This window comes from Sceloporus occidentalis, unplaced genomic scaffold (genome assembly GCF_023333645.1).
Source record: "Sceloporus occidentalis isolate IW3139 unplaced genomic scaffold, rSceOcc1.0.p SCAF_30, whole genome shotgun sequence".
Taxonomy (NCBI): domain Eukaryota; kingdom Metazoa; phylum Chordata; class Lepidosauria; order Squamata; family Phrynosomatidae; genus Sceloporus; species Sceloporus occidentalis.
Window position 1 is genome coordinate 4,706,904 of NW_028317010.1, and position 61,452 is coordinate 4,768,355.

A 61,452-nucleotide genomic window follows, 5' to 3' on the forward strand; every position below is an offset into this window, starting at 1 on the left:
CAGACACTACTGGAACTTCAAATGGGATCAGGTTCTATGGTTAAATGAAACCAAAATGTATTCCCCAATCTTATCAGGCATTATAGGAGAAAATCCAGAGCAGCTATCTTGGCAAATGGATGTAGCAAACAGTACTGACTAATATATTTAACAATTTTTGTAGTTTTGTATTTTTTTTGCATAAACCTGTGTTGTGTTTACAATTGTTTGATATTCATGAGGACAGAGTATTTTTTTGAAGAAACGATCAAAGGGTTAAACAATACGCACAAATGTTCACAGTTTTCTGCTCATATTTACCAAGGGTGCCAATATTAGTAGAGGACACTGTATACTAGTTGCCACAATCCCACCAATAGGCTAAACTACATCTGCCATTTACTCTCATTCTGTGTGTCTGGCAAAAGCTAAAGGATAGATTTCTGTTTATGAGAGGTAAATTAATGGTTGAGGTTACTTGGGTTACATTTTAGTGTGCGAATGTAGTCTCAATGTTCATCCAACTTACTTTCTAAGGCAGTGTTACCAACTAGAAACAAGTAACCTACTTACAAGCGCCAACAAATAGAACAATATCCTAATAATGCCCACTCTATAACACTGCTAGTGTGTATGACAGAATGTTCCTTTAAACCCTCAACTAATTATATTTTCTAATATCTTAACTTTTGCCTCTAGGCAGTCACTTAACTGAGATATATATTTACTAAACTGCAAGACAGTTGAAGACCATTGCTAAGCTGAGCAACTGTGTAATGCATAGGTGAGTTTCACCCGAAAACTTTTTCTTTTAAGTTTTTAAACATACTGTGCTGTTTTATTTTTAAACCAGTTCTATTTTTCCATAATATAATGTTTTCAGTTACCTGCATATTAGCCATTTGTCTGTGTTCTAGCTATGTCATATTAGCCCAGTCTACTAGACAAATACCCTGGCACCTTATCATACTTACTGTGATAAACAATAGCATTCTTTAGTCCTAACCACCCAGATGGACTCTCTGACTCTGGTCCTTTTTGCAGGTAAATCTGGGTGGGATGGACATTATTTAATGCATAATGATGCCAAAGAGTTGACATATTTAACTTTCCTGGAAACTTCTGATCTAATCAATAAACCCTAAAATTAATTATCTCTATGTAAGTTTTAGCATTTTGCTGTTCAAACAGCTAGCATTACTATACTACATACAATAAATTGCCCAGTTTCCCTCAGACCTTCAAAATCTGGATTTGGACAGCCTTTTATAGGCATTGTCTATCGTACTGTATACAGATATATGGCAATATCTTCCATGAACCATAGGAAAAGCCATGATGCAGGACACATAGCTCCTGCTATAGCTCCTGTCCTTGTCATCCATTCTGTTCTATAGAACACTACAACATTTCAGAATCCAAAAATAAATAGTATGTTTGCGCTGCAGCCATTTAAACATCAGAAAAACATCCATTTATATTATTGGTAGGATTTTCTGTTGCTAAATGTTGTCCGTTTGATTACTGATCTGTATGTTTTATCTCCTAGAATATTACATTTCAATAGAGACAACATCTGGCAGGCCAGCTGCTGTTGATTCTACATGATCATCCATACACTACATCTTAATAAGGATATACAACATTAGGTAGCAATGTTGCAATTTCCACATCTTAGGACCCAATAATACTTAATATCCCATAGATTTTGATTTTTAATAGGCTTGAACAGATAAACATGGAAAATAGTGACTAGGTCAACCCAAAATACTGTGAACACATGTGTACTCCAAATGGGCTGCCCTGGGTGAGATGCATATATTATACATTATGAATCACCTGAACCAGTAAGTTTCAGCAATACAAGGCTAATTATTGGCCTTGCATAATGCATAGAATAAACATATATGTAATCATGGCCAGAAACATATAGAGCACATTGTAAGTCTGTAGAGAACAGAACACTTAGAACACATTGTAAGTCTGTAAGAGCAGAGCCCTCTTCTCCTTTCTACCAGTATGTCCTAACATGTTTTATTTATATTGTCCACTTTATATATTATTGTAGATTTACCCCCATAGGAATCTGCTAGCACTCTATACATGAAATGTAATGTAAGCTAATGTTATACATTTCTATCAACAAGAAATAAAACTTTTATGGTAGAACATTCATGGCATTAATCATATATAGATGTATATACCCATCTCCTAATACCCCAAAAATATTGTGAAAAAATAAAAATATTTAATGTTGCTTTGTACTTTTTTTTTTTACAAAAAACTATTTACAAACTAAATATTTTCCAAACACCTCTGAGAATCAAAAACAGATTTGCTAACTCATTGAGGAACATTAATTGTATAAGTCACAGACTTATTTATTGTCATTAATTTAAAATTAAAAAAAATGTCCCCAGTTAAGCTACTATCTCCTTAATGTTTATTAGCTGACGCCCATCCTTCTAATTGTAGGTTTTTGGACTCTTCGCCTTCATACATTCTATGGTCAGTGTTTAAGTCTACCTGACCTATTTAACACAATACTTCATAAAGATTCATGCTTTTTAGATGCAAATGTAGCTGGGTGCAAAACTGAAATTTGCTTCCACCTGGAGTATTTGCCAATAAATTGTGACTTTTCTATTTTTAGCTAAACCTTTTATAGATGCTTACAGATGTAGACCAGGAACTTTAAATGTCTGCTTTCTGATGTCACAGTGCATTCAACAACTGATTTTACTTCCATTGTACCACAATGGGAATGTCATGACACTTCTAACAAAACTGGTCTTGAGAACTCGAGGTATTATCAGGTGAAAGTGATCCCTATCATTTTTTTCTGTTGTTAAGAGGTCTGTTTTAAGAAACAGCTTTATGGGGAATAAGCCATCTTTTGCACACTAAAGCTGCAGGTCAATTTATTGCTTCAAGTCAAACGTCCACCTTAAAAGCTGCGAACTTGCACGAGTGAAAACACATTTGGCATCACGTGGCAGCTTTTATGTCGGTTTTACAGCTAAGGATACTTTGGTTAAGAGCCAATCTGAACAAATAAAAAACTGTGAAAAATTTACATATCTCCTTTCAACAATTTACATATTGTAAATGTTACGCAATCAAAATACAGCATATCTGTGTAATAAATTCACCAAGGGAATTACACAATTGAGATAACTATTACATATATGCGTTAGTTTTCACAAGTTGCGAGGTCCTTCCCGTTTGTTAAAACTGTATGATTATCTATAAGTGATCAGCACTGACAGAGCTGAATTTCATGTTTGCTGCTCATCAGCCACATACTGTTGCTTGCTTGCATGTATAGCATGTATGATACATGGAATTATGTGTTACAACTTTTGACATATGAAATTAGCCACAAAAACCGCCCTACTATCCTATGCTTAGCAACCCTTGGCTAAATTGGCACAGGGAAGGGCATAAAAAAAGAATACAAAAATAAAATAATAGTATACAATAAGACTTTGACTTTTAACCATATGCGTTCTTTTCTACCTCTTTACAGGTTAGGGGTCAGTAACTGGCCCTTTGACACCTTTGAGATAATGTCAACATTTCAACTATAGACATATATGTGTGTGCATTTCAGTTATACCTTAAAATACATTCCTGCCCAATACTTACAGTGATGTGAAAATCTAAAAATCCTTGATCAATTTTTACAACTTGTCATAAATATACTAGCTTTACTTGGTATTAGCAAAGCGTGTTAAATCCATTATGAAATAGCTCGGTTGGCACAATAGCCAAATATTGTTACTATGTTACTACAAAATCACAACTAAATTCAAGCTTTATATTAGTCCAAAAATCAGTCATCACAAAAGAATGCTGTATTATTTACATCGTGGTTAACCCACTCACTCTCAGTTTCACTTGCAATGGTTCTCTTTGTAATTGTAATCTGAAAATGCAGGGCAAATTCGTATGCTCCCGCTCTGCCCCTTTAGGCCAGAGGTCCGTAAAGATTTCTACTTGAAGACGTTTACATCAAGTGGTCAAGTAAATAGCACTGCTGTCCTCTTCTGAGTGAATCAAGTAAGCAAGGTCAGTGAAGACAATATGTCTCAAGTTTGTGTCCTCCTGGTTTGGGTTTCTTCTTACTGCAGTCCAAATCCCTCCGCGTTGGAAATAGCTATTGTCAGTTTTTGCTTCAATTCTTTTTTCGTTTTGTAAAGAGGCAGGCAGAGCTGGTTAAAACAGGTGTGTGCTGTTGGCAACCTAGAAAACAAGATAAAACATTCACTCTGTACAGAAAAGCAATGCATTTGGGTATTGCTGGTTTATAGTTACAGTAAAAGTCATCAGGTGCCAAACAGGGTACGGAATTAGGACACCCTTGCTTGCACCATTAGACTCCAATTAACATATGGGCAATGTTGTAATAATTTGTGTGCCCAAGACATGGGCTTCCTACTAGGAGGTGGGCCCCTTGACAGTTTAATGCATGATCTTTCTATGCGTTTCTATGCAGTCATCTGGTGAGAATTCTTCAAAAAGGTTTGGTAGAATCCATCGTTTTCAGCAACAAAATACAGTACTGTAAAAAAAAAAACTTTAATTCCAGAAGTTTTGGGATAAAAAAGTAAATAAAAAAGATTTTAAAAAAAAGCAATACCAGTTAGTGGATGTTTCTGTCTTCGAAATCTTGAAGTTTAAATCGGCCATTCCGCCAACTGGTACCCTGTCACTTCCTGTTGCAAAGTGTAGCAACTTCTTTTGGAGTTCAAGTGGAAATCCTAAAACAACATCCCAAAAGTGTCTGGGAAAAAGAGAAACATGATTTTAATTGTATTATATATATATATATATATATCTATGTCTTTATTTAGTCTATTGTTGATATTATATTGATTTTGTAACCGTTATCCTAGCAACCAAACTATTTGCACTTCCCTTCCCCACTCTCTTCTTTCAACCAAAAAGCAATCTGTTAACTACATCATGGGTTAAAAAGCCAAGACATTAGCAACACAGAAATGGTATCACTGTCAAGGACGGTGGAATCTACTTTTGAGCATATACCAGCTGTCTAGGCAAAGATTTTTGGAACATTGTACATTGTACACATTACAAAACTGACCCAAGAAGAAAAAATATTTCCAATCACTTCTTACACATTTGGTCAGGGTTTATTTAATGCAAACATTAATTCCACTGATCCCAGTATTCCCAAGTTTTTATATATTCCCCAATTTTTTATTTGTATTAATTTAATTGAATTAATTTATAAAGCCACTAGTACGGAACCCTACCAGACAAACAAGTGTGCCCCCTTTAGAAAAGGTGAGACTTAGAATCTTGGCTGAGCACTGCTTAAAGCTAGGCAAGGAATATATGTTATGTCTTCAACACCAAAATACCTGAGCATGACTGTACCTTTAAGGAAATTATGAGTTAAAACTGGAGAACCAACAGATGACTCAGCTTTTCAAAGATTGAATTCTCCTATCTTATTTTGCTTTACAGTAACAATGGGAGCGCCATAGATACATTGGTGACTAAGGTTTCCTTTCACTTCTTGCATTATATTTACAAAACAGGAGTATTCATCTGATGTAAGATACACTATAATATATTCCAAATGCAGGCGTGTATGTTTATAAACATACTGCGTAAAGTGACATGTCATCATGGGTTAGACTATTTTGTTAAACAAGTTTTGTCATATTAGAGCTTTAGAATAGTAGATCCGTGGAAGAGTTGTTGGTAGAGGTACAGTTGAACAATTAAAAAAAATATATTTTGGTTAAGTATAAGGGTATCCTGAATTATAAATAACTAAGAGCTTTTAGTTATATTAAAAAAACAGGCTACACACATTGACCTCTGGAATGAAAGACCCCTAGGGCTGATAGAGCTCTAGGCAAACTATGGCTCTGGTGCCCCCTTCTGCATGCACTTGCTTCCTAATACAGGAGGGAATGTGGCAAAGGAGCTCCCCACACCACCACCTTAACCACCAAGGGTTTCTATATGGTAGGGCCAGCCCTGATGGAATGTACGTCATCTTTTTCTAATTTATAAAACATTTCCCAACCTCCTGTATTTACATCTGTTATTATGGTCTAATGTTCAAATACATGATTAGATTTGCAGTTTCTTAATACACAGCAAACATTTGCAATCAAATGTTGTTAAAATCAATATGCTGCAGACAGTATTTCTGGGTTACTTCAATTGTAGACTTTGTAAAACACCCAACATGAAGCTAATCTACTGTTCCAATATTTGGAATAAGAAAACCACTATCCTGACACAGAGGTCACCTTAAGCTGTACAAAGGGATTGGGAATTGAAAAAAGTTGGAGGATCGGTGCCTTTCCAGTTTTTGCTTGTTCTGTAATGGAATCCAAAGGGAGTAGAACAGCTAATTTTTTACGTCTAAAATATCCTAAGTAAGGGAGGCCTTTCTCTATAAAACCCTAGCTCCTGATTGAGGTGTGCAACAAACCTTGTCTGTTGTGTATAGGCACAAATTTAACAATGTACATCACCAAAGTAGCATGGCATGGCTTTAATATTATTACCAATGTTTAAATGAACTTGTGCATAGTTTGTAGATAAGATACAGTCTGTGATTGGATCCACAACTAAAAATTGATTTGAAAGGCAAGATAATAATCTATATAATACAAATATATTTCTCAATTAAAACTGATATATTTTATTGACACACACAATAACTGAAGCTTTTTAGCTTTCTGGAAGTTTTGCCCCTTCCAGTGTTGCTTTTGTGTACAGAATTGTGATGAAAAGCCTTATAACCAAATATAAAATGTTAGAGCACAGGCTGGTTGCTGTTTACACCACTCTAGCGCTCGGATAGATAAAGCAGATCTAGTGCATCTCACCTAATAGTGAGGTCAGTTTTTAAGTAGCCATCATACTGAGTGTTCTTCTGTAGTGCAAGCATATCGAGCTCAGGGCTTCCGCAAACAAGAATTTCCACTTCTTCAGGCCGAAGTAGCTTAAAAATAATCAGGTTTTACAACAATTTCATTTAAAAAAATGCAAATAAATCAGCATACTTTTTTTGTGGATCAACGTTGCTAAGGTAAGATGCGTGGTTATCCTGGACCTCTAAGTTATTAAACCTATATGTGCATCTCACTCAAAAAGGTTAATCAGTTGTTAGGTATCAAAAACTACTTTGGTAAATCTTTTCAGAGACAGCATGACAAGAAAGTCTGAAAACCTAACAAAATAGCAATTACGCTAACACACACATAAAATGCATACAGTCACTCAGCATAATAACGTGGGGAAGAAAGAGTTAAATAAACATTAGCCAACTATATGAATGCTAGCAACTAATTAGTGAAATTAGCATTTATTCTTTATTTATTAGCCTAGTTTGGTAGTGTTTACAAAAAAACACAGCATCCTTTGTTTGCACTAATTTAATAGAAATGGAATTGAATCCATTGCTAGTGCCATCTTTGCCAGTGACAGTTTCTTACCTTCCCTGATGTCTGGGGATGAAAAGAAGACTACTGTGAAGTTTGGAGTTTGGCAACTTATAGCATATTGGGGTAGTTAAATACCATACTATAACACTCTAGGTGTAGGGCGACATTACATTTACTGATGCAAGCTTTTAGGGAATGTTAGTTCAATCTTCCAACCCCTACTATATCCCATCATTTCTACCAGTACCATGAAAACGGATCTGCAAAGGCATTAGCCTTTACTAGTAAAATAAATTACATTCCTTGCCACATTAAAAGATAAAAAAAATATTAATGGTGATAAATCCAGTCTTACCATTAAAGCATTTGAAGAGCACACGCTGTGAAATCCATAGTAAAAAGCCGAGAACTGTTTGTAGATGGACTTATTAAGAAGGAAGTCAACATAAAGTTGGACATATTCTAGAATGCAAAAATGTTGTCATTTTTTAGTACAGTTTTAACAAAATAATAATCCAATTAAAAATGACATTTTTTTATCAGGTTAATTTGTTTTTTTAGTGTAATGATATATCAGTAATTTACCTTTTCTGTTCAGATTGGTAACAGGAATTTTATCACCACTGGGTTTTAAGTTATATGATTTAATGACCCCAAACTCTTCTTGAAAAACCTAGAAATAAAATCAAAATGGGAATGTATAATGAGACTGTAAGAAATACTGCATATATTATAAAAGAAAACACAAATGGCGGCATATATATATATATATATCTCTCTCTCTCTCTCTCTCTCTCTCTATATATATATATATATATATATATATATAATCTATCTCTCTATATACTGTACGTAGAATTGTATGACAATCACTGCACTAGTTGTACAACTCACCTGGAATGTTGAGTAAAAGTCTTCTTCTACATTGCCTTCATATGTTAGAAGCTCATTTAAACCATGTGCAAGTTCCTAAAAATAAAGATTTGCAATAAATAATGTCCTGTTCATTCATCATCACGTTACCTTAATATGCACAAGTAAGACACTAGGGGAGTGTAATATATTGGTTAATTTTATATAATTAATTAAATTATTGAAATCTAAGAGGAGTGGCCTGGCCAAGTACTTTGACCCTTTGTACTTGTTTTTAATTGTTTTTTTCTTTCTTCACATCTTATTAGTTTTTGAATGAGTAGACTGATCAAAACAATCAAGGTTCAAATCTCAATTGGTTTCTTTTAATAAATCAAACCTAGAGTTTACTAACAGCAAGTATCAGTTGCATTGATTTCTTCAAACTTTGTAAAATCGGACCTGGGCTAATTTGAGGTCTGACATTTCTTGAATTTCTCTGTTTAGATTGTATTCAAGCCATTTACATACTGTGCACCAAAATAGTATCATCCTGAAGTCCTGTTTGATTATATCCATCAATGACTGAATGATGACATCTGCTAGCTAAGTCATCCAAAAAAATGACCCAACCAAAAAGTCATATTGTAATAGGCCAAGCGAATTAGCAAATCTTACACTTTTATTATACAGATTATTATAGAATAGATTACAGAATAGTAATCTAACTTGGTCACATTTTTGAACTTTACAAATTGACTTTATTGTCACAAACGAATGGATCAAACAATGCCTTGTGAGCCAGAGTATACTATAAAGCAAGTGTGAATGTGAATGTGAAAATCAATGTAAATACATTTCCAAGGAGCTGTGGGAAGTCTTTATTCAATAAAGTCTGATTAAGGTAATGCTGGACAATTGATTGAATTATAAACATGAATATTATAAATGTGGATGTGACAATCAATGTTAAATGTATTTTTGAAGAGCAGTGAAAAGTCTTTATTCAATAAAGTCTGATTAAGCTTATGCTGAATAATTGATGAAATTATACACATGAATAATATAAATGGTATAATTATCTCTTCTTGGTAGAAATAATACTTACAGGCATAATCTGATAGAGGTCATCTAGAGTGACAGATCCAATGCCTACAGGCACGTTTTGATCACAAGGAACTATGGGTGGACTCAGGAGCTTCTTATAGCAGCAGGGTGGAAAGCGGATATCAAGGGTTATACTGTTATAGACAGCAAGTCCCATCAGCTTGCAATGTTAAGGATAATCAACAATAGTCTGTGCTATACATTCTTATTGCTGAACATGTGAGCTTCCAAGTTACTTGGGCAAAAAACGGTGTGGTTCTTCTTTTCCTTATGTATTCTTGCCAATATGAGCTGCATATTCTTCTAAAATATCAGAGTTATGCATAAAAATTGATGACTTGAAAAGTCATCTTCTTCTCATACAATGGATTATTCCATTAGATGCTAGAGCAGTACTTACATTGAGTTTGATATGGTAAATCCACACAAATTATAGTTTATGTACAACATCAATTTTAATTAATACAATTTTTGAACCAAAAAAAAAAGGATACAGTTCCAACAAGCCGAAATTCAGAATAGTTATCACATTTATAGCTGCTAAACCAGTGGAAGTTAGAATCCTTGTGATAAGTAAACATACCTAGTAAAGAAAATGAAATCACAAGAACAATTACTAAAACCAACTTATATAATGGACTATCACAGTAAGAATTATGTCTAAGTTTTCTTCTTAATTATTTTAATATAATAGATACTAAATGCATTTAAATGAATTGAATTTTCCGCACAGCGTATTCTATGCCTTTCTTTCTGATCAGCAATTTAGTGTATAGTGTAGCTAATGGGAAACCATATATCCATACAATCTCTTACAGACTCACCTACAGTCCTCAACCAGTTATAGATTTTTCCCTTCCTTCCCTTATTGCCCTATCATCTCCTATCTTAACCATTCCAACCTACTAAACACCATTCCACCTGCATGACATTACATTAAGCAAGCGGAACACAAATACCTACGCATGAATGATACAGTGAGTCTGTCATGCATTATGTGGATACAGAAACTTTTCTGCAAAGATGTAACTTTTAAAAACATAGGCTTACCGTAGTCGGGACGAAAAATTTGCCTGATGAGCAGGAGAAACCATTCTTTTGTCAGACCACCCATGTCAAGACCAGCTTCTCCTACAAAGGTAACCTTTAACTTTTTTTTCAAATCTGTTCTTTTTCTTGTAAGCTAAGAAGAAAAAATGGATATCAGTTTATATATAAAGGATTTAAGTGCAGATCTTAAAAGTCCTGCGTTAGAAATTTGTATTCGACACATTACACACACACACACACATATATATATATATATATATATATATATATATATACATACATATACAAACCAAAGGGAACGGCTGCACACTCAAAAATACTATCAGTATACAAAGGCTTTTATTTGCCCGGGTGCTCCAAAAATAGCCAGATATATGAATCCAAAGAAAGATGGGCACTCACGGGTCTTTATAGTAAAGTGTGTTTAACACCAATTTATTTAAATCAGCACAGCCAACGTTTCGGACCACCTCCGGTCCTTTCTGAAGACCGGCGGGTGCCCATCTTTGGTTACATATATATATATATATATATATACAATAAAATGCGTAAGGATGCTACTATTGATAGTTGCAGTCTACAACATTAACAGTACCAGACGCTGCCTGTCCCAAAAACAATGCTTACTGATTCTAAAAAAAATCTAAACCAAGTCATTTGAAAAACCTTTCTAATCTCCCACAGCCGGCAAAAAAACGGCAACATTTTATGCAAAAATAATACTGTAAATTTAAAATAAGACACAAAACAATATACAAATATTATTACCTCGTCAAGCGAGTCACTGACGAGCTGCAGCCTTCGCACTTTGATGTTCAGGAAGAGCATATTCATGTCAGGTTTTTGCCTCCGAGACACTTTGTCGACAAGACTTTGCTACAGGATATATATGTGATAGTGTAAGTACAAAGCCAGATTTAGTAAATAATAATGACATTATACTTTTGTACAATGTACACAATAAAACAGTGTTATGCAAAAAAAACAACCTGATTGTAATACTCAGAGTCCTGATGTTTTATGATGTAATAAGTGCAGATTTGTCGCGTAAATGAGTTAACCCCATGAGGGACATAGAGGTTTGCTACCATTTTGTACTTGAAGGTCACAATGAGATCTGTAATGTGTACATCACAAACATTGTCATTACAAAGTTTCTCTTGCAACAGTTTGATTTGTATTTTTAGAAACATGAAATAAGATAACAAGTTTGATCCAATTGGCCCATGTAGTCTGGTGGTAGTTACGCCACCTACTTTGATAGCTGGCATTGTTTCATGCTACATACAGTATCTCACAAAAGTGAGTACACCCCTCACATTTTTGTAAATATTGTATTATATCTTTTCATGTGACAACACCGAAGAAATGAAACTTGGCTACAATGTAAAGTAGTGTGTGTACAGCCTGTATAACAGTGTAAATTTACTGTTCCCTTAAAAATAACTCAACACACAGCCATTAATGTCTAAACCTTGGCAACAAACGTGAGTACACCCCTAAGTGGAAATGTCCAAATTCGGCCCTAAGTGTCAATATATTATTTTCCAGCACTGCCTTAACCCTTTTGGGGATGGAGTTCACCAGAGCTTCACAGGTTGCCACTGGAGTCCTCTTCCACTCCTCCATGACGACATCACGGAGCTGGTGGATGTTAGAGATCTTGCGCTCCCCCACCATCTGTTTCAGGATGCCCCACAGATGCTCAATACCCTCAGCTTCTTTAGCAAGGCAGTGGTCGTTTTGGAGGTGTGTTTGGGGTCATTATCATGTTGGAATAATTCCCTGCGGCCCAGTCTCTGGAGGGAGGGGTTCATGCTCTGCTTTAGTATGTCACAGTACATGTTGGCATTCATGGTTCCTTCAATGAACTGTAGCTCCCCAGTGCTGGCAGCACTCATGCAGGCCCAGACCATGACACTCCCACCACCATGCTTGACTGTAGACAAGACACACTTGTCTTTGTACTTCTCATCTGGTTGCAGCTACACACGCTTGACACCATCTGAACCAAGTAAGTTTATCTTGGTCTCATCGGACCCCAGAACATGGTTCCAGTAATCCATGCACTTAGTCTGCTTGTCTTCAGCTTTCTTGTGCATCATCTTTAGAAGAGGCTTCCTTCTGGGATGACAGCCAGGCTGACCCCCCACCCCTTCAACCTCTGCAGCAATGCTGGCAGCACTCATACATCTATTTCCAAAAGACAACCTCTGGATATGACGCTGAGCACGTGCACTCAACTTCTTCGGTCGACCATGGCGAGGCCTGTTCTGAGTGGAATCTGTCCTGTGAAATTGCTGTATGGTCTTGCCCACCGTGCTGCAGCTCAGTTTCAGGGTCTTGGCAATCTTCTTATAGCCTATAGATCCTTAGAGAGTTCTTTGCTATGAGGTGCCATGTTGAACTTGACCAGTAGTGACCAGTATGATGAGTGTGAGAGCAATAACACCAAATTTAACACACCTGCTTCCCATTCACACCTGAGACCTTGTAACACGAGTCACATGACACCAGGGAGGGGAAATGGCTAATAGAGCCCAATTTAGACATTTCCACTTAAGGGTGTACTCACTTTTGTTGCCAAGGTTTAGACATAAATGGCTGTGTGTTGAGTTATTTGAGTGTCATTTCAGTGTTGTCACATGAAATAGGTGTACTCACTTTTGTGAGATATTGTATGCTTATACATCTTGTATGAAACATAAATATTTGTATTTATTTATTTTTCTTTCTAAATAAATAGGGGTTTCTAAAGAAAAATGTAATTGCTCAGCGTAGGCTTATGAACCATACATGAATCTTTCAAGAAAGACACCAGTGGCCTTCACCTGTAAACCTTGTGTGTTGTCAACACAGGGGGAAACCCTGTTGAAAACTACCCTGACTATAATAACTATGAATGTCATTTTTGTAATTATTAATGTGTAACATAATCACTGTTTTAATATGAAAAGCAATAACTCAATAAATAGCTTAATAGCATTAAAACTATTTTAGTTTTAGAGCCCTGCATACTCGTGCAATGCTGATCATTTGCTGCTCTGAATCCTTCTGGATGATGACTTTCTTTGCAGCGATAGAAATGATAAATGGAAACTGGCAGAAGGAGAATCTGGAAGAAAAAGAGGAAAATTACCTGTTACAATACCAATAAGAAGTATTAAAGGACAATAAATAAAAAGCCATGCTCCAGTCATACATATATATACGGTATGTTTCTGAGGCTTTGTTCAAACTGCTGATGCCCTCGTGTGGCCAGTGTGAGTATGTAAACAATTCTGCATGGACAGATTGTAATGTTATTTTATATATATATATTTTATATACATAATGTAGAATACTTTAGACAATTGCCACAAAGTAATAGAATTTTAACACCATGATCTTGTTAGTCATCTATTTGTGAAAATGGAGTGGCTGAATCTGGGAACCAGAAACATTCAAATGCAGAGTCCAACTGATGCTTTTTCATTATCCTCGGGGCAAGATTTGCCAATATTGTGCACGTACGTTGATGTCACACACTGTGTTAATTGCCAAACAGCCACTGTGTCGAAATTAGGGTAATTTGGTAACTAATAAAACCGTTTTCACTTCTGACCCTGTATCAGTGTGATGCAGGTTAGGTATAGAGTAATCCTGGTGCAGACTGGCAATCAGGAGCAGGTCCGGCCCGACAACGGAGCCGAGTGGGGAAACCGCTCCAGGCGGCACTTTTGAAGGGGTGGCACTTTGCCGCCCCAAGCCCCCTTTTTTTTTTTTTAAGCGAAAGACAGAGAAAGGGGCGCCGAGCGGTTTTCGCTTACCAAGCTGTCGGTACCCGCTCGGCGCCCCTCTCTCCTCTGCAGCGAGTCTCCCTGTTCGGTTTCGGAGACCGAACAGGGAGATTCGCCGCAGGACTGCTGAAAGGTAAGTACAAGGGGGGGTGGGAGAGGAAAGGTAGATAATGGGGGGCGGCAGGGACGGAGGGAGAGGAAGGGTAGATAAACGGGGGGGGGGGGGCAGCATTATAAAATTCGCCCCAGGCGGCATTTTGCCTTGGGCCGGCCCTGATCAGGAGGAACATCCCATTGTTTGCTACAGTGACTGCTCCTCTATTAATGTTTTGCTTCAAAAATCCCTCTCCAACATAACCCTCAGTGAGTGTTATGCAATTAATGAGAGAGGAGAAACCTACATCTTTACCACTACAGTATGTATAAAAACCCCTTCTACACGACACTGCTGCTGATTCCAGCCATAAAAATAACATTTTCATGACATACAAGTAGTCCTCAAAATAAAAGCAAGAAAAGTCAATCCTTTACCACCTTCCTAAAATATAATAAACTGTAGTTGTTATTGATCCCCATATTAGATGGAGGCTGTTCTAAGGGATGCCTTGAATGGGCAATACATTAATACAAAGCAAAATTGCATCTATAGCAGCGAACATTACAAAGATCCACTACACAGGATGAGAAATTTGAAATGTGTTAAAGTACTTTTCAAATCTGACTTTAAATGGTCTTTGCAGTACAGGACGGATTACGTTTGGGCCTGCCTGTCCTGTACCACGAAGACACCATTAAAAATCAACTTAAAAAAAGGTACTGAGCTACTTCTTTATATGTTGAGGGCCGTTTAAAGTCTTAATCTAACTCTGGCACACATGCACACACACACACATAAACCCAACCTGTGAGAGTTTCCATAAAACTGCCAGGTTTGATATTCTTCCATGAGATCAATATGATCCAAAGTGGAATTATAGAAGTCGGTGTAAGATATTAAAGGTGGATTGCAGAGGGTATTTGCAGCATCTGCAAGAACATACAGTAGTTAAAAATCACAATAAGGCAACATAGTTTTAATACTATAAAATCAGTTACAATACCATAAACATTCTAGAAACTAAATTCAAAGTTCCATGATCAGTGTTTAGATAAAACAAAAATTCTAATGGACGTTTTGATTTTTTTAAATGATTCAGTAATACAGATCTGCTGCATGAGCAGCCATAAGAGTTCATGGGGGGTGCCAGTAGGCATTTGCATGGTTTGCCCAAAGTCCTGTTGTGATCATAAGAAAATATCCCAGCATGCACCTGACCTCCAAATATTGATTTTTTTTGTTTATTTTATATGTTTTTTGTAGGTATGCAACTTAATTTACAAGTGGTACCCAGATCTGGAGATAAGAGAACAGTTAGGAGTGCAGCACACAGACACCTAGAATGATTTCATTAGCAAGGTGATGGAAAATATTAAGAATGCATGAACACTAGTTTGGAAAATAGTTGTGTAACATATGGCCATTTTTATTTGCTTTACTTAAAATGGAACAACTAACAAATCAAGTTTAAACAAAAATATTATAGTGGTCTTGATTTTTTACTATGGACAACTAATCCCTTGCCACTCACTGCGTGCTTGCCTTGGTCATCTATGTGTCGTATAAACATTCAGCTATTTGGTATTTGGTCGTATTTTGTGGCACATGCTCTCTCACAAAAGAGTAAGTGGTAAACCTAATCCCTCGGTCCTACAAATGCCGCAAATCTTTTGGAGTCATCGCTTGGTCATCATTCAGGTTTAGAATTTATGGGGGGAAAATTAGGCTGAGAAGAAGGGATATGATCAACTTTGCAAGCTAATTAACAATGGGGTCAATTATCATTTAGATAAAGGACATTTTTCCCTCTGTAATCGCCCATTCTTGGTTGAGCTAGTCTCATATCTCTTTATACAAATGTTATCTAAAAGACACTCAAAGGGATAATAATCGATCATCTAAACAGGTGAAATTTGGATGGAGTAATCTTTCACGTTACTAGGTTGCACCTAAGATTAGGTTTCCAGAGCTAGCTTCTCATTCAGAAAGAAATTAGGACATTCCATATTTTGTCACTTGAGGTTTATAGTGTTTGAAATGGTAACAGAATTTCCTGTAGTCTTACTTAACAATGCCAGAACTTTGGTTGCTGATGGAATCCACCATGTGCATTTGGCCAAAGGAGGAAACTCTTCTGGTTTTGCAGGAAAGAGCCGTAGGGAGATAAACTGCAGCAATCTGTCAACTAATTGCTTGAACCTTTTCTGGGACATCCTAGTAAAGAGGGAATGTGCTTTAAAATGACAATAATACTAAAATTGTATCAAGCGCTAAAACAAACCACTACTTGTGTTATTATTATTCATATTTAATGTTATGTTTTCAAGTTATTGAAGTGTATGTTTTCCATAAATTGCAGAAGACTTCTGGATTTGTAACAAATATTCTTATATCATATTTCCAAGTGCCAAAGTACAAGAGCAATTCTTACTTTTTAAACCAGTTAATTAGGAAATGGTGGTCCGTATCTGAAAGCGTGGCAATTTGCCTGAGTAAATGTGCGTAGATAACATAAGTACTTGTACTACTAAACTGGGGGTTCTGCAAGAAAAAAAAGATAAACATGTATATTTTATCACAATCCATTACTTGGCAAATTATTGGAAACAAAACCATCTTAACAAATAACACAACAAGTAAGCAAATGCAGGATTTTAATATATCTCTACATTATAAAGCAAAAAATCGGAACATTTTAAGGAAGAACCGGGCAATGATTTTACCTGTGTAAGTATAAAGTACGCTCTAAGATCATCTTTTGTTCTTGGCCTGAAGTTTAAAAAAAATAGATAACACTGTTACACATATTGCACCATACAATTAATGTCTTGGCGTGTTAACATTTTTGATTGTCTCATCTGATCATTTTATAATACAACAGACAACATATTATCAAAATCATCAGTGGACATTTATATACTTAAAAAAAAATACATATTTAATTTATTTTCTTGGCTCTAAAGTTTGAGCAGGGCACTCGTAACATTTTCCTTTCCGTATGTCCAAAGTGTTTCATAGTATTTGCTGTTTGCTCATTGTACAGTTCTACAAAATTTTATGGCACAATATAAATCAATAAATAATAACGTTGATAGTAATATTTACGTAGCTCGCTAAATTGCACATCAAATGTCAGATGTGTGCCAAAGATGTCTCACGAACAGTAAGTTGAATGCTAGGATGTGATATTAAAAATGCACGTGTCTAAGTCATTTAGAAAGTCAGACTGTTTTAAGGTTACAGTACTACTTTAAAGAAAAGTGAGACACGGCAGGAAACCAAAAGGAACTGAAATCTATTTGGGATGTAGTATTTGTTCTTGCATAAGAATTTATTGTAAATGAAACAGTTTCAGTAAAGTTAGCTTACCCCTTCCATTCTCTTAAGAGGCTGTTAATAATACCCTTGAGCACTGCTTTCTGGATATCTTGAGACTGAAATAGTAGAAGGAAAAGTGTAACCAATTTATTTAACACATCTTATTTAACCCTTTGGTCTGGTAGGTTAATACAGGCTAAATGCCCAATGTGCGACATGGATATGTTCTAGACATTGATGATAAATAAAATATTGATGCTATAGTTTTGTTTTTTGAGATACTTACCGTATTTAATAAGGCATCATAGACTGTATTCACAAATTTGGTGTTGATTCTGGAGTCTTCTATGGTGTTTACGGATACATTAACATCTTTCTGTAAAAGTTAATAATTTTGAATTCAATTAGGATACTTAAACAGAAGCACATAAGAAAATGTACCATTTCTCCAGCTCTCCTAAACAATAGAAATAAAAAAAAATTTAAATAAATAATCCAATGCAATATTCTGATTATTTAAAAATGATGCCCAAATTCATGTAATTTAAGCTTTAAGATGAAATAGATTGACCTGTTGATGCAAGATTTGTTCCTCTGCTATCCATGACTACCAAGCAAACGGACCAATTAAGATCATTCACATTATTAAAGATAAACACAGGCCATTTATCGTGTACAGCTCAAAGGGTACTGTTAAAATAAACACATAACAATTCAAACATACAAATTGATTACAAATAACAACCAATGAGCTAATCTCGCACAGAACTACTTTCAATGACATTACTTTCTGCATGTTAAACAATGGGGAATGGTGATCAAGATGGGGGCAGCCTACTATCTCCATGTTAGACTATGGGGATCACGACAGGCAGTCCATCTTAACTGTGAACACTCTTTCCCCGATCTGGCAGACACAATCTTTCCTCTTCCATCACACTCGCTGATAAACATATTCTAAATCATTACCTTAAATGCAGCATTTAGCTCCAAGAATGAATCAAATGTTGTTAAATAAAAGTCATATACAGCTTTCCATTCTCCTGTAGATTTTGCTTTCTCCAAATCGGTCCTGAAAAAAGAAAACAGACATAAAAGTAATGAATAGATATTATGCATTTAACTAGTACCTACAATAACTAGAACAGACCTTCACAACAACACTAGATACTATCAATCCATAATGTTCATGACAAATACTATACAAAGTACATTTACTGCACATCAACATTTCATAAGTTATATTAGAGGAATGGAACTAAAGGGAGTCTGTCCTAAAGTTTGTTTTGATCTGTAGACCTGGTTAGGGAAATGGGTAGCTCATGAAGTATGTTTTTAGTTATAGATACATACCCAATGACACCTCCCTCTATGACTACTCTGGTACTACAGAGGGATCTGAGATGTATTTCTGCCTAGCCTAGCATACACTGCAGGTGCTTCTACAATACCTGATGTATGGCCCACGTGCAGTGCCCACTTTATTAAAAAAAATCAGAAATTTTGAAGGCATATGGTTCTAGTTCTCTCTGTCTTCTTACCATTCACACCTTTTCAGGCTCATCATCATTGCTCCCCGTTCTCAATGCTGTCTTGTAGGCCCTTTCTTAATTATTGTCGATTTCTCTTCTACACCAATACCCCTAAAATGTCATGCAAATTTCTGTCACGCTACCTCACCTACATTTCCTTTCGCAACAAGAGGACTTGTCTTTACCCTTTTGTAAGCAGGTGGGATGCTATTAAAAATTGCCTGGCAATAGGGTTAAGACACGATATAACAATTTTCCCTTTGTCAGGCTGAGACCTTCCCACCTGGCCTTTGAGGACCCTGAGCTAAGAAGACCAGCATGAAAGGCAGGTACAAAACCCCTGGCTTCATTTCATATATTATCAAACACTTTATATATATATATATCATTATTTTATGTTTCTTTAGAATACCATATTCTATACCCCTAACAGGTGTTTTAGATGTCCAATTTGGGGGTGGCTATAGGAAACGAGGGGGTCAGTTGCCCAGTGGGCAACTATCCATTATTAATCTATACAGACCCGATCTGTCGCTCCAGCTGGGGAGAAGATCCCCATTAGTTTACATTAAAGACATCAAATACCATTTTGTGTGGTTAGGTTTTCTTGTCTGCATGATGAAAGGAAAGCTGTGTTTTTCCATAACAAATCCCTTTCAAAATAATTTATTTGCCATGTGTAGCTACTGACCTATTTCATAAACCTGATTCTTTTTATAGCCTACTGTTTGTTGTCCTTTTGATTAAGTAATAAGTCAACTAACAGGAACAAAGGTGAAACATCAATGCTTGACAGTTTTGTTTTACTCTTAAGCGACGTTTAACTTAATTAACACATTCACTTTTTTCAAATTATAGTATGTCTGCTTTTGAGTAGAACTGTAATTTTATTTGTTGTTGTAAATGTGTAATCACATAAAAATAATGCTTTCCACTAGTCACATAGCATTATGGAATGGCTTTATGAGCAAAATTCAAAATTTATATATATATATATATATATTTACATACATACATAAGATACGCATAGAACTATGTATATTTGATACACAAAGCATGCTTGTATAGTTGTGATTTTCTATACAAATGACTCAATTCCTGCATTATGCTGGGTTTACTGATGGCTGAAATTCCAGAAATGCAAAATGTAATAGGTGGTTATGTTAGGAAAGACATGTAACTAAATGTCAGTCCTTTATCTAGTGAGGTCTGTTGACATTTCAGAGATGCGAACCCCAAAGCTTTAAATTATACCATTTACCCTTAGCTGTGGCAAGGAATAATAGTAATTACCAGTCACACGCATTTTAATGATTAACACGGTAGGTAAAGGCCGATTATTAATACAGAAAGTTTCTGGACAACATAAAAGAAATAAAGATAAATGTTTTACTTTAACTTCTTAGTTCAGAAGCCACAAAGATGAATTTTGAACAAAATATGTTGGTGGCAGCCTGAAGAAGGTTTATGATTAGTTGGATATGCTGCCATCGAGAATAAGATAAGGGAGAAAAAGATTCAAATAATGTAATATTAATTGAATAATAAATTAGTGTGTGAATGAGGAGCTTCCTCTTGATGAAAGATTAAAAACAACAATTAAGTAATAATCTTAGAAACACTGCATTGGCAAATTTAATTGCGGGTGAAAAATGGTAAAGTTTTTTAAGAATTCTGATTAAAACTGTATCTCCTTACTAGCATTAATGTGGGAAAAAAATTTAAATCTAAATCTCAAATCAAATTCACAGCAGCCAGTAGAAGCTGCTGCCTGAAATGAATAAGGCTGCATATGATGTGTGATTCCAGCTGTTACTGGTCTGTAGCACCCAGCCACGTGCTTTTCTTGTATTTTAGGGGCGATATAATCCATTAGAATCTGGTGATGACCCCCTCTGGCTCATATCTTGGACATAATCACTATAGCCATTGATCACTATGGGTAATGTTATAATTCCTACAATATACAATATGATCCCCACATGATTTATTATACCATAGCTAAAAGCATTGGTGGGAAACCCAAAGAGCTCACAGGGACTTGTATTGATCAACGAAATCCCAAAACCCAGAGCCTAATTTATTTTGTTTAAGAAAAAACATCACCTGCATCTATATTCCATGCCATTATTGGAATTAATTAAATAACTAAATGATCCTGGCTTATTGGCCACACATTCAGGCCAAGCCAGAATTCCCATAATGCATTGAGTCACTTTTCCTTTTAATATTACTTTTTGGGAGAAGATTGCAGTATAGAATCCAAGCATGTAATTCTATAAATTAATTCAGAGGGAGCACTTTTACAAGTTGCTGCAATGACATAAGGGGAGTATAGATTATTACTCGCAAGATTGATTATTATTTTTATATATATATATATATATATTTACTGCAACTTTTATGAGGGTATTAATGATAACCCACAGGTTGTAAAACTTATTTCCCCATGTACATTTTGGGCACTCATTCAAACTACAAATTAGTTATTATAAGGATATAAACAGACAGGAAATTAACATAAAATAAGGAAAAACAAAGGAAGAATTCAGCGCATACCTAGTGAATACTATTCAAAAATCACTATATGGCCGTATATTGCTTAGCCTGCCACTAACTAATGGAAAATACCTTCTCAACAGAAGAGACAGGAAATGTTAAGTTGTATATAATAATTACACATATGATACATCTGTTAGACAATCTATGTTTTACACAACATATTCAATATTATTCATATTTTTTGATTTCATGTGACAGGCCTTCTTTAAGTTGAATGATTATAATTCAGCCATATAGTGGCAATAAATACATATTACGTGAACCAATTACTGTGAAACCTAAAACCAACTGAAATGTTAATTGCGAACATTACCTAAAAGCTATCAGCTTTGCGTGAATTGGGATAATCCCACCAGCAGGAGAATGTTAAGGGTGAAAGAGCAAGGGTGGAAATGTAGCTTTGATAGTCATGAATCAAGGCCAGGTTATAGAAAAATGTGGTAATGTGCAAAGGGTATTACAAGATTGTGCAACATTCTGTTACTTTGCATCTGCGTTACTGGAGTAATACAGCTACTACTAACCACATCAAATATACTCCACATTCACAGCAAATATATACAGGGATAATTGCCTTTACAGTGCCGAATACTTCCTATCTTAATAATAATTTAGTGTTCAACCAGTTGGGTGTCAATTAAAAGGTTAAAGTTCTATTACTGTAAAATTGCAAAACACCAGTGGATTGCAGTGAGATAAACTGCCCACTGGGTGTCACTGTTGTAGTATTTTATTTTTATCTATTTTTCACACTAAATCAAGTTTTAATAAGCCGTTTAATCTTAATATATAGACATGTCAATACGTTTGAATGTTCACTTCACATGCGAATTCCAGGTTTGGTGCATACACTTTGTGGAGCTGCTGAGGGATGATGTTACTTTCCACATTGGTCATATTTGTCATGGAAATTACTCTTTATGACCCGGTATGTCTCTTAAATAAAGTGCAATTAGCAGACATATTCTGTTGGTTAGTATGGTGATTTCACTACACTTATAACTGCTTCTCATTAGGCTATATATTATTTTTACATAAACATTACCTATAGTTAACTGGTCTAGTATATGATGGCTGTGTAGGCATCTAGTAACGGGGATGAATGTGTTCCATAAGTGGAACAGCCTCCCAACAGGAGCACTAAAGGCTAATGCAGCGAGGGACTTGGAATGCATGGAATAAGCATTTGACTATTTTTATTTGTAACCAATCACCCTAAGAGTTAAGATCAGAGGATTATGGATGCATATACAAAATAGAAACCGGAAACAATTAAGCAAGGGATAAGGCATGTAACAAACAGTGCAGATGGGTGATGACATCACAGGATATTAGGAGAGGATGAAAAGTATTATGATGGAATAGGCTTTACGTACATATACATTAGCTAAGTAAACATGATTAAGAGGTAGGTAGCAATTAATTACTCAGGGTCTAGTGATCGCATAATGATTATAAGAGCTGTTAATGGTTATGAATGATGGGACCACAACTGAAATATCAACATGCCTTTTGCAAGACACATTGTATCACATTTATGTCCCCTAATTTATGACTAAAAGCAATATGCCTTGGTGAAAATATCCATGGCGGGTCTAAGTTCGCTTGCAATCACAACTTATTCCACTTCACTTCATATATACCTTTACTTAAATCATCAAGAGCAAAATGGAAAACTAAAAGAACACATTAAATATTTATTTTAATATTTATTTGAAATAGATTTGGGATCATATTCTAGCCCTGTTTTTCGTAAAAAGGGGAATTTCAAAGTGGAGCTAGGACCTGGCAGGTACTAATAGTTATTCCCTGTCTACACCTTGAAATTGCCAATTGAGATGCTTAATAGTGCGTTAAAGTCCGGCACTGACATTATATGAATTCTCGGTATCCTAGATATAGATAAATATCAGGTTGTATAGATTATCGTATGAATTGTGTTCCTCTAGTGCACTCCTGTGAAAATAGATATATGCAGTTCTGTTACCTGATATTAAAGGATCTCTATTATTATGCATTAAATTCACCAGTTTACCTGATGTTACCCAAGAATGTACTACTAACGTGTGTATGCACACAGGGAAAAGCATACAGTAAATGTCCTTTCACTCTTGAGTCGTGTATGGCTTTTAAACACACCATAATAGTCCGTAATTTGGGGCCCCTAATGGGTGATTTACAGAATTAAATTATAGAGAAACTAATAAAAGAAAATGACCCCTGAGGGTATAATGTTCTTGTCGTGAGGTTCTTTACTTTCTATCTAATAGCCTGATGATACCTATGTAATACAAAAAAAAGAACATGTACAATATAGCAATTAGATGATTATCTCAAATGACAGACACATTTCATTTGTATAACCCTATAAGAATAGCTTGAGTGGTTGAACCCTGATTAGGCGAAAGTTGATTCGTGTTTCAGTTGTTCTACAGTACAATAACCTAACATGGACCTTCACAGGTCAGACCCGAGCATGGGGTATGCACTACGTATCACCAAACCTTTGTAACAGTTCAGCAGCTGTTGGGCAGGCAAAATAACGTATGTTAGGTAATTAAAGCTGTTTATATAGCCTTTGTAGATTTCAGTAAGGCATTTAACACTGTCCCTCCATGAAAACTTATACATTTCAGTCTTTGAGATGGATGTCAAAATAGTTAAATGGATAAGACAATGGTTGAGTGACAGGAGGCAGAAGGTTGTAGTTAAAGCTGTATACTGAAAAGGGCTTGTTACTAGTGGGGTACCTCAGGGATCAACATTGGGACCTGAGTATTAGTGGTTTGCCGGATAACAGTTATCAGGAAAGACTAAGATTCGATATGTATGGGATTACATAAAATACAGGGGACAAGCCTATTTGAAAGAAGAAGCAATCTTACAACAATGGGTCATAGTCTAAAAAGTAGAGGTAATGTAAGGAAGTTCTTACCAAGAGAGTAGTAGATAAATGGAACAGTCTCCTAGTAGAAGTGGTGTAGGCTAATACAGTAAAGTAATTTCAATATCCGTGTGAAAGGGCAGACCAGATCGACCAAATAGTTCTCAGTTGCCATCAAATTCTATGTTTCTATGTTTCATTATATTAGTTCAACAGGGCACTGCTTGCAAGATTACACTGTAGATGATGTGCAATATTAATGAAAACAAAAAATATTTGAAAATGAATCAACTCACTGAAAGTCCCTTAGTGTTCTGCTACGCATTGGGATCGTAGGTTCGGGAAGGATGGGTGCTTTCATCTCAGGAGGCAAAGTATCAATGGAAATGCGCTGTTTTTGTCGGACATCAAGGCAAATTGGTGGAAGGTCTCTTACTTTAAAACAAAAACAAAAAAGAGTGAAGCATTTGATATTTCTTACATAACTATTAAACATTCTGTAGTATATAATTAAATATTGTACAGCATAAATATTGTCTAAACATAAAACATTATACTTTAGCAGTTACAGCACTTTGTGTCATGACAATCTTTATTGCTTTATGAATATCCATCGGGGTGACTTACGTTTTTGTTACATTTAACAGGATTTTTAGAGATAAACATATTTAAGAATTACATTGGTTCCATTGTTTTAGTTGCTAGTTGTGACCTTAGCCCTTCCTGGGAGATTCCCGCCATGATCAGCCCTGTATAATACACAGTTAAGTCATTGGGGTCTAGTTACTAAAGGGAGAATTGGCACGAGAGATGTGGTTTTAACTTCCTGACTACACCAGCGAGCTTCTTCTGGAGGTAGAGCTTGGTTGGCCCTGAGTAATAAATAGTTATATCAATGAGAGTTCTCCAAAGACGCCTCACCCATGGAATTATGCAATATATATAGGGCCAACATTCACATAATGAATAGTGATGTCAGTAAGTTGAAAACGCAACTCTCCTTCCATCCACATTGAGGCAAATGTATTGCTTCACTTCTACTCTTTAGATATTTTTCAATACAGGAATCTTACTGGTTCAGGTGTCAAAACTTAATTACTGGTCTCAGAGGGCAAGTGTTTAAAAGGACATTATATCATGAAAATGACTGCTGCTTACTTATTTTATCTGTGTGTACTGTGGTAATATTCTGACACTTTGTTATTTCCAGCAAACAACACCTAATAAGAAATATAGCCATTTTTATTCAAGCAGGTACTACTCACCTTAACATCACTTGAAAAGTTGCATAAAATTTAGTATGTTATAAGTACTAAACAAACATGAAGCAGAATACATCACACATGGTTTATATACTAGATGGTGGTCAGCTAGCCGCTCACAACCACTTCAGAGGTTCCTTATGATTTTGTGTTGGGTTCAATAATAATCAATAGCTTATTCTACGAAAGGTGGTTGGCAACCAAGCTGTGTGTGCCTATAAGAGTTATTTTCTGTTCTATTATTTCTGTGCAATAATTTTATTTGGACAGATGGCCCACAGTGGCCATAACAATGATGGTTACGCTCCTGGCCAGAGTGGAAGATCATGATGGTGTAGCACCATTTACGTGTTCTGAATTTGTGAATGAGAGAAGCAAGGCAGATGGTACGTCGTCAGCTGCCGAGCATATAACATGACTCACACCTGCCCACACATTACCAGCCATCAGTAGCATTGATTTTAGAGAAAGGTTTCTCATCTGTTTTCACAGCTAGAAAATTGGAAATACATCATAGGGGGTTCGGCTTGAACAAAAACTGAAAAAAGGCACTCTGGAGAAAATACAGTTTTGTTATATTATTTATTTTATTTGGCAAGTAGATGCTGCTAAAATACATACAAAGTTGTTAAATAGATTTAATGCTTTTGGTTAATCTTGGTTATAGTCTCGAGCAGGTAAAACATCTCTTCTCTCTTGAGGGACTTGTTTTCAAATTAGAGCTAGTACTTTGCATCCTAACAATATGGGAGCTATCGCCTGAACATTATTATCAACAGGAGTTTTCAAAGGAACCACTCTGAGTGCAAGGTTTAGCCCAAATCTGTAGGTTTCAGGTGACCTTCATGGGGCCCTGAGGCACCTGGAGTAAAAAACACAACTGGGAACCACACACTAAAATGTAATAAATAGATTTCAAAGATGGTTTTACAAAGAGAAATAGGCATAAAACAGGAGATGCATGGGCAGATTGGAGTAACATACCAGTGCTTCAAAATAGGTAGATAATGATCAAAAGGGACTAGGTGTGATGAGAAATAGTTTCTGCTTTAAAAATACATTAATGTTTGTGAGAGAAGAAAAGTAGCTTGATTCCATAGCGCATACCACTTTATTACTTCTTAATAATGATTGATATGTTATCTAACGACTGTAAAAAATAGAACAGTAATTCATAAGTATGGCATAACACCAGCCTGCTACTGATTAGGGTGTATGGATTTAACAAAAACATAAGCAAAATTGGGTGCATGAGGATGGGCATGCTATAGTATACTGTACATATGGAGCATGGCACAAATGGAACTATATATGGCACTAGGATATATATATATATATATATATATATACATACATACACAGGAAGTTCTAGCCATGTAAAACTACTACACTCTATGACCTAAAGTATATGGATATCTGATCGCCTTGTTGGCCATCCCATTGAAAACCATGGGCACCCTTTGCAGCTACATCAGCCTCCTGACAAGGCTTTCCACAAGATTTTATACACCTGTTAGCAATAGGTGAGACTGAAACATCGGAACTCATAATTAGGAGTGTCAATATACTTTTGGTCATATAATGAACAGTATATTCATTCATTAAGTTATTATGCAAAGACTGCTTTAACATGGTAAAGGAAGTGAAACTGCCACAATGAATGATATTTGATGGTCCCTCTTTTTATGAATATTAAATTAATTTCAATATGTACTAATATTCCATTCCCAATTACATCAAGGGAGAAAGTATCTTTGATATACACAGTAGTCCTCAAGAATAATTTATAATGTCTTACTTGTTTTCATACTTGCTTACCTTTAAACTTAGTTTAAGTTATATAGGTTGAACACCATCATGTTTTTGTAAGTTGCTGTTATGAATTTTTGTTCACTTAATAAACAGTCCACTTGTCTCCATTGTTTGCCTATTACCTTTTTTATTTGCTGGACTATCACTAGACCTTATTAATTTTACGTAGTCCGTTTTTGACCCTTAACCACCATTATTCTGGAACCCCAGGGTCAGATGCCTGGATATGAATGTCAAATGCCAGGAAATGAATAAGGTCAGATAGCTTAACTCGTCCCCTATAAAAGCACACAAAGTCTTCTGTATTTTCTTAGCTTTATTGGAAAAGTCACAGAAATAAAGGCACTTGTTGGTTGTATAGTGTTGGGAAAGTGCTTCTCTAGAAGAAGGTGCTTTGTTATGAGTGGAAGTGCTTCTGCAAGGGGAAGGTAAAAACGGATTGCCTTGCAAGGGAGAAGATAATCAGAACCTGTACTCACAGAGGCTGCTGAGATAGAATGTCCAGGGGAGAGATACAGGGGAACAGGAAAAACACCAAGAACAAACCAACTACAGAAAAGTTGCAGGGGAGGAGGAATAGCCCAATCTCAGCTATGAGAATTGGAAAGTTGCCAGGGCAACCAGCCCCTTAAAGGGAAAAAGGGAAATAACAAAATAAACAAACTTGTTCCATGACACTCCCCGTCTGGTATCTGGAGATACCACTATATATAAACTTATGTGGAACATATGTAAATACACAACAACAATACACAAGTCCACATTCTCACTGTGATGTAATGCCACTGGCTCCAGGGTTCCTTCGGCAAGGGATATCCGGTGGGTGCACAGTTCAGACTACCTGTGCGCTTCGCAATCCGTCGGATAGGTGGTCAGTTTTCCTTTTTTTTTTTTCTTTTCTTACCTGGGCCTGATTGGACACTAGAAGGATAGTCTCTGTAATAGGCCTTATGAAGGTTTTCACAGTCCCTTGTTTGGCAACTCTTACTTCAACCTTGCGGATCCTTCCATCTGTGCTTGGGATGGTTTTAACGATAAGACCCATAGGCCACTCGTTTCGTGCCACCTGTTTGTCTTTTAACAGGACAACGTCTCCTTCTTGGATGTCTTGTTTGATAGCTTGCCATTTGTGGCGTTCTTGAAGCGTCACAAGATACTCACGCCTCCAACGGTCCCAAAATGTGTTAGCGAGGCACTGCACCTGCCTCCACTGACGTTTATACATGTCTTTTGAGTTAAAGTCTCCGACTGGAGTAGGAATGTCTCCTACCTTTTGCGTAAGGAGCATTGCTGGAGTCAGAATGCTTGGTGATTCTGGATCTGTGGAAAGTGGGACTAAAGGCCTTGCATTGACGTCTTCTATTGATAGTGCTTGCTTGTCATCATTCCCTGTCATCTGGAACACTGTACATCCTAGGTCATCAGTGCATTTTTCTGACTGAAGAATGTCTCCTTGTGTTTTGATCGTATACCCTTGTTTATCTTTGTTTCCAAGCTTCTCTTTGACATGGAAGTGATATGGACATGGTTTAAAGAGAGATATACGACCGTTCTCCAGTAGGTTTGTTCGTAGAGCTTTTACATTATCTGGTTTGCGTATCTTGTCAATACACACTTCGCCCACTATCACCCATCCTAGATCGAGCCTTTGTGCGCACGGAGCATTATGCTCCCCATTTCGTTGTTCACGGATTTTATGTGCTCTCATGATGTCTCTGCCAAGTAACAGCAAGATCTGGGCACTTCCATCTAGTGGTGGAATGCGATCAGCTATCGCCTGCAGATGGGGATGGTGGCGTGTCACATCTGGTGTAGGGATTTCGCTTCTATCCTCCGCCATATGATTGCACTCGATGAGTGTGGGGAGAGGCATCCTTACTTTGCCGTCCACTGAACATATGGTGTAGCCATTTACTCTCCTCCCTGTTGTTTCTATCTGCCCTGCGCACGTCCGGAGAGTATAAGGGGAGGTGTTATCTTGTATGTTGAAAAGGTCAAAGAATTCTGACCTGACCAACGATCGATTGCTTTGATCATCGATGATGGCATACATCCTTATGGCTCTTTCAGGTTGTCCGTCTGGGTGCACGGCTACAAGACATATCTTAGAACAAGATCTGCCATCACTGGCTTCCCCACAGACCTCGGTGCATTTAGATGCTACAGATAGGGGGTGTGTGCTTGGATCTTCTTCCTCCCCGCCCTGCTTTGTAACAAGGTTAGGGGCCTTGATTGTTTTAGTCTTAAATGTCTCTGGATGTAAAGCTGCTACGTGTCTGTCACTGCCACACTCTGTGCACTTTATAGCTTCTTTACACTCTTTGAATAGGTGACTTGTAGAAGCACAGCATTTAAAACAAATCCCCAATTCTCGGAGTAGGGCCTTACGCTCCTCTATGGGCTTCATTCTGAACCCAATACACTTGCTAAGCGGATGTGGCTTTCTATGTATGGGGCATTCTTTGTTAGGGTTTTTTGGTTTCTTGTTTCCATCGACCGACTGGTCTAAACTCATTTGAGTCATAGAGGACACGTCCGTTCTGTGGACGGAGATGGGTGTTCTAGTGTTATTGTACCTGGCTGCAGTATGTGTATCTAACATGAAGCTGGGGTCATTTTTTGACCGGGCTGCTTCGCGAATGAAACTCAAGAAGAATGAGAAAGGGGGGTAGGCAACTTGCTTCTCACGCTTATATTTTGAGCCTTGTGAAGTCCATCTCTCTTGGAGGCTGTAGGGTAGCTTTTCCAAGATGGGTTTCACTCCACGAGCAGCATCAAGGACATTGAGCCCTTTCAGGGATTGGTCTGTCCTTGAAGATTCCAGCTCCTGCAGCAAGTCCCCAAGTTCTCGCAACTTTGAGTAGTCTTTGGTTGTAATTCTGGGAAAATTGTCTACTCTCTTGAAGAGTGCGTCTTCGATCGCTTCAGGACTACCATAGCATTCTTCTAGTCTCTCCCATACTAAATCAAGACCCACTTCGGGGTGATTAACATTTGCTGATCTAAGCCTCTTTGCATGTTCTGCAGATTCTTTCCCCAGCCATTTGGTTAGTAGACTAAGTTCTTCTCTTGCCGAGAAGCCCAGACTCTTGATAGCGTCTTTGAATGTGGATTTCCATATCCTGTAATTCTCCGGACGGTCGTCGAAGTTGGTAAGACCTGTCTGCACCATGTCACGCCGGATCATGTACTTGCCCATGTCTGTTAGGCCTGATACATCGATATGTCGGTCTTGTTCTGGTGTGGTTTCACGGAAGGGCCTTGTGTTCTCCCTTTCCTTGGCCTGGATGTTTGATGATCGCTGATCAGTGTGAGGAGCTGTTTCTCTATGCGTGGGCCTACCTGAGCTGTGAGACTGTTGCAGTATATCTATATGCCTACTGGCGTGTGGATCACCGCTGAGAACCTGGCTATCCCGGGTTGTGCGTACCCTTGAAAGAACAGCGTCTATTCTTTGTGGACCTAGAGAGTCTTCAGCGTCTGAGATGTCACTCAGGCAATTCCGAGATGGTGTACTGGTATTGATGCTGAGGAGGCTCCTTACATAGTTTGCGGTGCGTTGATTTATATCTTCTGGAGCTGTCTGGTCATAGGTCTGCTCCCCGCCGTCCTGTAGTGCGGCTGCTTCAAAGACTTCGGCTTGCGCTATGGCGGCGGCCGCATCCTCTTCCTTGCTTAGGGCTTCCAAGTTTGCATCTAACTCTGCCTTCCTACGTGCTATGGCAGCGTTGGTGGCTGCTGCGGCGGCCACTGCTGCCTGCTCCTCCTCTTCTATGCGGGCTCTCTCTGCCCTTATGGCCGCCTCTTTCCGACCATATTCGGCCCTAGCACGCGCGGCCTCTGCGGCGGCTCGTGCCTTGGTGGCATTCGCGCTTGCACTAGACACATTAGATTTCACTGATTTGCTTGACCTGGAAGAATGCCTGGATGTGCTGGAGCGCTGCGATGCAGTTTCCAGGAGGAGCTCCTTTCTTTCACTTTGCGCCTCCATAATGGCGGTCTGCACAATGCCGTCGTGTTCCCTATCGATTGTTTTTTGCAGCTCGCGTTCCCTCAGGCTATTAATTGTGTTGGTTCTTGTCAGATAGGTGAAATATGCTTGTGACAATGCTACATAATGTCTATGACATGACTTGATTTGAGTTATGGCTCGCTTAATGTCCTTTTCTTGTTCGCCAGCATTTGTGGCATCACTCATTTCAATTTCGATTTCTTCCCATGCCTTTTCCAACTTAGCACGGTGCATCTCAATGTCAGCTTCATATTTTTCACAGGCTTTTTGTGTCAGTGTAACTGTTCGCTTAGGCCTTGCGCCTTCCTGCATCTGTTGCAGTTGTGTCGCTGTTTCAGTGTCTGACCTGTCACTCTTATGTGTTGTGTCTGGTGAGGGTCTGAGTTCTTCCATGCTGCAGGTGTGTGTAGGCCTTTAGCCAGTTCGTGTGGCGTGCGGTCTGTAACCTGTGTCAGCGGTTGGAGCCGTTTGGTGTCCTGCAGCAGTCGGCGTAGAGGTAGCTGTACTCACAGGTATCCGTAGCTCTGATCCCTATCTTGGCTGATGTCCAGTGGCGTGGCCCTTGGTAGCCTTAACCGTGGGGACATGCACAGGGGTAAGTATAACTGTTGTTCCTAACTTAGTAGCTGGGCAGAAGGTTAACCCAGGCAAGACACAAGAGTGATAATTCTGTGAGTAATACACTGAGCTGGGTTGCAGCGCTGGTGCCTTTATATTGAAGCTGTGGAAAGCTAGAGCTTTCTGTGCTGCTCCCAAAGCACATGGTATCCGTTTTTACTATTCTGGAACCCCAGGGTCAGATGCCTGGATATGAATGTCAAATGCCAGGAAATGAATAAGGTCAGATAGCTTAACTCGTCCCCTATAAAAGCACACAAAGTCTTCTGTATTTTCTTAGCTTTATTGGAAAAGTCACAGAAATAAAGGCACTTGTTGGTTGTATAGTGTTGGGAAAGTGCTTCTCTAGAAGAAGGTGCTTTGTTATGAGTGGAAGTGCTTCTGCAAGGGGAAGGTAAAAACGGATTGCCTTGCAAGGGAGAAGATAATCAGAACCTGTACTCACAGAGGCTGCTGAGATAGAATGTCCAGGGGAGAGATACAGGGGAACAGGAAAAACACCAAGAACAAACCAACTACAGAAAAGTTGCAGGGGAGGAGGAATAGCCCAATCTCAGCTATGAGAATTGGAAAGTTGCCAGGGCAACCAGCCCCTTAAAGGGAAAAAGGGAAATAACAAAATAAACAAACTTGTTCCATGACAACCATTTTTGCAATAAGTCAATATTTTCATCTCCATGTTTCCCATATAGATTTAATGAGGCCTAGAGTTTTCAAACCTGTGGTAGAATAATTTTAGTATAACTTGTTGGCAGGCATATGTGGGGGACCAAAAATCCCAAATCTATAAAAATATATGAGCTGCTTACCACCCTGTTATGTTTATGTTAGTTGTGTTTCATATTAGAGAAAGTCTGACTAAAGCTGGTATTACCTAGTTATCTTGTTTTTATGTCATATTGCCTTTATACATATGTGCTATTCATATATATTGCTTGAGTAAATTTACTTGGCTGCACTATGCAGTTGTGCATGGAATTAATCAGCAGCAGAGCATCCCTCGTCATCAGGAGAGAACAATGGAATTTGCTTGCTGTCTTAAACAATACATGTTATATACAAACAATAAAAACACGTAATATTCTGGGTTCAGGGATACCATCAATGGTGAAAATATGCATTGATAGTAAGCTATGCCTTGAATGTGTTAAACTGTTAAACTGTTACTTTAAAGCAAAGAATTTCTGTTCCTTTTACATTATCACATTATTAACCATCAGAGAGGTAAAAAAACTGGATTGTATTATCTCTCATAAGCATTTAGTGGCAGGCTGCTCTAAAATTCATAAAACACTCGCATAGGCAGGAACATAGTAGGGTCATGTAACTTGATGTTACGTGACCTTGCAGTAAAATCGTGGCTGCGAGTAGCTAGAAAAATGTCTCCAGGAAGGTAAAGGGTTGAGGGGAGGGAGGCAGTTTGGGTGAGAGTTAGAGATATGATAAGGGAGTTAGAAAAGGAGTGAGTATGTAGGTATGTATGTTAGAGTGAATGTGTATGTGTTAACATAAGTGTAAAACAGAGTGTGTGTTAGCATGAATGCATATGTTTAAGTGTGTGCATGAGCGTGTATGTTTTACAGTTCCACCCTGCTTGCCAGGCTCCTATATATATTATCCCTATTGTGGTGCTGTTTCCACTTGCAGCCTCTAGTGGCCACTCTTCTGGGTTTGGGAACTGTGGCTACTACTAATTTGTGTATACATGTCCTATCCTGCCTGTGCCAGCACCCTGTCCAAGGGCTATCCTGCCTGTGCCCTGTGCGAGGGCTATCCTGCCTGTGTGCAGCTTCCAGTTTCTGTGGACGTTCCAGCTCCAGCCTGGTTTTTGTGCCTCCAGTCTGTTCTACCCGCCGTGCCTGGTTGCAATCCTGCCATGCTTGGTTCTGTCTGTACTAACCAGTCCTGTTGATACTCTCCTATGAAGCTTGTATATCCAGCCCTGTATGTTTCTTCTAGCCTGTCTGTACCTACCAGTTATTTGTCATGCATCGTGGGGTACAGACAGAGTCCATCATATTCCCTGCTAGAATAAAAAAAGCAAACTGGCAGGAATGGATTTCCCTATGCTACATTGGCATTGTTTAGATTTAGATAGAAGAGAAAAGCCTCGTCTAAATGCCCCTTCTGGTCTCATACATGCTTCACCCTGTTTTGTCAATACTTCACTAAAGTCATCCAATATATTTTCACCAAATGATCCATTTGTGTAATGTTGCCTTAAGTCCAGACAATGTTCTTGCTAATCTAGTCTTTAGAAGTGGACCATAATCTTCAAATCAGAGAGACCCTCCTGCCCCCAACCCCTTTACATTAACCATTGAGAGGATTGTGGGGATATCCTTCCATAATAGAATTAATCAAAACTTTCATGCATACAAATTATAGAAGCATGTGGCTTGAAAGGGGTTACATGTATATTCATCGACATTATGAAACAAAATACACTGTAGGAAGGGCTGGCCTAGAACAGCTGTGTATCTAATGATTTTATTTATTTACCATTTTTACTGTTAGGTATAACAAGTTGTGTAGGTGAGTTTCTGTTCCCAGCAGCTTCTTTCTTCTGGTTTATAGTCGAAATGAAACTGCTGAATGTAGAAAACTGTCCCTTGGCTCCTCTCTCCATCCCCTGTAATTAAAGGAAGCAATTACTGCAAATGTTGCTTTACAACCAATTTCCCACCTGCAAATTGTACTATCATAAGAACATATGAGAACACAGAGTTTCAGAACCTTTCTGAAGAGAAGATAATGAGGTCATTTTTATATAAACATGCATATATAGAAAAAAACAAATGGAATAAACTATACATTGTATAGGTATGAATGCATCATTGCCAGAATACCAGTGGGTGCAATGAACCACTAATTTGATCGGTTTCATTCCATAATTAAGGATCTTGAATGTGAGACAACTTAAGTAAACAAGACTGAATCAAGGTACCTTAAGTACAATTTTTAAAAGTTTCACTACATGTAAACCATTTGGTCAGTTGTTGATCTTCAGACCACAATAGAACCAGGTACACGGAATGATGGTCTGAGAAGCTGAGCTTGATGACCCTATAGATGCAGAAGGTTCTCCCATGTACTGGGAACGATAGGTTCTCCTATGTTTGGTTCCATAGCAGAGTTCACATTACTAAACACTCAGCTATGGAAATATGTGAGCTTCTATTGGCCTATTTTTTCAGTTACCTTATTGTGAACTTTTTGTTTTGGCATACTGTGATGCCAACAAATAACTTCTTGTGTAAGTTGCTGTAAGACTGGGTGTAGGAGTGAACTTTTATGTAGTTTTAAGCGATTGTTGCAGGTTCATGGGCCAAATGATTATTTTCTGCCATCAAATTCTATGCTTCTATGTAACACAAGTGCCTCTGCAGTCGATAAATTTACAAATACAAAATTGTTGCACATGTATGCACCAAGTTCATTTGTGTTAATTTTGAAGTATGATGAATTATACAATGAATATTATATGAATTATGTTCCAATTTTAAATATATTGCAATGTATGCTAAAAGCTAACCAAAAAGTCTTGTGATATACCTGATGGATCCACAGTGGACAAAGGGATGGTGCTTAATTTCATTAAAAAATCTGCTCAATTATACCATGGCTGTTCTAAATTAACATGTTCCAAAATGTAGAGTACTAATTAACCTAGAGATTGTTCAGATCTGTTAGGTAATGTGTTAGCAGCTGCACTTTATGCTATGCCCAGTATGCTTGTGATTGTAGTTTTTTTAATCTTGCTTCACTTTTCATTGAATGGTTGATATTGACTTATGTTAAGCAGAAAAAAATACTAATACTTGGTATGTTTTTAAAAAAAAACATTTGTTAAATAACAAACTATGCAAAATCCTACAGGTCTGTCACCAAAGCATTAAGATCACTAGGAATTTGCATGAGGTTACACACTCCACCCAAGCTACTCCAACGCTCTGCAGTTGTTATAGGGTGTAGGCATGTGTTTTGCTACACAAACACAGCCATAAATACATCTGGGAAGGTTGCCTGTCGCTTCCACAATAAGCACTTGCAGGATACATAGACAGTATGTAACACCTCTTCATACTTTGAAAATGTAGCATAAAGGTACAGATTACAATGCAAAACAAGTTACATGTTTATCCATCCACACTGTGTCAATCATTCTAGTCCCTCTGTAACCAATATATAAAATTTGATATATACATGTTTTACCTTTGCCCATGCAGTGAGCCGCTTTTAGGCACTATGGTGCTCTGCATCTTTGGTTTGTTTTTCTGAACCCAGCCTATTGTAACATTTTGACACCAACCCAAATGTTAGTCAAGCTAATTGTTCTTTTAGTCATGATCCTGGCTTCAATCCAAATATATAGGTTAAGAACATGCCCAGGTTCTGACTGAACTTTCCACCTGGTGAATCTTCAGAATGTGGGAGGACAGCTCAAACAAGAGGGCTCAACCTGTGGGGAGGTGGGTGTCTTCCTGCTAAGCTGCATCTGATTCTACTGTAGATATTATAAAGGCACATGCAATTAGGTCCATGAATATTTGGACAGTAAAACAGTTATCATAAATTTGGCTCTGTACGCCACCAAGATGGATTTGGAACTAAGTAACCAAGATGTGATTGAAGTACAGACTTACAGCTTTCACGTGTGTGTATCTACATCCAAGTTGGGTGAATGGTTTAGGAATTACCTCCGTTTTCATACATAGTCCCTCCATTTTGAGGTGTGCAAAAGTAATTGGACCAACTATTATTATTATCATAAACAAAAGTATCATTCTCAATACTGTGTTTAAAATACTTTGCAGTGAATGACTGCCTGAAGTCGGGAATACATGGACATCACAAAATTCTGGGTTTACTCCCTTGTGATGCTTTGCCGGGTCTTTAACGTAGCAGTCTTAAATTACTGGATTTATTGTGCCTTCAGTTTTGTCTTCAGCAAGTGAAATGCATATTCAATTGGGTTGAGGTCAGGTGACTGACATTAATGAATATTTAACTTTTTTACTTGCTTCAGCGGTATGTTTTGGGTCATTGTCCATCTGTACCCTCCTATCTATTTTGCAGCATTTGGCTGTATATGGTCTGATATTATAGTCCTATAGACTTTAGAATTTTTCCTGCTGCTTCTGTCAGCAGTCATACCATAAGAAAACACCAGTGACCCAGTTCCACTGGCAGCCATACATGTCCATGCCATGCCACAGATGATGTGGTAGGCTTCGGATCATGAGACATTTATTTCCTTCTCCATACTCCTACCATCCCTTCATTCTGTTATAGATTGCTCTTAGTTTGATATGTTCAAAGAATATTATTTCAGAACAAGGTAGGCATTTTTATAAGTTTCCTGACATAGTCTAATTTGGTCTACATATTCTTGAGGCTTACCAGTGGTTTGAACTACCCTCAGATGAAAGCTAATCTACTGCATGGTATAACTCTTCCACTTCATTGTGATAGCACAGGAAGAACATGGACTAACTTCAGAAGTAAGCAGTAAAGAGTAAAGCAGCCTTTAGGAAAAGAACAATGGCCTTAAATCATTTTAACAACTTAGCAAATACTGATACACTGATGCTGGTGTATAAGGATTGTTGTATATAAGGATTGTCTGTACAAAAGAGTTTATATAAATCAATGTAAACATCTGTTACTAGGGTAACAATGCTTTAAAGTGGAATTTTTTTGTTGAGTTCTCAAAATGGAGTGCTATTTTAAGTTGTGTGGATCTACTGTTTCTCAAGAATGGTTCATATTTTTGGCCAGTACTTCCTGTTTCTTTCTTGTGGTTGTAGGAAGCCACAACAGATGATGTTGGAGTTCTAAAATGAAAACAGCAAGGAGAAATTATCTGTTGCTTCTCCCTACAGACTAATAGCCTGGAAACAATTTTACTGACACCATCCATTTTTTTTTCATTTGTATCTTCCAACTGAAATCACACCAAATTCCTAATCAAGGCATTTCATCCAAATCTTTTTTCCCCAATAATCCTTTACTGAACACTGCATTGTGATCCATTTGGATCAGCCCAAGTGGAAAGCTGGACTGTGTAAGATGACTGCTAGGACCTCTTGCTGTAGAGATTGTGAATGATTGTGCAGTTCCTCCACATAACTGTTCTTACGAATATCATAGGGTGAGGCAGCAATTTAAAACATGTAATGAATGAAATAATTGCAGCTGAAATCACAGTGATTTCTGTAAAGATTACTGTAAAACCTTGTGTACTATTTGTTCCTATGTAAAATACACAGATGTTATTTTCTCAGAATGTTGTAGGAAGATGTACAATTTAGTATATAAAGCAAATCCATAGCTCAGCTGATCAGCACATCCCATTATGTGACACATCTTTTTATTCCCTGTTTCACTATGTGCTTTTTTTCTGCCCCTCCACTGTGCGCCTTTTGTTTCCCTTAGTTCAGTTTCTGTTTTTTTATTAGTCCCTCGCTTTCCTGATGTTGTTTTTGTCTCCACTTGCCCATTTTTTTTTTCTTTGCCTCCTTTGCGGCTTTGGTTGTTGTCCCTTTCCCCACCCCCTCATTCAGTTTCTTTCCTCAACTCCTTGCCTGCCAATGTCAACAATGAGCATTCGCTCATCAACTAATATTGGCACACATAAAAAGTTGTCATCACATTTCTAAAACCTCATAAATGTATTTCAGAGAATAAGACACCCCTAAGGTGGAAGGATATTATCAAAAATTAATTAATACTAAAAATATAATACATCCAATCGAATGGGATGTCATGGCTGGCTCTACTAGGCTATTCAAAGTTCCCCACGGTTAAAATGTTGTCTGCTTTGTACACAGAAACATATTTGACGTCAGATAAGAACCATTCGGCCCATCTTTCCCAAAACTGTATTAGCCTCTACCACTGCTGCTAGGGCTCATCCACTTACCTACAAGCCTACCAGTTATACCAATGAAAAAACCCTATCAGTGAAAACTTTGTTACATAAGATTTTTTTAGATGACCTCTTGTTCTAACATTTCTCCTCCTCTGAAATAAAACTCCTTTATGCATTTAAATGTTTCTATCATATTCCCTTTGTAGCACATCCCTCTTCTCTGTTCCAAGCTATACATGCTGACATTTTAGTAGCCCTCTTCCAGAATGCTCTCCATAATGTCTATACACTTCTGGAGATGGAGTCTCCAGAACCATACACACTAGTTCAGGTGTGACCTCCAGCCTCCAGCCTTCCCCAATTACAATGGAAACTCATGGAGCCAATCCCATGTACCAGTAACCCTGTAGTAAATACCAGTGCTGAATACTATAAATCTTCAATTTTAGTGCAAAAAATTACAATGTAGCTATAAAGAATTTCATTCTGCTAAAAAGTACAAGGGGAGAGTCTAAAACTAGAGGGTCGGAGCTTTAAATATAATGTAAGGAATTTTTACTTTACAGAGGGTAGTACAATTTTAAACATGCATGGGATAGGCATAATGCTTTCCTGGATCTAAGACAAGATCAAGGCACACTTGATGGGCCCAACTGGTTCTATTCTGCCATCAAATGCTATGTTTCTATGTAAAAAAAACTGTTAGCCATGTACAAATCATGCCAAGGTAAATACTCTATGGTACATTTAACATAATTCGGAGAGGGGAAGACTCTAATGAACATATGGTTATGTCTTCAAACAAAAGTAGAATACATCAAAAAGCTTTTTCATTGAGATCAATGACTTTCAAAACAAAAGTAGGAAAGACCTGATGAATTAACACTGTATAAATAAACTTTCCTCATAGATACTGCGTAGCTTTCAATTTAATCAAGTTATAGTTTCAAGTATATTATATGTGGTATTTCTTTTGTGAATATACCACTGAAAATTGATTTTTTTTCACTTGAGAAAGTTATTTGTTGTTATTTGTAGATATGTTATCAAGAGTAAGTTAGAGGGCAGCTGCAACAACTAGGCCCAGTTCCATATGTTATGTATTAATGCTTGTAACTATTGGTTTGTATGTTTTATTCAGTTGATCTATACCTGCAAAGCTGTGTTTTCATGTGTTGTTTATTTGATCTATACATTAACTACATGAAGGAGGAAAAGAAAGTGGTGGTACAGTGAAGGAGGGGACAAAGGGACTCTGTTCCCTAGAAATGCTGCTCAGCTCTCCTAATATGCCACTCTGCCCCCCAGATATGCTTTATGCCCCCTAGAAATGCCACTCTGCCCCCCTGAAATATCACTCTGCTCCCTAGAAATGTCCCCCCCCAGACTTACCAATGTACCTCCAGACTCCCTGGGGAGAAGCACCTGCATGTCTGTATGTCCCTGGCATTGGGGCGATACGAATTGCGCATCCCTGTGCTAAACCCCGATTATAGGCTGCACCCCCACTTTAAAGACTTAAAGGAAAATACGATACTTTTGTTTTTTGTGGGGGGTTTTGGTGTTTTAGTGGAGGGCGTGATTGTATGCCAGGGAGAGTGAGGCACAAGCAAAGGGTCCATTCAATATTAAAGATAGCCCTGGTTGGGAGGTGGGGAAAGAGACGCCCAAGCATTTGCCAAAGTGATAGCAGGAAAATTAAAATGCACCACATATATTAAAGTGCATATCATGGCAGGCACAAGGCCAGCCTTCCTTCCTAAAGGTAACTGGCCCACCCTTGCTCTTTATATGTTCTGGTCTATAACATGTGAAACATATATTTAGAAAGTAAGTAAGACAGGGGCCGTCTTTCCTAATGTAACCAAGCCCATTGTACCCCAAATTGTTTGTAGGCTACTGTGCTACTATATGACAGCACTTATTGTACCTCCCCTTTTATTATACTGCAAAATGGGAAGAAATTCAGATAACATTTAATAAAACAAATTAACATACATATGTGTCCTGAAAAAAATTGCCAACATGGTCACCCTAGTCACGACAGCTACAGATAGGAAAAGAAAGTCATCAGACTAGAAAAAGTCAGAATGACAGTGTGGAGAATAATCATCAAACTGGATAAAGCAGTTCTATTAAAAGAAATAATACAGTGAAAAAGAGGTTAGAAATGCATTGTTTTTGCAAGGTGTTCTTGTCCCCTTCTAGAAGCACAGAATTTTAAGAATACCAATTTTTTTTTTCATCCTCAAGAAAAGCTCAAAATATATCAAATGCATTAGTTTTATTAAATTCTGATACCCGTTGGGAGAAATCAATCTTTTTTCAAGACTACTGCATTCAGCATGACCTAACGTTAACAATAACTGAGCAAGCCTATTATTTGCCATATTTTTGTAAAATGTAAAATGCATTGAAGGGAAATCTATCCTGTGTAGTACTACCTATGGTGAAGCGTGAAGCACATTAAACACAACACAATAGCATTCTGGTGAGCAGCCTGTAACTTAAAAAAAACCTGAAGCGAATCGTTCAGCAACATTTTATATAATAATATTTATGTTTAAACACAGCCTTGTGTAGTATAACATTCAGTATAGAGGTACCAATTTGCATAAAATACTATGTATTAATGAATAATTCTGTGATAACGGATTAGAACAAATTATGCCCAGTGCCATGTCCGTTCTCTTGCTTTCACGCCTATCTAAAACATCCAGTCAGTTTTAGTACAGCCTTATGCATTTTGCAGGCATCGTAATATCATCTAATGTATTTGCCCATCCTAACTTTGCTGCATGCATCTCATAAAAAAAATCTTAAAGCACAGTTTTGGATGTGACAAACTCTCTTTCCAAGGTCAGATGGAGATCAAGCTCCAGTCCTAAGTCTCTTTAAACCACTCACTGTCCCACCAGCAGCCTCAGAAACTTTTGATATAAATATTAGCAATATTTCATAGTTAAGTGCTGTAAGACCAAGGAGACAGTGATCAGAGGATTGATATTGGACTGGGGTTGTTTGGGTATGATGAAGTCCTATATAGACGAAGAGCATCAGGTATGCGGGTGATCACTTGTTGCTGTTATTGAGACATTTGGTTTACCCATAGAGATGAACTTTTATTTAGAATTGGGTCCAGCCTCGTGAGTGGTTTCAAAGTCTTAAATTTGGATTTGTCCTGAAAACCCAAATGTTCGGTCTTTTTTCATCATGCTTGATTTTTTAGCAGGAGTTGGATACCTGCAGTCTCCAGATTGTTTTAAAGTGAGTGTCTACTTTAACTTGAAATGCTGTGCTGACTGCATGGTTGTCTGCCGTACGTTGTTTTGGTTGGAATGCCCTAGTAAACTATTTAGGTTCACCATGCCAATCTAACTGAATGGTATTGTTGGTGAGAAATGCTTGTGCTCAGTAGTGCTAAGGTATTATATTACCCATTTCTTAATTCTTTGCTTGTTCCTTACCAGGAACACTAATGTATGAACCAGTAAAGTGCATAAGTTCCAGAACCGTAAACAACATAATGCCACAGAAGACAAAATATGTTAAAAAGATTCTCTCAAACACAAGAATCAAAAACTACTCCCAGAGAATATAGTCTTAAGACATTTGTGATATCTTTAAGTGGTTTAATTCCCACAGAGAAATCTGAAGTCACATCAACTTTCAAGGCCACAGATGTGGCGAGGTGGCTTCTGAGAGCTCCAAACGATATCTGAATCTACAAGTTACTCAATGGCCCTTTCAAGGGTATCACAAACTTCTTAAGACTCAAGATTCCCTTGTTATCAAACATAATGCTTCTCTCATGTTGCACTCCTAGCTGCTAAACTCTGCCACTCTCATAAATTCACTACAATTCATAAGCCATAGTGAGGTGTCCTCTAAGTAGCTTTCTAGGCACCTTCAGATTTAATTAGTAAGCAGCCATTGCACTACATTTAGCAATGTATTCTAAGATACAATAAAATAATCATTACCTTATAGCAATGGTCACTTTCTGAGAAACCTAAAGGCACCGTCCACCAGAAATCTCTCCAGCACCTGCATTTTGGAGTTGTGTTCCCTTCTGAGTCTTTGCACACAGGAAATGACAACACTTTTTTGCCAAATGTTTACCCTGTTTCTTTATTTTTAGTCTTTGTGGGGTTCCAGGAGAATGATTCTTTAAGGATGTACTGCACAAACCTTGGTAAACAAGGAAATACATGTACAGCAGATATGAAAGACTGGCTGTGCGCTTGTTCGTGACATGCTGCTAATAAGGTGTATGCATTTCCACATCACACATCGAGATAAAGTATAATCCCTCTGAAATGAACCGACAGCTGATTGCAGAATGCTCAGAGAATAATAAGTGAAACATAATATCCCAGCAGGAAAATACTATCTGCATAAGAGATATTTTGGCATCTCACCGGCTATACATTTCCACCCCAAGGTAATCAAAGATAGATTGTAAGCTCATTTGAGCAGGGGCCAACTCACCTGTTGTTTTTGTATGTCATCTTGTTATGTTATATACTAATTGTTATGTCCTGTCTACCCTTTGTATATCTCTGCAGACTCTGATGGTGCTATATAAAACAATAAATAATAATACTGGCAGGGGAAGTAGAAAAATATCTAGAAATACCCTGAAAATATTTAATACTGATTGATAAATATACATATTTTTTTACTATAAGAATCAATGCTCCATTACTCAATACAGTATAATATATAAGTTTTGCAATTGCCGAAAATATATATGCAAATGCACACAAGGGTGCTATGTATAAAAGTGGTCTTATCACCATAGCAACCAAAGAAGCATTCAAGCTGATTGGACGGTTCCATCGGTAGCTATAGTAGTGAGACCACTTTTTACCCCAAAAAATGGAATAACTTTTCATACAAAACCCCTTAAATGTTTTATTTTGGTAATGTTTATTATTTGTGTTATATAAAAAAAACACAAGTCACCAATTTTCGCTTAAATATAATAATATTTTTCTTTCCATACAAAAATACATACCGTACGTAATGAATATATTAAGTGAGTTAGAATTTACAGATTACTAAATATTATTTATTCTTCATAGTTTGCTGTCTTGGATTGGTTGATATACATTTCTGGGGTAAAGTGCCAAGCTCTCACCATCCATCAATCCTGACTAGCAGAACATTCCATCAGTGCTCTCTATAGCAACACATCAACAATTTCCCTTAAGCAAGAAAAGCAGACACAAATTATCCTCTTTTTTAGTTAATCCATTAACAACATAGATTTTATCTGAGATGGAAAACCAGGTTTCTTAAATCTATTTTTATGTACAAATTTTAATTACATTATTTCCCACAAAAAAAAATGTGTTGACAACAATGCCACTGTCCTAAATGGGAAGACCTCCAATTTGATTCACGAGAGGTTAAAAAGTCACAGTATTGCTAATGGTTTCATGTTTTGCGACTATATTCTGCATAATCAACAAACGCTATAGGAAAGGTCAACATCTTCATCTCATAATACGTGGATAATGTATAAAGGGCAATTCTGGCGCAAAGTTAAAAGGATGCAAACACCATAGTAACCAGCTCCTACGCTTTAACCCCTTCCGCACCAGAAATGCACTTTATACAGAAATCCTGATGCAACTAATCATGGCTGCTTCTTACTTACTGGAGAAGACATTGGATCTCAGTAGATTGGTTTCAAAACTTTGCACAAGAGTTGCTCATCATAAATAATTCCCAATAAGTAATATTTTGTTGAATGAAAGATGTGGTTTTAATTAACCTTGTCATAAACTGAATAATTTAGAATAATTATTTTTAATAATTTCTGACGTGTATATGGCTGTGATGTGTCTGAGAGTGTGTTGAGCTGAATCTGTAAGCCCTAATGTGTGTATGATGCTCTCTGCGTGTTGGTGCACTCTCTGTGTCTCTTTTTTAGTGTATGTCTCTCTCACACACATCACTATCAGTTTATCTTGATCTTTATTTATCTGGCCTTTTCTAGATTGTGTAGTTTGTACTACGTTTGTCTGGAAAGAACTAGATCTGAGAGTATTTCTAGGTAGTTTACAGCTTCCCATGTCAACATTCCAAATGGAAGCTCCCACAGATGGTGTGATATCATCATACTGTAAGCAATGGAACTACCCCTTTAAATAAGGGAGGCAAAAGTTGTGAAATCCAAAGCATGCAATCCAAAAAGGATAAAAAAAAAGGTTCCCATTTCCTATTATAAACAAAAAATATATAATAACCGGCATAACAACATCTACAAACTCAGGCCAATGCAGAGGCACAATTCAACCTAAAAACGCCACTGAAAAATCAAAACTTTTTTTAAATTGTTCAATCAAAACTTTTAGACAAAATATTCTGTTCTAGCCTTAGTATCTTGCTTGTTAAACCCTTAAATTTAAGTTAACTGTCTTTGATGGTCATTCAACAACATTACCAAGTATCAGTTATTCTAGCTCATGAACACAAGCTTATTCTCTACTCTGTGGTTTCACAGGTTCAGTTTAATAGTTGCTTATTATAAACCATACAGAATAAACCTTTAATTATCGGATTAAAGAAAAAAACACAAATCCTTCACAGAAAAGTAGCTGTCTGATATAGATTGAAGAGCAATGAATCAGTCTCCTTTCTAGATTCAAGAAAAATATTTCAATACAAAGCCACAAACCATCAATGTGAATATCTACATCTTTTGATATTACCCATTAACAAGATATATATTGGTAAACTATTCATGATTATAACCGTATCATAATGTTATATTTGATGCAAGAAGGATTAGATCCCTTTTTTTTAGCAATAAATCCAGTAGACTTCCTTGACTACCCCATCAAGAAGCATCTCTCTCAAGCCAATAATCCACAACACAGTGATGACCCATAAGACATAGGTTTCCTTTTTACATTAGATTTATTTATATCGCGCCAGCGGATTCCGTAGCCAATCAGAGTCGTTAGGATAAATTCGGCCCATGGTTTGTGATGAAATTAATTGTTTCCATGTAACTTATAAAAAAAAAGTGCCCCAAGAAAATGGAAAGTTTCTTGAGATTCACAGATGTTACGCAACACATTACATGATTACCCTTCTTGGCTTTAAATGGTATAATCAGAGACCACCTAGTATGAGTTTAGTGAATCCTAGTTGTAATTATGTAGCAGTTATATGTACAGGATAATGTACCCCCATTAATTGTCAGGGGTAACTATAGTTCAGGAATTCTCAGTATTCTCAATACACAGCAACTGGATAGCATTCCTTATTGTTAAAATAAACTATACATTGCTGTCTAGATATTTAATAGATCGCTATTACCTTTGTGTTGCATTAAATGCTAGGATGATGTATTATAAGCTGTCCTTGAGAAACTAGTATAATGCTGATGAAATGAAATGAATTATAAGCTATGCCTGCATCAGTTCTTAAATACAGACCCTTAAGAGGTTCCCATTATGTGCTTTTTTTAAGCCAAGATTAACTATATAGTCGATGCTAGCGATTGCATTAAAGTTGTCAGTCTGTCTGCCCCTAAGTGAGTGCGGATGTGTGGAGTAGTGGATGCAGAGGATGCTGCAGCAGAGCTGTCAGGGCACTGCAGACAGATATTTACCCCAGAGGCTGCACTGGCTGCACACAGGATGGGCGGCAGTTTGTCTCGCTGTCTCTCCTTCTCCTCCTGGGAGCCCAGATGCTCCTCTTCCATCTGGTAGTCTGTAAAGAGAGGCTCAGATCCGGCTGAGAGTGAGGTCTGCACAGACATGTTAACCGATGTAAATCGGATGATGGCAAGGTCTCTTCAACCACCCCAGCCAGGAGGAGGGCGAGGGCTATACACACACCAACCCCTTCGCTGCACTTTATTCTCCGAAAGGCGAGTGCCCGTGCCTCCTGCAAGGGGACCCAGCAATAGTAGCTAGTCCTCCACGCTGCATGTCATCAAATGCCAACAGCCCCCATCAGCAGGTGAAAAAAAAAAGCCAGCCTCCAAATCGACACAAGCGCTAAATCGACTTAGTGCCTTTACGCTGGTGCATGGGCTTTAGCCTTCAATAGCCCAAACTACAATGCACCTACAGCCGGAGGCGCCATGTTGTTTATAAGATGTTCCTAGAGACCAGCTTGGAGACAAGGGGATGTCTTTTCGGGGCCCCAATACGCTCTTAGCGCAGCAGCCAATTAGCAGTGATACTACGCCGGTGGCGTAGACGGTGTTTGTGAATGGGAGAGTATGCGTAGAGTGAAGCGGAGGCGGCTGTGTCAACTATATTAGTCCCTCCTAGCAGCTGTGCCTGCCAGCAAGTGATCGCTAACAGGGCTGGTCCTGGGCGCAATCCAGGGGCTCTCACCCGTAAATGCTGCTAAATAAACAGTCTTCTGCTTAGAAGAATTAAAACAATACAGCTCTGTGCAGCGCTAATGCTATTTCTTGCCTCCTTCGTGAGAATGGGGGTGGTAGATTGGCACAGGGTGAGGGATGACATAGTTTCAGACTGTGCTCACATCCTGATCAGCCAAAGACTCCATAACCACTTCATCTCCACAGTAGTATGAGACGTCGAGTCATACTGTGACTAAACGTGTTATTTATAGACAGGCTTGGAGTGCAAATACAAGGGATTGCAGATGAAGCCGTGTAGGTTCAGTAATTCCTAGTAAACATTTTGTTTTTATTTTATTGGAGTGCTTCCCAGCACGATCTAGTGGCAAAACAATATTTATCGTATGGCCTAAAGCTGCAGAGCAGGTCTTTCATTGCAGAATTTGGAAAGAGTCATTACCACAAGTGGAAAGTGTATTATTGTAGAAACCCCAAGCGATGCCAGCCATAAATAGAAATTAATGTGGCTGTATTTTCCTTATGGAAAGTGTTATTCAGATGTCCTACTGTGCTGTCGGAAGTCAAAAAAATATTTCCACAGGGGTTTCTTACTCATTCCAGTTTACAGAAGCAATCTGGTTTAAGATGCATTTATACTGGCACAAACAGAAAAAAAGATGAGATCATTTTTTTGGAACCTCTCCTGATTTCGTCTTTGTGCGACTGCGAGAGGAGAATTCCTTAAAGAGAAGAAAGAAATGTGGAGATATTTACTGACAAATTATTCTTTCACAAAAGATAAAAAGCCTCATGATTTTTTTGTTGTAAAAGAACATATTTTCAGACGCTGTTAAAGATATCAGCAGTCATCGAAAGCTGTTCAAGCAAATGTTCAAGTAGGGACTTGCTTATATACTGTATATTACTTAATTTGTACAGATTAAAAGCTTATGCCTTTTCTGATGCATTAAAAAAATGTTTCTTATGTACTAAGTATTGGGCAGGAGGGCACTTGGTAGTTGAAGATTTCTCCCCGACCTGTTAGGAGGGTCCCATAGATGTTTACGATTGGCCTGGAGCTCCTGAGAGTGTTGTGAGCTTTGTAGTGCCTCTTGGACCTGCACCCATGTGGAACAGATCTGCTGGAGATGATCCTCCAGTGCCGGAATCCCCTGTGAATTTCTGATACCCAGAATTCACCATGAAAGGGGAGAGCCGGGTTGAGACAAATGTGCTATTCCACCCAGGCTAGTACATCCCTCACATTTTTGTAAATATTTTATTATATCTTTTCATGTGACAATACTGAAGAAATGACACTCTGCTACAATGTAAAGTAGTGAGTGTACAGCCTGTATAACAGTGTAAATTTGCTTGGCAACAAAAGTGAGTATACCCCCTAAGTGGAAATGTCTAAATTGGGCCCAATTAGCCATTTTCCCTCCCCGGGGTCATGTGACTTGTTAGTGTTACAAGGTCTCAGGTGTGAATGGGGGGCAGGTGTGTTAAATTTGATGTTATCGCTCTCAGACTCTCTCATACTGGTCACTGGAAGTTCAACATGGCACCTCATGGCAAAGAACTCTCTGAGGATCTGAAAAAAAGAATTGTCGCTCTACATAGAGATGACCTAGGCTATAAGCATTGCATATATAGCATTGCAGGTACAGAGCAACTGAATAACACACAAACCCAGCCTTGTAGGTATAGATCAACTGAAAAACCACATGCCAAGTCAGTATTGAAGGTTAAGATCAAATAAATATTGTATGGAAATCCTACACTGCAGACATAGATTACAGGTTGCACACCCCAGAGGTAAACCCTGGCCAGGGCCGGCCCTATAATGGGGCAGACTGGGGCAATTGCCCCAGGCGGCACTTTAGAAGGGGCGGCACTTTGCCGCCCCAAGCGCTTTTTTTTTTTTGAAGCGGAGGAGAGAGAGAGGGGCACCGAGTGGTTTTAGCTTACCCGCTCGGCGCCCCTCTCTCTCTCTCCTCTGCGGCGAGTCTCCCTGTTCGGTCCCGGTGCCGGCTTGTAATGCAGAGCGCCGGAAGTGACGTCAATTTCCGGCGCTCAGCATTACAAGCCGGCACCGTGGCAGAGCAGGGAGACTCGCCGCAGGACTGTTTAAAGGTAAGTACCGGGGGGGGGTCGTAGATTATGCCGTCGGCGAAGTTTAAAATGCCGCCCCCCCCCCCCCGGCGTCGGCGGGGGGGGGGGCGGCGTTTTAAACTTCGCCCCAGGCGGCGTTAAGTCTTCGGCCGGCCCTGACCCTGGCACCCAGATTGCACACATAGGTCTTGTCCAGCACCCTGACTTCACCCACAGGACATGCCCCAGTACCCAGATTGCATCCAACTTACTTGCCCCAGCACCCAGATTGCACACATCATATCAAAGGACTCAGCATTAATAGCCTGTGGCATCACTAGCAGTGAAATAAATTTCTGTATGAACAGACCTCACTCTTTATTTTGGACCAGTTAGAGGGAGATCCATGCACTTTGCTCCTTGCATGTGTTATAGTTACAGCTAGTCAGTTTCAGCACTAGTTCAGCGAATGGTTTTGGGGATCGAATGAGACGCTTACACCGAAAGCACTTCCCTTGATTGCAGTGGCATAAAACCTCAGAACACGAAATTAATGCATATGAAAGTGCTTAGAAAGTACTTTCATATGCATTTATTGTTAACAGGTGTTCCTGGGACACTAGAGTATCCCTTTAATGTCATTGCTGTCCTCCATACTGTTTTAGATATTTAATGCCACAAATATATGTTTATGTATTAAACTTTCTGAGATCATCAATTAGTACGTCTGGTAAAATACACTTACTGTATGGAATGCTCATGCATCAAAGTTAAAATTTAACAGCTGGACTTGGGAGGAACTCAATTTTCCCAAGCCACAAAGCCTTTTCCCTTCTGACTCCCTCCCAAGATGCACTTAAATAACTTTTGTGTGGTCAAGAAAAAAAATATAATGTCCATGTTGTCCCTGGAATGTAAAGAAATTTACACTTCTAGTGATATATGGTACACCAGTGTTTCTCAAAAGATTTTTTTCCCGTGATCACCACCGCAGCCACAGGCACAGCCATGTTCTCGTTGCCACGCCTATGTAGACTTAAACACTACTCTCAAGCCAATGCACATAATATTTTTTTAAATGTCATATGCTCAATCATACACATAAGCATACCTGGGAACTTTACCTGGGTTTTGCCCAGAGACTCTGGGTAACGTGTGCTTCTCCGGGTGAAAGACAGCTGTGGGTGAAACCGACCAGTTGGCCACATGCGACCAAGCCGATGGCAACGTGCAAGAATATTTATTCAACCCACTTTGCATGTAACACAATTTTCAGGCATGCAGTTAGTAATCCAGGCAAATCAGTCCAGCAGTGGAACTACACAATGAGCAGAAATCTTGATGTTTTTAGTGTTTCAACATTCAATATTCTTCTATCCGAGAAGCCCTAAAATAATCAACAAGTACCTCAAATAGTAAAAGGTAACCATAGTTCAGTACATTTTCCATTTGGTTGTAGTTATTAACTAATTTAGGAAGGGTGGTATTTAGGGATTTCTATTGGATTTTCCTCTACCTGTTATTATCAATGATGAAAATAACATGAGAGAGTGAGGTACTTTTCAGTGCCCTTGGTGGCACCAGACAAAGGAAAGCAGTAAGAGGGAATCAACCCACACTTAAAATAATATTTAAGATAATTAAAGCTGTCAACTATAACAAAACATCAGTCACATTGATCAAAATACCTAGGGAGTACAAAAATTAAACCTTGTTATTTTCAAATTATGAAAAATATATAGCTTATTTGAATGTGCAATGCAAGTAGCAATTTTTCTGTTTTTAATGTTTTCAGTAAGATTTCAAAACTCGATTGACGTTGCTTTTTCTTTCCGATCACATCTCCTCAATCCCAATTGCTTTATAGGAAATAGTCTATGTTCTACTTCAAACATCTTAATTGGTGACCATTTAAGATGTTTGGTGTAGTCCTAAATCACCTAGAAAGACCGTTTGGTTGTACTTTAAGATTTAAGTGTCTGTATTTCAGCCTACACTTCTATATGATATCCATTAGACTTGTGCATTTGTACCTTCTGCCTTGTATCTGCCCTTCAACCTGCCTACCTTCTCCAGCCATTGTCTGGTCTCCTCTGATCTCTCTATCCAGCTACGATACTAACAGAAGAGATGGGAGGGACAACAATAAGGCGAGGAAGTCAATGTGTGAGAGAGTATGCAGCTGTAGAGAAAAAAATGACAGGAGAGATGGAAAGTAGAGCAAGAAAGGAGAAGGGAAACCTGCCAATTTCTGAGAGCGTACCGCTGCAGAGAAAGAAAATGGCAGGGGAGAGGGAGTGTGTAATGTATGCAGTGCTTACAATAGATGCTAACCTAAATTACACTATATGGACAAAAGTATTGGGACACACCTCTCAATTATTGAATTCAGGTGTTTCAATCAGACATATTGCAACAGGTGCATAAAATCAAGCACCTAGCCATGCAGTCCGAATTTACAAACATTTGTAAAAAAAAAATGGGTCTTTTTCAGTGTTTCAGCCAGGCTCCTTACTTCCAGTGAACGGAAATCTTAATGCTTCAGCATACCAAAACATTTTGGACAATGCTATGCTTCCAACTTTGTGGGAACAGTTTGGGAAAGGCCCTTTTCTATTCTATGACTGTGCACCAGTGCACAAAAGCAAGGTCCATAAAGACATGGTTAGATGAGTGTGGTGTGGAAGAACTTGACCATCTTGTCTTAGATTCAGGAGTGATATGTCTATCCCAAGTTTAAAATCAATCCTTACAGACTGTGGCTCCCCTATACTTTTAAATAAAACATAGGATTCATGGGGATACTCAAACCCTGGTAACAATAATGCCAAACAGAACAACAAGAATGCTAGCATTCCTAAAATAAATTGTCATATATGAATGAAATACCAGGTCAGTCCCTACTTACATAAGGTGAAAATGGCAGTGTATACGACTAGCCACTATCGCCTATGCTTAAATGCTCTAATCTTTACTATATTCCCCATCTATGTTACCATAATCGAAACATAAATCCAACACACGCTTCTGAACAGCCCTATATATTCTGTGTCGTCAGAGGATTCTAGTACTTGTCCAGTATTTACGTAGGTGAGGCAGGAATATGTGCTGTGTTAGGGATTAGAACAATTAAGGGTTAGATACTTAACCATAGGACCTAGTGGCTAGGTCTATGAAAGCCTTGCCATTTTGCCCTAAACTGAACTTCCACCAAAATTGCAGTGCTTTTGCTGACATCCTATTCTCCAATAGGAGGATCGACAGAGATGACATCATAGGGAACACCATAATTGCACTTCGGTGACATCCTCACCAATAGAAGGAGAGGAGATGAAAAACATAAAATAGATTAAGAACAAGAAGATGCGGAAGTGGTCGGCAGAAGCAGAAGTAGTCGATAGAGAAGATAGGGAACAATTAGAGAGAGTGAACAAGAGTGTGAGAGAGTGAGTGAGAGTGAAAGAAAGTGAATGTGGACACCAGGCAACTAAACTGTTCATAGAAAGCCTTGTTTTTGTTGTTAGACAATGAAGTTTATTCTCCAAAGGCAGCATTGTTTCTTCAACTCCTTGACATCGCTACACATTATGAAGCACAATTCCTAGTGAGCAGTGGCGACTTTAGAAACAATATATAGGGGGGGCACACAAGATACCACAGTCAAACTGGGGGGGCATTCATAATTTCCAAAAGTAATGTGCTATGGAATTATACTTTGTTATTGGGCTAAAATAATACTAGATCATTCAACATGGGAAGCCTGAAGCCAGAGTGCGACTAATCCTTGAAATAAATATTATAACACAATAAATAACTTTTCCACTAAGTGATTTCAGGGCCTTGAACATTTTGTCCCCTGAAGTCACTACAACTTTAGGAGGGCATTTTATCTCTGGATAAATATAAATTAAATAATTCCTACTGTAAGTTAAGTGCTAGGAAACAGATGACCAAACACACACACCAACACAGGCTCTGTCACACCAACACCCAGACACACACCAGGACAGGCTCTGCCACACCGACAACCAAACACACACACACACACCAGGACAGGCTCTGCCACACAGACACCCACACACATCAGGACAGGCTCTGCCACACCCACATCCAAACACACACACACCAGGACAGGCTCTGACACACTGACAACTGAACACACACACCAGGACAGGCTCTGCCACACCAACACCCAAACACACACCAGGACAGGCTCTGCCACACCAACACCTATACACACACCCGAGGACAGGCTCTGCTACACTGATAACCAAAAACACACAAACAGCAGGACACAATCTACGTCACAGACGTCTACATCAGGATGGATTCTTCACACTGCATTGTCGTTTATACCCCCCCTTAGTGTTTTTGCCCCTTGTGTATTGATGGCCCTGCTGCCCATATATATTAATATTAGCCCCAGTTGCCGATAGCAGGTATAGATCAACACATTAACACACAAACCAAGCTTTGCATGTATAGATCAACTGAAATTCACTTGTGATCTCAGCACTGAAGGTACCGTATTTGCTCGATTATAAGACAAGGTTTTTTTCAGAGCAAATGCTCTGGAAAATACCCCTCGTCTTATAATCGGGGTCGTCTTATAATCAGACCTCAAATAGGTCTGACTATGAGACGCCTAAGATCCAGATCCCCCGCAGCAGCGGGGGTTGTCTGCGTCCATCGCGCAGACATTCCCTGGCTGTCAGAGATCAGAGTTCCCCGAGTAGACATCTACACGCTGCCTCGGCTGCATGACAGGGGAGTCAGAAGCACCGGTAAGTTTGGGGGGGGGCGGGGGATGTGTTAAATGGGGGGGCATAAGGCATTTCTGGAGGCAGAGTGTTATATGAAATGCCTTTTAACCCCCTTAATGCCACTCTGCCTCCAGAAATGCCTTAAACCCCCCTATATGCCACTCTGCCCCATAATATGCCTTTTAACTCCCTTAATGCCAGAGTGGCATATAGGGGTATAAGGCATTTCTGGAGGCAGAGTGGCACATAGGGGGTCAAAAGGCATATCATGGGGCACAGTGGCATATAGGGTTAAAAGGCATATCATGGGGCACAGTGGCATATAGGGGGTATAAGGCATTTCTGGGGCAGATGTGCATAAATGGGGGGGGCAGGTTGGAAAATAGAAGGAAATAAAACCAAAATATTTTTCTCAATAATAGCTTTTATTAAAAAAATAGTTTACATGAATTAACATTTACTGGTAAAACTTTTTTCCTATAGGGTCGTCTTATATTAAGGCTTTCTCTTTTTTTTCCTAAATTAATATTCAGATTTGGGGGGTCGACTTATAATCAGGGTCATCTTATAATCGAGCAAATACGGTATATATCAAATAAACAGAATCAGACATACAAATCCTGTATTTGCAGGTATACAATAGTATATGAAACAGCATTGCAGGTATAGATCAAATAAATACATGGAAACAGCTTTGCAGATATTAATCAACTGAATAAGACATACAAACACTGTATTTGCAGGTATACATAAATAATGTATGGAAATATATAGATATGGATCTACAGAATAACGCAAAAACCCAGCTTTGCAGGTATGGATCATTTGGAATTCACATAAAAACACGTCATTAAAAGGTATATTTAAAACCCCCTAAATTACATGCATAGATCACAGGTTGCACACCCCAAAGCCAGCCCTGGCGTCCACACTGCCCACACAGCAATCACACTCCTATCATACCCAGGCAACCAGTAAATGCTGGTACCTAGGCATGATGGGACTGTGCTTACTGTGACTGCTGTTAGCAATCACACTCCTATCATGCCAGGTCAGCCAGTACATGCTGGTAGAGGGTGGCTGTAAGTGATGTGTAGACCCCATACTGCTGGCAGCATCAATACACAAGGGGGGCAGCTAGTTAGGTTTAAGCATGTACTGGCTGACTTGGCATGATAGGAGTGTGATTGCTAACAGCAATCACAGTCCCATCATGCCTAGGTTCCAGCACTTACACATCCATGCTATCACACACACATATACTCATTAATTCACAGATTAATTCCCTCAATCACGCATACTCATTCAAACACCCTCCCCACCCCCTTACCTGCACTGCAGCTCCCCGATGCCGTTCACAGACTTAAGCAGAAGGTGCGGCCACCCTCTGCGTTCTCTGGTACTGCACAGAGGAAGCAGGACTGGAGCAGAGTCATGTGATGTCACGTGAACTCTGCTAGGTTCCGCTTCCTCTATGCAGTACCAGAGAACGCAGAGGGAGGCCGCACCCTCTGCTTAAGTCTGTGAGCGGCATCAGTCATCCGGTAGCTCAGTTTATTGCATGTGACATAAATGGGGTTTTAGATATTTTTTTATTAACCACAATCAGTGGCTAAAAGAGTTAAAAATAGCTCTTGCATCTTGATAAGAATGTATCCCGCAATGAACATCCCTGTAGTGTCTGCTTTCATTTTCTTGATATTTGTGAAAAGCCTATGGTTCATAAGACTTGTGAATCGTGATACGCAAGTAAATCAGTGCTAAAGATCTTGCTAATTAATTCCATGACTGTTTTGGATGACGTCTTTTGATCTAATTTCTAAGCATTTTGGTTAATTCACTATAATATATATTATATTATAGTGAATATATATATTTGAGTTTTTTATGGAATCACATACAAGAAAAACGACACCAAATACTGGGAGAGAAGCAAGCAAGTGCTGGCAAGGTTTTAGGGATGTATTTAGCTGCCTTGGTGTGAAGATTATGGTATGACAACCTAAATGTATTTTGTTTCTTTGTATATATTTTATTTTCAATCTTTTATTCAGCCATTGCATTATTTAGGGTAACAAGGATTCAGGCAGCGTATGCACCATCACTGGATCTATTGATCAAATAATGTTTAATACAGACAAAGTCTTTCACGCGCTCTCAATGTTTTTCTACCTTCTCTTCCGACCACTTCTGCTTCTGCCGACCACTTCCACTTCTGGGTCTTCTTGTTTTTCATCTTCTATGTTCTCTCTTTGATGATGTCCTCTCCCTAATCTTCCAATTGGGGGGGAGGATGTCACCCAACTGCCACGATTTTGGCAGAAGTTCGTGCAATGTTATGTCTGCGGAGATGCATGATGAAGATGAAGAGCAAGAAGATGTGGAAGCTGAAGTGGTTGGTAGAGAAACATTTCGAGAGCGTGAGAGAGATAGTGAAGGAGAATAAGAGAGTGAGTGAATGTGGGCACCAGAATTAAAAATGCCCCCAATTTTGGGCCAAACCGAATGGGCAAGGAACTTAATAAGTTGTCTGTAAATGAACGGGCCAAAAACAAACCAAAAAATGTGTTCAAAATTGTTTCTGGCCAATTTGCACATGTCTAGAGGATATCACCTTGCTTCTTTATAAGTCAATGGTAAGACCTCACCTTGGACATTATGGAACTAAAAATGTGCAAAGGAGGGCTACAAAATCAATAGGGGGATAGGAAGATCTTAGTTATGAAGAGAAACTAAAAACAATGCATCTATACATGCTATAGAGGGCATATAAATATAACATTGTATAAATATATGCAGGGCTTATATAAAGACCTCTTCAGTGACCTGTTCATTAACAGAAATGTTCAAAACAACAAGCGATCTTCCTCTGAGGCTGGAAAAGTGAAGATTTCAAACACAACAAAGGGTTATTATTATTATACTTTATTTATAAAGTGCTGACAGATTCCACAGCGCTGTACAAGATGAAAATTTACAGAAAGTACAATACAGCAATTGACATACAGATACAAGAGGAATGAAGGGCCCTGTTCCCGCAGAGAAGTTTTGATGTTCATGTCAGCGGTAGGCTTCCCTGAAGAGAAAAGTTTTAAGGGAGCGTTTGAAGGAGGGTAGAGTTGGTGAGAGTCAGACAGCACGTGGTCGGTGCTGCGCAAGAGAAGTCCTGTAGGCGGGCATGGGAGGAGGTGATGAGTGAAGATGCAAGGAGTAGGTCATTGTGGGATCTTAGAGGGCGGGCTGGAGTATATTTGCTGATGAGGGAGGATAGGTAGAGGGGAGTGGCGTTAGTGAGACCTTTGTAGGATAGAGTTAGCATTTTGAATTTAATTCTGCTATGGATGGGGAGCCAGTGTAGGGACTCACAGAGAGGTGCGCCAGATGCAGAGTGTCGGGTGAGATAGATTAGTCTGGCAGAGGCATTGAAGACAGACTGGAGGGGGTTTAGTCAGGAGAGAGGGAGGCCAGTAAGTAGGTTGTTGCAGTAGTCTAGACGAGCCATTACGAAGGAGTGGATTGGTTCTTTTGCGGTCCTTGTAGTCAGGAATGGACAAATCTTTGAAATGTTGCGTAGTTGGTTGTGGCAGGATTTAGAGAGTGATTTGATGTGAGGGATACATTGATAGGTTTGAGTCTAGGGTCACTCCGAGACAGCGGACTTGTGGTGAAGGAGAGATAGTGGTACCGTCGACTGATAGAAAGGTCAGAAAGGGGAATAGAGTTAGAGGAAAGGATTAGAAGGAGCTCAGTCTTAGACATATTTATCTTGAGGTGGTGAGAGGCCATCCAGGAAGAGATGCCAGATAGGCAGCTGCTGATCTGAGAGAGGACAGATGCAGAGAGATTGGGGGTGGAGAGATAGATTTGTGTGTCGTCTGCATAGAGGTGGTATTTGAAGCCACGGAGACCAAGAGAGCTGAGAGTCTGTAGGAGGAGGGCGTGGTCGACTGTGTCGAAAGCAGCAGAGAGGTCAAGTAAGATTAGAGTAGTGGCCATTGTTTCTATATATTTTATATATTGTTTATATATATATATATTATATATTGTTTTGCTAACATACATACAATTGGCTGCTGTGCCGATGGCTTCATTTGGAACTCCCAATGTGTATATACTAATGTTTCCTGGTGTCAGCAGCCAGGAGAGGTCTCTATTTCCAACAATTGAAGAAAGCATACTTTTATCTCAATGCAATAAAATGCATTCAAATACATGCAAAATAAAATTAAAATACAATTTTGGGGATAATTTTAATAAATATAGAGAACACATACAAATGAGTCTCAAGATAATTTGACATTACATGGATCGACGTAACAAAAAGCTTGTATGACTATTGAGCGGGGAAAAAACTTCAGGAGCATGACTCGTGTTACTGAGTACCTTGGATAACCACCCAGGTAAAGAGAACAGCACAAAACTCAATGGAGTTAAAAGCATTTATTCTACTTCAACTAAGCCCCAAAAGAAGGTCTAAGTATAACATAAACACTATCTATTTTCCTAAGATATATTCAATGAAGCGTCTGGTTTTATCATTAAAGAAGAATGCATATTAAAGTATTATGTGAGCCCAGAGACACACAACTCCAACCCCCACTGGGTTACATACAGGTCAAGTTTTTTGGATCTTTACCCCCTTTGGGTGTAAATTAACTTAATTAAATCTAATACGTGTGGTGTAACTTATTGGTGAGGACTAGAGTTATTTAGCTCTGATTTAGCTTTTATTTTGCTAGACATAATGACAATTAAACAGTAAGCAGGTTTTATAACATACTTTGAATGGTAGGTTATAATTTAATATATACGAATCACTGTGTAATAGTAGCTGTCCAAAGACCACAAGGGTTTTAATGAAGCACACTGCTTAATGCTAAATTAAAAACTATTTGGTAAGGGCTTTTTGAAATAAAATTACATATTATAAATTATAACTCATGTGTTTGTAACTTTTCAGAAAGGTCAAAATAGAAAATATCAAAGAAAAATAAGCACTTTATAACATATACTAAACATAATAGTTACAATTGGCATGTTTGCGTTTGTTTTACTGTATGTGTGAACATCTCCATCTAGTGGATGACATCTTACAAAACAATATTATGTCAACCTGCCTTTTGCTATTTTTTAATTCAGGATTAGATTTCAGACTAATTGTAAATTTCATTTTTGGTCCATTCCCTTTCAGACAAGGGATTTTGTTTCCTGCCCTTCTAATTCAGACCAAATTTTGATGGATTTTTTTTTATTTGGAAACTAAATTTGTCACCCACTCTAATCCTTTCACTCTCTCCCACATGCTCTTATACTCTCTATCTCTCCATGTCTCCCTACTTTATCCGTCAACCACTTATGTCTCTCCAATTCTTGTTCTTTTCTGCCTCTTTTTTTACACCTTCTGCTTCTACCAGCTCTCCTCTGCTCCTGGCTCTCCCGTGCATTATCCTGGCCTCTTCAGAGTGGTCCGCAACCCTGGCAGAGCATTCGCACACACCATCTCCCCAGATTGTAGGAATGACGGAGCGGTTGTACCTGTGCTGTTGAGGAGGTTCTCCAAGAAGCAGGGGGATAAGTAGAAACCACAGGGCGCTGATTCATAAATTCCCCAACTTCAACAGCTGGACTGTGCCTTAATTGTCCCTAAACTACTTGTATGTGCCTTCTTTGACCCTTGCCCACCCCCCTTCCAACATACACTCTGGCTCACAAATGTAAACATGCTTACACAACTTACACAAACTTACTCATACTCACGTACACATGTGCACATTAATTTTAACACACACTTCATCTCACCCCACTTACCGAACCATGCTCACACACAAACACTTACACATCCATGCTCACACACAATTACACATGCATGTTCACACACACACAAAATTACACATCTATGCTTGCACACAAGTACACATACATGATCACACACACATATTTAAAGAAATGCTCTGTAGCGGATGTGCACAGAAGAAGCCAGGATAATTCAGGGGAGCGCTGGGAGCAGAGGAGAGCCGGGAGATGGAACGAGACGCAGAGAAGAACAAGAAGCAGGGAAAAACAAGAAGCAGGGGCACTGAAACAGTTGTCGAAGAAGGTGGGGAGACACTAGGAGCGAACGTGAGGGAGGGAGAGAGAAAAAAACAACAAAATCTGAATAACAATTCAGAGCTTTGTCCTTTGTTTTCATTTGTTTCATTGTGAGTCCTTTCTTGATCCCAGACATTTGTACAAACTAACAAAGTTGGCAGATTAAGTTAAAATTGAAGTTTGTGTGAATCCGAAAATCTATTCAAGAACATTTTAAATGTATTTGACAAGATGGTCAATGGATAATGGTTTACATTCATGTAAACAACAATAACATTTTCACAAGCAAGGAAGATGTTTTAATGGACGTAATTATGGAGTATGACCAATTAGACTGTCTAATGCACAGTTTAAGTCTGTAAAATAACTATGCATTATCGCATGGATCCGTATTCTATGGATTCAGGTGGATTCCAATAAAGGGGCACCTTTAGATGTTGGGGGGGATTAACAAAATCTATGTTTTTAAATATTATATTACATTTCTTAGCTTATGCATAACTATTATTTTAATAATTTTTATTCCTAAAACTTTACGTTTGGGTCCTTGAGAGCTGCTCAATGTGGAAATTTGTCCAATTTGAAGATGCGTGGGGGCATGTGTACAGGGGAATACTAAGGAATTAAGCAATCTTAATGAAAGAAGAAATACAGGTTAAAGTGTAATATATGTAACATAGTAACATAGTAACATAGTTCATAAGGTTGAAAAAAGACCAAAGTCCATCAAGTTCAACCTATATACATATTGTGTCCCTACTGTGTTGATCCAGAGGAAGGCAAAAAACCCTTATGAAGCAGATGCCAATTGCCCCATACCAGGGGGAAAATTCCTTCCCGACTCCAAATATGGCAATCAGAATAAATCCCTGGATCAACGTTCTGTCCCTATTAATCTAATATCCATAACTTGTAATATTATTGCTTTCAAGAAACACGTCCAGGCTCCTTTTGAACTCTTTTATTGAGTTTACCATCACCACTTCCTCTGGC

At 38.4% G+C, this 61,452-nt stretch overlaps 1 protein-coding gene across 1 annotated transcript; it reads right to left on the reverse strand.

Annotated features, from left to right (window-relative positions):
• Positions 1-4,103: 4,103 nt before the first annotated feature.
• LOC149298943 (putative E3 ubiquitin-protein ligase HECTD2) lies at positions 4,104-46,954 on the reverse strand. The gene is made up of 21 exons (XM_089486789.1): positions 46,805-46,954; positions 34,803-34,932; positions 24,893-25,031; positions 18,588-18,690; positions 17,905-17,994; positions 17,670-17,734; positions 17,024-17,069; positions 16,732-16,841; positions 16,366-16,514; positions 15,106-15,229; positions 13,443-13,539; positions 11,193-11,300; positions 10,425-10,557; positions 9,869-9,957; positions 9,376-9,534; positions 8,310-8,384; positions 8,001-8,088; positions 7,771-7,877; positions 6,858-6,973; positions 4,622-4,765; positions 4,104-4,224 (listed from the first exon to the last, which is right to left on the reverse strand). Exons 1-21 carry the CDS (start codon positions 46,952-46,954, stop codon positions 4,104-4,106), a joined length of 2,343 nt encoding a protein of 780 aa, XP_089342915.1.
• Between the last annotated feature and the right edge of the window lie 14,498 nt (positions 46,955-61,452).

Bases quoted from the DNA above. Each gene is read 5' to 3' on its own strand.
- LOC149298943 (XM_089486789.1), bottom strand. From the start codon at position 46,954: ATGTCTGTGCAGACCTCACTCTCAGCCGGATCTGAGCCTCTCTTTACA. The intron at 17,735-17,904 runs GTAAGTATCTCA...CTACTATTTCAG, and splicing joins ATGATGCCTTATTAAATACG to TCTCAAGATATCCAGAAAGC. The intron at 6,974-7,770 runs GTAAGACTGGAT...ATTATTTTTAAG, and splicing joins GCTCTTCAAATGCTTTAATG to CTACTTCGGCCTGAAGAAGT.